The 69,847-nt window shown below is 45.6% G+C and overlaps 3 protein-coding genes across 6 annotated transcripts; 1 reads left to right on the forward strand and 2 right to left on the reverse strand.

Moving 5' to 3' along the window:
* Nucleotides 1-18,136: 18,136 nt before the first annotated feature.
* Nucleotides 18,137-28,883, forward strand: BCL9 (BCL9 transcription coactivator). The gene is made up of 7 exons (XM_062511439.1): nucleotides 18,137-18,189; nucleotides 19,738-20,054; nucleotides 20,980-21,169; nucleotides 21,634-21,733; nucleotides 22,159-24,388; nucleotides 26,033-26,293; nucleotides 27,347-28,883. Exons 1-7 carry the CDS (start codon nucleotides 18,137-18,139, stop codon nucleotides 28,462-28,464), a joined length of 4,269 nt encoding a protein of 1,422 aa, XP_062367423.1. The 3' UTR covers nucleotides 28,465-28,883.
* Nucleotides 28,884-35,356: 6,473 nt separating this feature from the next.
* ACP6 (acid phosphatase 6, lysophosphatidic) lies at nucleotides 35,357-43,271 on the reverse strand. Of its 4 annotated transcripts, XM_062515318.1 has the most exons (11): nucleotides 42,981-43,271; nucleotides 41,852-41,854; nucleotides 41,505-41,633; nucleotides 41,281-41,411; nucleotides 40,561-40,640; nucleotides 39,735-39,822; nucleotides 38,205-38,337; nucleotides 37,410-37,504; nucleotides 36,027-36,122; nucleotides 35,650-35,815; nucleotides 35,357-35,535 (listed from the first exon to the last, which is right to left on the reverse strand). In XM_062515318.1, the coding sequence occupies exons 1-11, from the start codon at nucleotides 43,170-43,172 to the stop codon at nucleotides 35,398-35,400; spliced, it is 1,251 nt and encodes a 416-aa protein (XP_062371302.1). In that variant the 5' UTR covers nucleotides 43,173-43,271; the 3' UTR covers nucleotides 35,357-35,397. The 4 variants fall into 4 exon arrangements, with proteins under 4 accessions (XP_062371302.1, XP_062371301.1, XP_062371303.1 ...); XM_062515317.1 differs by lacking the exon at nucleotides 41,852-41,854; XM_062515319.1 differs by lacking the exon at nucleotides 41,852-41,854 and having other exon boundaries at nucleotides 41,505-41,629; nucleotides 42,981-43,052.
* Nucleotides 43,272-58,117: 14,846 nt separating this feature from the next.
* On the reverse strand, nucleotides 58,118-59,230 carry GJA5 (gap junction protein alpha 5). The gene has a single exon (XM_062511453.1). It carries the CDS (start codon nucleotides 59,228-59,230, stop codon nucleotides 58,118-58,120), a length of 1,113 nt encoding a protein of 370 aa, XP_062367437.1.
* Nucleotides 59,231-69,847: the final 10,617 nt, after the last annotated feature.

Below are 69,847 nucleotides of genomic sequence, written 5' to 3' on the forward strand. Positions count from 1 at the left end.
TGAGTGCGGGGCGGACACCGGGCACCGGCACCCGCACAGCCCGCCCCAAGTTCGGGAGTTGGGGGGGTCCCGGGGGTGCCCCAAAGGAGGCGGCGAGGGGGGCTCAGAGGTTGTAGGGGGTGCCTGGGGGGCTGTGATCCATGGAGGGATGTGCGGGGAGCAGGGGATGCTCCAGGAGCTGTGTTCCATGGGGTGTGAGGGGAGCAAGGGATGCCTGCAGGATGTGCTCCATGGAGGGATGTGTTGGGAGCAGCGGATGCTCCAGGAGCTGTGCTCCGTGGAGGGATGTGTGAGGCATAGGGGATAGTCTGGGAGCTGTGTTCCTTGGCATGTGTGGGGTGCTTTGGGGTGTGCTGGGAGACCTGGAGGTTGTATGGAGCTGCACATGGAATGCTGTGCCTTGAGTTGTGGTGCAGGGGATGCCCCGGGGGCTGTGCTATATGGAGGAATGTATGGGATGCCACAGGAGATGTGCTGGGAGGAGGGATGTGTGGGCTGTCCTGGGTTGCAGTGTGGTGCATGGGATGCTCCAAGAGCTGTGCTTGGAGGAGGGATGTGAGGGATGTGTGGGATGCTCGGTGGTGCGGGGGATGCGCCGGGGCTCTCCGCTGTGTGGAGGCGTGTGTGAGGTGCTCTGGGTTGTGCTGGGGGCACTGGGGCTGTGCTGTGTGGAAGGCTGTGGGGTGCAGGACTGGGGGGGATCTGTGCTGCCCTGAGGTGTGTGGGAGTGCCTTTGGGCAATGCTGTAGAAGAGGGCAGTGTTGGATGGACTAGGGATTCCAGCCTCAGTGAGGAGCTGGGACATAGGATGGGAGGAGCTGTTGAATTGGGAGAGAAGACTGTCCTAGGAGAAAGAAGCTGGTGTAAAAGTGGGGTGGGGTGGGAGCTGTGAACTCTGTGGCTGAGCTGAAGTGAGGGGCTGGGGCTCAGAGATCCAGGATAGGGATGTAGGGAGTGGGATATAAGATGAAACATGCAGTGAGAGGGTAGGAGATGGCGTGTGGGATATTAGATCACTTGGGACGTGCTGTGAGGAAGGGATGGGGGGCTGTGGTGCAGGAATTACTGAACTATGGGCGTCTGCAGGAAAAAAATGTGGTTAGCTGGATGAAGAAATGAGTATGAGGCTTGCTGGGGAGAGTGGTACATGAAGGGGAGCATGTGAGGAGTTGGGACTTGAGTCATTGTTAGAAAGAGATATAGGAGTGGGGTTGGGGAAGCACTGGGAGCCAGAATATGGGGTGGGAAGTGCTTTCAGCATGAGAGAGGTGGTGCATATGGTCATGAGGGAAGTTGTTGGGCTCCAGAACTGGGAAGCAGTTTAGATAGATCAGGGGAGCAGGAATCCAGGGAAGTTAAGCTGTTAGTATCAAACTGTAGGTGGGATACTAGGTGTGGGAGGGGATCTTGTGTATGGGGATTGTGGGAAAGAGCAGTATCTTTCAAGACAGGGGAAATGCGTTTATTTGGAAGGATTCCTACTAGGTAGAGGAGAGCCTCTGTGTTTGTATGCATGAAAGTGAGTCTGCTCTGGCTGGCTGGAAAGGGGGGTGAGAGTCTAAATCTGAAGTTTCGTGAGGTTAAGGGTTGGATGATGAGAAAAAAAAAATGAACAGTGGAGACCCCAAATGCTTAGGGAAATGGTGGGACAGGTAGATGCATGCAGGGCAGCAAGGCTTCACTTCCAGGTTGAGAGACAACCCTCTATTTCTGTGTTGTCCAGCTCCACGTCCCCAAGTTCTCAGTGTAGATGATGGGTCTAAAAAGGCCTCTGAAGATTGAGTGTTTGGGATGTGGAAGGTGGATTTTACTCTGGGAAGGTAGACAAAGCATGAGGAGACAGATGGGAAGAATCTGATGTGACAGTCAATTGTGGGCTGCTGTTTGGGTGTAAAATATTAAGGTGGGATGATTACATGATTAGTGGTTTAATAGTAAACTACATGAGAAATCAGAAAATTGTCATGCAACAAGGAAAGAATGAAATCAGTGTCAAGATGGGAGCTGGTTGTGGAGTGATTCAAAGCCCACCAAGGTGAAAGGGAAGATGCTTTTATTCTTCAGATGCCAAACCTAACATGAAGGACTCTGAAGCTGGTCTGGAAATAACCATGAACCTCACTTTTGGGAGATGAACATCAAGTCTTACTTGGTAGCCCTTGCCTGGTACAGTAACACCTTCTCCTTGGTCTGGGCAGAGAAGAAAGGGTTGTGCCAAGGCAAGTTTATCTCCTTAAGCCTCCTTGTTGGTGACTGGTTGCTTTTCTGTCTAAACACAGTTTGAGGAAGCGGGGGAGACAGCTCTCTCTGTTTTTAGGGGTTCCAGTTACATTTTTATTTTCCTTGAAAGTATTTTGTCCTTGATTTCTCTGTGAAAAGCCCACACAGACATAGGATGCTCTGAAGCATCCTTAAATGTATCAAGCTTTGAAAGCACGAGGCAAAAAAGTAATGCAGATTTTGTTTTTTTCTTCTGTTTTGTTGGATTATTTGATCAGCGATTGCTTGAGATATTACAATAACAACCATTGGAAAGCTAGCCAAAGCATTATGTGAAACCAAATGAAAGAATTAACATACTTAAACAGTTTTTTTTCCCCACTTCTTTTTGTTTACCTCTCTCCTGCTTCCTATGAGGTCTGTAATGGCCAATTTCTGGCTGAAGTGAGCTGCTACAGGTGTGGAACTGGGGAAGTTGATCAGGGGCACACACACAGAGTTGTTTTGTGTCCATCCCATGGCGGAGGAGCTGTGCTTGCAGGCGTGCACACGCCTGCATCCCATGGCACAGGAATTTGTTTTCTTGCCTGAACTACAGGGGTTGTTTTCCTGATGTTCTAGAGCCATTTTGGACAAGTTGGCATGATGGCTCTGTTATGCGGTGTGGATTTTTTTTTTTCTTTTACTAGTGATCTCCAAAGAGATTATTTTTAATGAATGTGTCCTTTTTTTCTCAGTGCATAAAAATGGCTCAAGGGCTCATATTCTTTCCCTGTCTCCCTTGCTGGCCTCTCCTCAAACAACAAAAGAAAGGCATCTTTCTTTTTTTGACTTGGAGTCAGCAATGATGTTAGTTTTGGGATTTTGGAATTTTCTTAGTGTGGCAAGTGTTTTTTTTTTTTTTTTAGTGGGTTTTTTTTTTTTTTTTTTTGGGTCGGCATTTTATTGTGGAGAGGGGTCTGGGGATCTTGGGTCTCACTGCACTTGTGTGAACTCTTAACACCTTAATTGAAGGGGTGGAGATGCTGAATCACTAACAAAGACCTCCTTTATCCAAAATGTTAATCAATCATTGACGTTAAATAAGTGTGAACAAAACCAAGCAAAAAAAAAAAACCGACCCTAAACAAGTTTTTGTGTAAGTCACCCTCCCATTCAGCTGCTCATCTTTGGTCAGGTTAACGTGATAAATTCTTTTGGTGATGTATTCTGTGCCTGTGCACTTGGTTTTTGCAATGTTTAGTAAAAGTTGTGTTTATGACTTCCCAGTGTAGTTTTCCCAATACAAATTATTTACCTTCTAGATGTCTCGGGATGTTCTGGGAGAAATTGTGATTTGCTCTGCTGTAGGGGAGTAGCTGGACTATGATGATACTCTTGTGACCATCTTTTTTGTAAGGTTTTGTTTTGTTTTCTTTTCCTTGTTTGATTTGGGGAGGTATTTTGCTTTTCTCTCTTGTGATCAGTTAATTTGTTTATTGGTCAACACAATCTTCTAAGCTAGGCAGGACCTGAATTTTAATGTGAAAGAAAACAAATAAGTTTCTGGTTATACAACCAGAAACTTTGTAGATATCTTCTGGATATTATGAATACAAAGGGTGTGGACTCTTTCTTCCTGGTGCTTTCCCCCTCCTTCCCCCCTCATCTTGCATTTCATCTTTACAGTTCATGTGCTTGGATTGTTTTCAGTTAGGGTTAGTCCACAGCCAAACTGCATTTGTCACCAAATATCCAAATATAGAAACTGAGGTGACTATAAGCCACAAGGCTAAAATATTCATATACTACTGCTTTTCTGAGCAGTTTATATGTTTGATGTGGATAAGAATGGAGTACCTTTGATCCATATTTCCCAGCTATTCAAAGACTTGCTACTCTGCAGAGCACACCGACTTCCCATACCTATTTCTACATATTTCTTCCTAAATGTTGTTTTTTCCTGAGTTCTTGACATGCTGTGTCAATTCTCTTGCCTTGCAAACTGTGCCTTAGGCTTAGGAATTTTGCTGGTCTTTTATGAATTCAATAGGAAAAAACCCCTACCCCAAACAGTAAAAACAACTTTATCCTGTAAAACGATTACACTCAAGTGAGTATTCAAACTAATTACTGTCTTAAATATGAGCTGTGCTACCTTGCAGGGCTTTTTTCTCTTCTGCTGTGTAGAAGTTTGTCAGGATTTCTTCATAGCAATGCAGGCAGCCTTCATAAAATCCTTCTAACTTGTTTGTGTGGCCTTGGACTTCACAGAAATTTCTGTGCCTCCCTGAAGCCTGTGGTCTGTTTACATAGATATGAAGTCCTTTAACCCATCAAGTTTTGCTGTGGGCTTGGATTTCCTGCTTACGAGCTCTGCTGGAATCCCTCTAGTCTTCCTGCTGGCAAAATAAAGGTGTTAACTGAGTTTTTCAGAGCAATTTGTGAATGGAAGGTGATTTCATTGCTGAATTTTGTTCAAGCACTGCTCTACCTATTTAATTTAAAAGAGCTTTCCCCTACATATCCTTACTTGTCTGTTAGGTTTTTTTTGTAACTGCTTTAAAAGTTTAATTGTTTTGGAGCTTGACGTCCTTTGTAGTAGGGACTATACAAGTCCAGAAGAACAGGAAGTTTATTCATAATTAGGAAGTCCAGATAATCTTGAAGAACTTGAACATAAAAAATTGATCTGTTGGGAAATTCCTGAAGGGTTGCCTTTAAGATCACGCAGGCTCATAAACGCTGGTTAGCAACAATAGGTGACATTAATGTGTTGAATCCAAGTGGACTGTTCCAATGTTAACTTTTGATTTGTATTTATGAAGAAGCAGGGGTCTGCTTTTTGCCTGCACCCTTACCTGTGGGCTGAGCTGCTCTCTGTTCTTATTCTTGCAGGCACCTCCTTCAGTGCTAGAGATGGGTTTTGAGGAGTCCTTGGTGCTCATCTGTTTTGACTCTGCACCACCCCACTGCGTGTGCTGGTGCTGCTGTTGGAGCAGCTGGATGCTGGAATGGATCAGGGAGCTGATCTGGATTAGAAATAGCCTGGCAAAGAAATGGTGATACTTAGCCTGCATCAGTTTGCCAGACTGGTTTGCTGTTTGGCCACAGGCACATCAGACAGTGTGGTGCAGGAGTGGGAGTAAATATTGGTAGCAGGAGTTCTCTAAGCTGGCATTGCTGCCAAAAGGAATGCTCATCTAACTATACCCTTAAGAGTCTGCTAAGCTTGCTAAATGTTTTTTTACACCTGTTTGTTACAGCTTCCCTTGCCTGAGAACAGTTTCCTCCAGCTTACCTTGTTCTTTCTGCCAAAAACCGTATCTGAACATATATGCAGGGTATCAAAAGAGAAGCCCTCTTTAAGAAGCTTTAAGCAGGGCCAACAGAAGAGTGTGGTAGCTTTGCTATGGAAGAGTTTCTGCTGTCTCAAGACTTTCTGATGATACAGAACGTGTACTGTAAGTTTACGATAGACTATTTAGTATGGTTGCAATTAAGCAGTGAAACTCATGCTGTGAGAATCTTGCTGAGGAGCAAGAATTCAACAAGAGTTAAAAAGCATCAGATGTCTTTAAGAATATGAAGAATATTCAATTATCGTAATCAGCGACAGTAGAAATTTTGGAAGAGGCATTAAGCCTGTGGTCTAAATCTTCTTTTTTATTCTGCTCTAGCAGTTGTGCTTCTATATTGGGAAAGTGAAGGATGGAATAGCCTGTTGTGCCTGGGTTTGCTGCAGGGCTCTCGAACTCCTCTCTGGAAACTTGATTGAGAACCAGTGTATGAGATGTGCCATAGGCTTCTGGTTGGATCCTGGTGAACCATCCTGAGATCAGGTCTGAGTTACTAAACTGGCTGTTGTGAAGTGAACTGTTGTTTTGCAACTTTTTACATTTTCTTTATTCCTACTTCTGTGGGTTGTTCTTACCTATTCTTCTGCAGAATTGAATCTCAGCACTCTGGTTTTGATCTACTTTGACAACACTAATTGAATTTATTTTAAATGCTGTTATGAAATTGCAGTTAACTGTATCTGAAGAATGAATGTTATCTCTTTAGAGAGAGATCCCTTTTTTTCAGACAGACTTAAAAGCAGAAGTGGGATTTTCCTTGTTTGGCCTCCAAGAAGATGCTTTTGGAATAGGGAAGGGAGATGAACAGTGGAACTGGAAGGTGGTTGGCCTGTTTGTTTTTTAAAGCCTAAGTAGAATCAATGAAATCCTTTTGCAGGAAGGAGAAAGTGCCTTTTACCACTGACATGATTTCTTTCAACAAAGAAAGATGGAGAAATGTTCTTTAAGATTTCACTGAAAATTGGGTGCTGCAATCTTGAAAACAATGCTCATTTTAAGTGCTCCTTAGTGGTGCAATCGATGGCATAAAGAGTGGATGATACACACAACAATTTAGCTGCATATGGAATCGAGGGAGAGCTTGCTGTTTTGTGTATTGAGTTCAGAGCAGTTGTTGTTCAGGCACAGATAGCCACACAGCTGCCTGTTCAACTCCTAGCACTGGCAGTTACTGTGAGCTGGGTGTCTTGTTTTCATGGCTCTTTGGCCTCTTAAGAAAGCAGTGCCGCTGTGTTTTTCCTCCGTGGCTTGCTGGTGGGGCTCTGTCTGCACAGTAGCAGAGCAAAAGAGCTTTAAATCACTGATCCACCTTGTCACTGGATGGTCTTCCTGTGCCTGTGGTTGTCCCCTCTGCCTTCTGAACAAAGGGTGCAAATATCTGTTTTACCTTATCAGCAGGGTGCCTGGGGCCCTTGGGCTCTTTTAAAACCAGGGTTGCTTGGATTTGGTGGCGAACTTGAGAACAGAGCTTGGCTCTTAACGTGCCTGTGATTTATCTATTTGACCATGTTACTTACGCTCTACAAATTGCTTTAAGTTTCTGAGTCTGCCTGTGTATGTTGTGTCAAGCTATCTTTGCCACCTTTGCAGTGTGTACAGAGTTGTGAAGACCTGAACAAAAAATCTGGTTTAGTGGTTCACTGATAAAAACACTGGGTGAGATTGAGCTGTGCAGGCAATTTTTCAGGTTGCTCAGAGCTCTGATTTCTGCATTTTGCTAAACTGACTTCTTCAGGTGTCTTGATATCACAGTTCCACTGCCTGTGAAATGGCAGGGTTTTATCTATGTACCAATCTGGATTTGTTTGAGGATTGATTAGAAATGTATTTGCAGTGTAATATAAAACCGCTCTGTAGCCTGTTGAGGTGAGCAGCTACAGCCTCAACAGGGACAGCTGGTACAATGGGCAGTTGAGTCCTGTGTATGGAAAAACTCTTCAGGACTTCTGCTGGTGGAATGGAAGTTTTCCACCGCATTTTATGTGTATGTATGAGAAAAAAAGTTAAAAACTTCAGGTCAAAATGATTTGACAGCTTGTTAGCAAGAAAACGCTTTCTCCTGCCTCTTGAAAATAATAATTTTATATATATATATATATAAAATATAAAAAAAATATATATAAAATTAACCTTCTTGTGGTTGGGGGATAGAAGGTTGAAACTGTCAGGCAAATAGCCACCATCCAGCAGAAATGCTTCTGAATGCTTTAGTGAGAGCCAGCTTTGATTTGACAGTTATGAGGCTTTGAAAATAGCGCTGTGTTTATACAGCACAGTAAATACTTTGAAGTGCGTTAGGCTGTGCTGTACATGCGTGGCTAACTAGAGGAATATTAAATGCCTACATCTTGTGTTGAGTGAGGGAGGATCCTGCAGCAATTGGAATTGCACGCTCCTCATACTTTTATAAGATCATGTCAAAGCAGTAGATTTGATAATGGACCTGATTATACAATTGCTTAATTTCTTGTCAAAATAACATTTTTACATGCAGTGTTCTGAGATCTTTGAGGTGACCTCATGTTATTTATCAAATGTCAGTTTTTCATCCCAGCAGCTTTGATATAATCATGTAGCATCGTAGAGTACTGTGTACATGCAGTTTTTGCTTGCTGGAGTTCTTTGAAGTGACTTACTCCTTAGAAGAGTCATTGCTGTGTGGAAGAGCCTGCATTTAACGACTGGGAAGCCAGTATGGAATTGCTGCACTATGTCACTGAGGGTCATGCTGCCTCTCATATGCCTGAAGTGGGTCTAAAAGCAAAGAAATGAGAGGTTCAGTGCACCAGGGACAAGCACGCATTTTACCCAGCAGCAAGCTGTAGGGGATGTAGCAACTTCAGTTCTGCTCCCATGGGAATGCCGAGTTTGTGGTGTTGAGCTCCCCAGGTGCCTGAGAACAGCAGGAGGGCTCGTGCAAAAGGAGCAGAGCAGAGGCATGGATGGTGGTGACGGTCCTGAACAAAAACTGGTCTGGCAGGCACTGCTGGAAGGTACTGATGCTCAGGGGAGCCTTGGAAAAGTGCTTATTTGGGAGGAGAAAGAGCAGAGAGCTGTAAAGGTGAAGGTTAACATGAAGGAAGGTGTATGGCTCGCCCCCAGCAATTCTGACTGGTGTCCTGTGTCATGTCCTCTTGCAGCAGAGTGGGGAATTACTGCTTGCTGTAGCACTGGGTTTTTCTCACAGGAGCTCTGTCCTGTACTGACCCATCCCAGCCCCACTTAGCTTATGAAAACTGACAAGACTGCAGCCCAAGGAATTACGCCTGAGGATTGCTTCTTATCTTTCATTCTGGAAGCCTGTTGAAGGGATGCCGAAGGGGAAGGAAAAAAGCACTTGGGTTTTTTTCTGTGCTGAGCTGATTGGTGACTTGTTTCTCCTAAGCCTTTTGTTTAAGCAGTGTGGTGTTAATATTTGTAGAAGAACAAACTGCTGTCTCCTTGGTCCTGTCTCCTCATCCAGTATTTCAGCATATTTTCCCCCAGCCCGTTTCAACAGATTAATTCCTAGAGAATGGGTTGCTGGAAAGCTCGACACAAGTGTCTTTTACCTGTGGTTGTTCATGGTGATGTCCCTATTTAAATGTTTGAAAAAATAAACCCAGAGAAGTAAGGGGAAAGAGATCACCTGTGGCTTCTCCTAACTTGTGAACGTAAATGAAGTTTTGACAAAAGCCAAAGCTATGAAAGCAGGCCATGAAGAACTCCCATTACCCACTGGACACTTGCATGCAATACTGAGTGATGCTAAGGCTACTAACTGTTAGCATGATATGGAAAGCTGCAGAAACCTGTCATATATTAGGGAAATACTGTTAAAATGTTGAAAAATCCCTTATTGCTAGAGCTTTTGATCTTTATCACTGTTAACGATAGTTGGAACTCCATGGCAGTCCGGCTGCTGCTCAGGTAAGCGACGCTCCACGTAAGGAGCTCCAAACTCCCCTTGTAAAGTACATAGACTGCTCCCAGCACTGCTAACAGAGGTGGAGCTGAAGTGATGTTGGCAGCTGCGCCAGAGTGTGCCAGGGCTGAGCTGAGGTCAGCTCGATGTCGTGACGGGTGTCCCCGACGCCCGGGCTGACCCGCACCTGCCAGTGCCACTGCTGCTGCTGAAATGGCAGGAGCACTGAGGGGAAGTGTTCATAATGTTCCTGTACAGAAGCAGTTAGTTGTTAGCTTAGGCTTTGAGGAGTTTTTAAAAGAATTTTTCTTTTGGCTTTTTCCCCAGACTGATTTCTGGAACTGTGTCAGAATCTGCCAAGAGCTTGTTCCAGTCCCAAGTGAACCAAGTAGTTCAAGTGTTTTTTACATAATAGCAGATGGGAAATTGAAAAACTCTCAGTGTTTGTCTGTGTACACCTTGAATTTGATCACCAGCGTCCATAAGTGTCTGTCTCCACTACTTTGGGGAAGGAGTCGTGCAGAGTCAGAAGCTGTGCAGGACAGCCGTGCCTCCCCGCTGGTGTGGTAATGCACTGAAGTGTTGTTAGATACGTTGAAAGTAAAGTTTAATGGACATATAGTTGTCTGTTTGACAAGAAGTGATAGTGTTATTCACAACCCTTAAAAGTTATGCTTGTGAGAGTAGCAGGCAACATGTCTGTTGCAAAAGACTATTTTAGAATGATTTTAAAAGTGATTACTTATACAGCCTTTGTATCATGGCTCCTGTTGGTTATCCATGTACTTGTCAGAAGGAAGATAATAGTTGCTAGAGATACCATTTTCTCAGAAAAGTGGATGGTGACATGAAAAACTCATAAAACACTTAATTCTCTGAGCCTCTGGGTTTGTATTGTGCTTTGTTAATGATTGTGTTCACTGTACATTTTAAGGATGTAGAGCAAAAGGTTGGATTTTCTGTGGCCTTTGTTTTCAATGGACTTCAGGAGAGATTTGTTCTTTGTGAAAGGTCCACGTGTGTGGTGATAGGCACTGGGGGGAAATATGGGAGGAAGAGTGTCTGTACTGTCACTGTCATTTGAGAGGTGTGGATGGGCAGGTACAGGTTGGCTCAGCAGAGCTGTGTTGTGTGAGCATACTGTAATGCATTTGCATGGGCCTGATTAAATATTCTTACAGTTTCTGGGATGTTTATCCTAAATTCTAACATTAAATGAAGCAACTCAAGGAAACTTCTCTCCATGTAATGGCATAGAATCTTGCATGCCCTTTCCCTGTCTGTGTCTGTTGATCTTCAAGGTACTAATTTTTGGTGAGTCTGTCTTTGCTCAGCACTTTTTCTGTGCTTCAGGGCTGGAGGTAGTTGTGGTCAATAACCTACTCATTTGGAGTTTAACAGAAAGGTGCTTTTGCACCACATGTGCAGAAGAATGTGTTTTTCCTGAGGAGGTTGCAGTGATGCCCGGTGGAGATGGTGTAGCCCCCACATTCATGTCACCTAAACTTATTTTGCTAAAAGTTCTTGATTATTCTGTTTATTGAGAGCAATTTCTGGCATAAAACTGTGAGCAGAGAGATAATGCTGTGCAGACTTTCAAGTAGTGATTTTTCTCTGATGTGGTAAGACGGAATTCTCAGGGAGACTGTGAGAACTTTGTGTATGATTTTCTTATTGTTATGACATAAACATAGGAAAATCCATACTGTTTCAGGATAAGTTAGGACCATCTAGAAACTGATGATTGGCTATGAGTTGCTCTATAATCACCTTAGATGAACAGCTTATCTTTATCTGCCATTAGGTATCCAAGTTATCTGTCTGAAGGTACCTGAGGTATTTTCTGCCCTTGTTTAAGAAAAAGGCCAGAAGGACCTGGCAAAGGACGGGCACAAATGTATTTCAGTAAGCATAAGTCTATCCATGCCTTTGCCATCAATCACCACTGCCTCCTTTGTGCCAGTGAGCACATGGACATCTGGTGGGATGAAACAGGAAAGTTGTCTCCTGAATATTGTTAATATCTTATCTGGAGTTCATTTTCAGCTGTATCACAAGTGTTGGAAGGGATAGAGTTGGATAGACTTAAGCTGCTTTCCTGGGTCCTGTGCAGAGCTGGTGTGCAGAAGGTAAGGTTGCATTTTTGACAGAACTATGTGAATGCTGATGGGTTTGGTCCTAATGTGCTTTATCCGTCCTGAGAAAGGATGAGGACAGCTTTTGCTTGGAGGCAGAGGCAGATTTAAAGGTGTATTTAATAGCCCTTGGTAGGGAGCCCTATCTAGAAATTGGGACTACTTCAAGGGATTGAAGTGTCTTGTGTCCCTATATCCTCAAGTGTCATGGGAGATGTATGGGGTGTAGAATATTCATGTCATTTTATCTATTTGCTTTTACATGATCTTAAGGAAGTCTGACAGTTCAATAAAAGCTTTGAATAACACTTCCTGTGTCCTCCTTGTTTCCCAGTCACTCTTCTTATCAATGAGGTGTGTAATCAAGTACTTTATTACATAGCAGCTTATTAAAAAGTAACGTGCAGCTCAGCTGCAAGTGTGTAAAATAAGCAAATGCTCAAGGAAACTGGTAAGTGCAGCATGTGGTACCGTGCAGCAATGGAAGCTCTGGAGTGTAGTGCAGTCACCTTTTGCCAGTGCAGCTATTTTCCCTCTCATGTGGTTGAATGAGGGTCAGAGAAATTGGAGGTGCCCTTCCCAGTAGAAATGTGCTGAAGGAGCACGTGTGCTGATTCATTGCCTTGCCCCACCTCTCAGGTCACACAGGGAACCCACTGGTGGATGCACTTGCAGAAAGTTTGCTTCCTGGTGGCTGTCAGAATCTCTGGTTGCTCAAATACATCCTGCTGCTGCTATTCTTGGTTCCTCCTAAAGCTTCTATTCTTCCCTGAGCCTTCTCTTATTCCACTCTCTGCTTCCTTACCCACTCCACTGTCACAGGTACGATGCAGGTTGCAGACTCAGCTTGCATTCAAAGTTATCATTTGTTTTCTGCAGCAGCAGGTCTCCAGCCTTTTTTCACTTTCCATGCTGATTTTGAGCACTCACCACACTCAGTCCAGCACAGACTGACAGTCTCAGAAAGGCCATGGGGAAAATAGCAGTGTGCTCTTTCTTGTATGCAGAGAAAGGTTTCTTGCCTTTAATGCTTCATGTCACAGTCAGGCCACAAGTCTGATACTTTTATCTACTTGGTATGCCTTTATTTCATCTCTCCACATTCTCCTTCTCAAAGAGGGAGAAAAGACTGAAGTGAATCCATAACTGCAGCTGTTCCTGCTGGGATAGCCATAATGCTGTACACCTCCAAGTGCTTGACCACTTGTCACTATCAAGCTTCTTCAGCTTAAGGCCATAAAGTAGGAATTAGCTAGTTTGATTTTGGTTTTTTTTTTTTTTTTTTTGAACCTTCTATTTGCAGTATGGTAATATGGTGGCTGGTTTGTTGAAGTGAAAGGGTGGTCAAAATATTTATCTGAAAGGTAAACTAAAATGTGCATTTGCATCTTGTTAGTTACTCTATGGTAGCTGCTTTGTATGCATGCTCTCAGCCTTTTACTCTTAAATTCACTGTGAAGCAAACTGCCTTGTGCTGCCAGGGCTAAGCACGTGCAGGTGAGCAGCAGAGATGGGACACGAGGGAATGGAATTACAGTGCAGTAACTGGGTAGCCTGAAAGATGGATGGTGCCCCTCTTGCAGTCCTGAGTTATGTCTGCAAGGCTGTCCTTCCCTGCCAAAATGGGATTGAATGTTTCAAGGAATAGAGCTCTGAGCAATGTTTGTGATAGATTCTCTCCATCCTGATGTGTGCTGGTGTTCACAGGCCTTCCTCTTCAAGGGAAAAGGTGATTTCTGTCCCTGCTTTGATAGAGGTGTGTCAGTATTGGCACTGGCACATCTTAGCATGTATTGTTTTGTTGGGTGGAGTTGGGGAAAGGGGAGAGGAGATATAACTGGGTAATTGGATTCAGGGATGATTGTGCTGCTGTGGTGAGTTTTACTGGATGAAGCAGCTTGTTGCAATAGGTGTTTGTTTCAGCTTCTGTCTGCAGGTGTGACTTAGCTAGATAAGGATGGTCTATCACTGATGATTTCATTGTTTGATTTGGCTGGACTGGGTGGAGAATGTAGCTGCATTGTTTGGGACTAGCTTTGTAGTTTGGTTTTGGGAAGTGGATGACATGGCAGCACATTGCTACATTTTTAAGGTGAAGCTGCAGTGGATAATAGTTGGAGAATGTTGGAGGGGAGAGAATATGCACAAGCTTTCACGGTCCATAACTAACTGAGCCTCCAGCTCCTGTGTTTCTGTTGGGAGATGCGGTCAGCAGAATGCATTGGGATTGCACAGAAAATTTTGGTAGTGATTTCAGTTTGCAGTTGTCCTTCAACTGCAAGGCTGTCCATGCTGTGTAAATAGCTGAGAGTGCTCTGAGATGCCATGCTGGCCCTGACAGTGTGATGTTGTCTGGATTCATGCTGTTCTTGCAGCTTCTACAGCTTTCACAGTGGTTGAGGGAGAAGCTGGCAGGTCACTGCTTTTTTATTTATTTATTTATTTATTTTACTAACCTCAGATTTACCAGTAAGCTGCTCTTCAGAGCTTGCGTTTCCTTGTATTGCCGAACTTTCAGGCACTTAAACTTGCTTTGGATTCCTTCATCATGTAGGGTATGCAGTGATATGGAGTAGGAGCTGTCAGAGCAGTAGACAGTGCTTCCTCTTTCTAAAACCTGCCTGGTTTTCCCCTAGATGTGATTGCCTGGCTTCACCTGATACTTGATGTTTCTGTTTATACGTTGTCTTGCTGTGGAGGAGGTTGCCTATATGAAGTGCAAGGGTTTGGCAGGAGTTGCTGGGCACATTGTGAGGGGAAGGTGAGCTTTGAAGAGAGATGGGTGCAGAGAAGGGAAGGTGACATGTCCAAGCTCTGTGTCAGCTTCTCTAAGCACAGATGAGCTCATGGGAATTCAGCTGGCTAAACACTGGAGTGCTAAAGCAGGTCTGCCCTATTTCCCTGCCACAAGCAGCATGGATCTTCAGTCTTCCAGTCTGATGGTGGATTCTTGGGTGCTGATAAATCTTTCCAGGCTGAGCAGAGACTTCCCCTTGTTGGTGGCTCAGAGCAACTTTTGATTTCTCTGCTTCTGTGGTTGAGTACATGTAAGGGGTGCACATCTTGTCTCTGAATTCTTGTTGATGAAACTTTTCCTCTCCTTTTTCCAGGTGACTGTTTTCTGTGAGATAAGTAGTTTGCAACTCATGGCCTCCACGATGAGTACTGCAGTGTCGTGACACCAGGGGTCTTGGTAAGCTACTTGTTGGGAAAAGAAGGATCTGTAATATTTCCATGAATGCAGATACATCTATTTTATCTCTGCAGTTGGAGTTTGAATTAATGTAAAGCCATCTAAATTGTAGGCTGCAAGCAAGTGGGATGAGGCTACATTTTCACCTGTTCTCACCTCCTCTTCTGAGCTTGTAATGGTAGTGATGCAGTTACATGATCAACCAGTTCAGGGGGCAAATCCAGCTGAATAGAAATTTCTGTTGTTTCCCTTGGGTTAGTTCCCATTCAGATCTTTCCCTGATGTCATCAGGACAGGTGGTGAGTATGAGTAGCCAGATGAACCGTCCCTTTTCTCCGCAACCTTTGCCTGCCGTACCTTAAAGCCATCCTGAAAACACTTGTACCTTGGATGTAGCTTTCTAAAATGTCTTGAAAAGTGATTTGACCATTCACTGTCACTGACCTTACCTCTAATTTTAAAGCAATGATATAGGCTTTGCTATGGCAGACAGACTACAGCTGCAAAAATACATTTGTCTGGAGCTTTTCCATTATTGAACCCTAGATTCCCAGGCATATGTATGTTAGAAGTGCATTGAGAAAAATCATGAGACATTCCATTTCACATTACAAAACACCGTACATTCCCCATGTGCAGAAATAAGAAGCTGAGGAAGTTGAGTTGGTGTTGTTCCTTCCATGAATATATTGATGTATCTTTTATAGCTCTCTCTGGTAGGAATAAATTTAACCTGAGATTGAAAAACATGGTTTCCTTGCACAATGCATCAGTTCTAATATATGGAAGATGCATGTATACAGACTAATAAAAAAGTAAGGTTAAAAAATTGGAGAGTACTCCTTCCACCCCTGGGTGAAGTACTTGAAAGTTTGGTGATGTCAGGAATACTATGTAGCCAGTGTGATTGTGATTCTTCTCTTCATGTTTTCTCATTGCACTGTGCAAGACTGGGGCTCTTCAGACAATTCTCACCTTGTAATAAAAGGTAACATAATGTATAAACATCCAAATGGAAAAACAGAGGATAAAACAACCAGAATGCTTAAGTTCACCATGCAGGCATCTACATCCCCCTGTAGGCATCAAGCTCTGCTTACTTGTATGCTGTTACTCCTTTTCTCAATTTTTTTTAACCTGGAATTCAGGGTATGTTTAGTGACACTTTTGCCTTAAGTGAGGGTGCTGAAGTTTCACACAGTTCTACTGACTTTTACAGACGTATCAATCTCTTGGAAAGAGGAATTGGATGCAGTTGATAATGTTACAGTTTTGTTTAACAAAACAGACATAGGAGCTAAATTTGCATGCAGAGATGATACAATTTAGATGTGTGTGAAGAAGTTCTCTTTAATGTATCTGTATAGAACCAGCTGTAATTGCAACATAATAGTAGGACCAATAGTGATAATTCCAACATTGTTCCCAAAATCAGCGGAACAACCAGGTAATAACCCAGGGAGGCATGTGGGTCCTCTGGAGTGTGTGGCTCAGACTAGAGGCACCACACTAGGCATCTGATAATGCCCAATAAGAAGCCTATAAAATGAGACATTTGCTGCAGAATCATTCCCCACATTAATAGGTTTGTGCAGCACAGTGGAGGTGAGAATAGGGAGTAGGATGACTTCTCTGGCTTATGAAGGAGATGTCCCTACATTAATAGGTTTGTGCAGCACAGTGGAGGTGAGAATAGGGAGTAGGATGACTTCTCTGGCTTATGAAGGAGATGTGTGGTAGAGAGGAGAATTTTTGGAGGTGTTGCAGAACTTCACACAGCTACTGCAGTGTGGATCACTATCGTATCAAAGCAGAGCAGCGCAAAGTCTAACAGTACAACCTTACAGCTGTACAAATTTGGGGAACTGGAAAACCATGGTGCTCAATACCACATGCTGCTGATAACTCTGCTTGGCCAGAGGTGGTCAGAGAGTGTCCATTTAATCAGTCTTTTAATCCTCTTGTGTCATCAGCACATAAGCCAGGTTTTTTGTTTTGAAATGCAGTTTGAACATTGGTTTCTTCATAGAATTCAAGACACTCCCATCCTAGTATGATTTATTTTGTTTCATTTGGTATGTATAGGAAGAAACTACTTCTTTGGTGCAGAGAAGGAATATCGGGAATATTTACATTTGAATAATATTTAACCAGCAATGCTTAATACATTAACAATAAATCTTGGTTAGATTCTAAATTAAGTGGATGTGCATCTGAGTAGGTGAGATGAACAGGAGAGATTTTGTTGAAACATAAACAAGACAGAAATTTGTTCCAAAATAATTTAGCCCAAAGCACGTAAATAGTAATGTTCAATAGTTTCCACCTCCAGAAACAGCTTTATGTGCCTTATTACCTGCATCATGCATATTGTTTCTTTGTTTCTTAGAAAGAAGCTGAAAAATCAGCTGCTTTTTGTTTTTTGTTTTTTGTTTTTTTTTTTCCCCAAGCCTCAATAATCTGTAGAGTGTTGCTGAGCAAATTTAGATGGGTACTACTCCAGTGCTTTTCTGGCCTTTCTAACAGATATGATGAGTGACTAACCCCTTATGTCTTCAGAGTAATCACACAGAGCACTAGCTTACAGGTGGTCAGGAAGGTATTTTATTTTTCTCCCTTTGTGTAACCCTTAGCACACATCACTGAACATATACCTCGGTGTATTGGACCAAAGAGACAAAATATTTAAGCAGAGTTTATGTTCTTAATATCAGATTATGGCTATTCACAGGGGAATTTTGGATTGCGGAGTCATACTGGGGATTTGTACTTTTGGCTTCCTACTGACTTGCTGTGAGGTGTCTTTAAGTTGAAAATGGATGCAGAATTGAAGTGTTCAGATACAAGGTACCTTCCCTGTTTTGTTGACTCCAGAATGATTTGCTGTGGACAAAGGGAAGATGGCATCACTGCCTGTAAACTGCATGGCCAGCCAAGGCTGCCTCTGGTCTGAAATACACATCTGTCTGAAAGCTCTTCTGTGTCTTCTTGGGAATGGGGGAAGAATTGCCACACATTGCTTCACAGCAGATACATCTGCTTGGGAAGTTCCTCATTGGTTTTCTGTTCTCTCCTTTTGGGGTGGTTTGCAGTGTGCCCTGGAGATGCGAGACTTCCCCTGGGCAGCAGGAGGCACGCATCTAGAGAATGCTGGAGCTGCAGGAGGGAAGTGCCCAGTGCAAAAGCAGCGAGGAGCAAAGAGAAAAAAGGCAAGCAGGCAGCCAGCACTGAGAGAAGCGGGTGGCAGAAAGTGCTTCAGCGCTGCCTCTGGCGGCACGCTCCCCAGAGGAACTTGACGAGAGCCCATCTGCATGTGTGTGAGACTGTGAGCTCAGGATTTCTGTCAATGCATTCCAGTAACCCCAAAGTGAGGAACTCCCCGTCAGGCAACACACAGAGGTAAGGAGAAGAGCCTGCAGTCAGCTGCTGTGGGTTGATGCACATTGCCATCCCTGCTCTGCTGCTGGATTAGCCCAAGGACTGGGGCAATGTGACTTCCTGATCCCTCTGTATTCCCATTGGACCTGCTGAGTACCTGAGCAGTGGCTGCACAATGCTGGTGGTCTCCATGTTTGCAAGGGTCAGGATGAGCTGAAATCTGTTAACCAAGGAGGCATGGATTCTCCATTCCTTGTGGTCTCCTCCTACCAGGTGCCTGGATAGGCTGTAGGAGAGTAAACCTGCTGTTTCTATCTTGTTTTTTTTTTTTCCTTCTTTCTCTTCTAATTATCTATTTCTCACGGGGTAGTTGGACAGCAGAAGGTCTCTCTGTCTCTACTTTCACACAAAATGCTTTCTCCATATTATTGGCTTAAAAAGCCTGGAGACCTGATCAGCTGAGCACTGAGATCCTCTGCATCAGTCGCCTGCCAGTGCAGCAGGTCAGCATTTCTTCTCCACTAATTTGGAAAGGGAAAAATATGAAAGCAAAGCAGTGTCCAGGGATTTAAGGATGGTTCTGATTGACAGCATTCTTGAGTTTGATTATTTACTCCTAGAGGTCATCTGGAGCTTAACTGTATTTCAGAGGGAATGCTTCTGAGTCAGATCCAAAGGAAGGAACAGCTTATGTGAGTCCCACAGTGAGGATGCTAGTAAGCACTGCCTGTTGGAAGTGATAGTGATGATGGGAACACACAATGCAGAAGATCCAATAGCAATGGAGTAAGTGGAGGGTGAGGAGTGAAGGGGTGCCTAATGTCTGTAGAAACTAGAGGAGCAAAATATTTTTAGCATGCAATTTGCTAGACTCCTTTGGCAAATCGAGGAGGATTCATCTGCCCCATTTTGCAGGAGTGTGCTTGGAGATGGTGTCCTTCTCTTTCCTTATTCAGGGGCAGGTTGTAGCTGGTTTAATTATTTTCACGGTCAGAGGTTTGTGTTTCTCTGGCAGCTTGCCCCAATGTATGACGAATGCTGCAGTAATGCTGGGTTTTCCTTGTGCTCCCTGTAGAACTGGATAGGGAGGTGCAAGGGAGGCGGTGTGGGGGGGTCTGCTCTGATCAGAGCTGCAGCATAGTTGGAGGTCCAGGAGAATAGTGAGGGGAACTTTATTGTGCCTTGTTTGTGTACTCTGAGCTGATCTTGGTGTGAGGTGCTTCTCTGTGCACATAGAAACCGTTGTCTTTATTGACAGAAGCACCAGAGGTGGGTCCTCATGTGACAGCAGTTTCTGGGATCTGGCAGGTCTGTGGTTTGCCCTGGTGCCTTCTTGAGCAATGAGATCCCATCTTGGATAATAACCCTTTCAGGGCATGTTCAAAAAAGCACTTGCATGACTCTAAGCTTGCAGGCATTTTTTATTTGTCAGCAATTGTCTTAGCTTGTAAAGGTGACAGTGGTTGTTTCTGCTTCACTCTAATCTGTTCCTACAGGGCTGAATGTATCAAAGGTGTGATTTGTCACTTTTTCCTTTTCTTCCTATTTTGTTTTTTCCTCTCTCCCCAGTAGCCCCAAATCAAAGCAGGAGGTGATGGTCCGTCCCCCTACAGTGATGTCCCCGTCTGGCAACCCTCAGCTGGATTCCAAATTTTCCAACCAAGGCAAACAAGGGGGCTCCACCAGCCAATCCCAGCCCTCTCCCTGTGACCCCAAAAGTGGAGGTCACACCCCCAAAGTACTCCCGGGCCCGGGTGGGAGTATGGGGCTGAAGAATGGGGCTGGAAATGGTGCCAAGGGGAAGGGGAAGAGAGAGAGGAGCATTTCGGCAGACTCCTTTGAACAGAGGGAAGCTGGGACTCCTAATGATGACCCGGAAATCAAAGGTATGCTTGTTAAGGTTCATGTGCAAGTGCAGACAATCAGTCTGAATACTCTGTGAGATGGAGAATTGCTATGCAACTATTAGTGGAACATTTGTTTATCTGGGGTTCTGTAAGCTCCAGCCAATGAAGTCTAAAGGTCTTGAAAGCAGGCGAAGAGGAGACGTTGTCATAGCTGGCATTGGTAAATGTCTTGTTTACACTTGGTTAGAGCCTGGACCTGACTCTGGTGGGAAAGTTCCTTTGTAACTCTTAAACTCCCCCAGAGGATTTAAAAGTACAAATGCAACCTGTTTGTCTTCTTCTGGCCTTTGGCCTTTCAGGAATTGTTCTGTTGTAACTGGGCTTTTAAACAATATGCAGGTCTATTTTGTCAAGACAGATACATAACCTGTAGCACCCTGACTGGTAACACAAGACAGAAAGTTTGGATTCCTGTATTCTGTTCCTGGCTCCCACATTGCCTTTTGTGAGGCAGTGTAAAACCAGACCGCATGTTCAGTTGTCCATTGTTGTTGTCCATTTGCGAGGTCAGCTAGCTAAGGTGGCTGAGCAAAACAAAAAAAAAAAAAAGTGAAGTTTTATGGAAGTGTTTTCTTGAGGCAGACATATTTACCTTTTTTCCTACATAAAAATATAGTTTTTCTGCTTTTTTGTATGGTCATTAGCGAATTCAAAGAGTTCAGTTGTGGGAACTGGCACTTTCCATGGAAAGGGATCCAATTGGAGCTTTCTCCTGGTATTGCTTGAAGGGACACCAAGGCTTTAGAGGAAAGATGTGTGGTGTAATAGAAGAATTGCCGTGAGTGATGCTTGAAGAAGAAGCAGGAAATTTCAGAGGAGAAAAAGCTCTGATCAGTTTTCAGAATTATTTCCAAAGAGATCCCAAGATAGCGATTCCCTTATTTACCCCTTTGTCCCTTTCCAGACTGCAATTCTGCTGATCATGTCAAGTCCCAGGAGTCTCAGCATACACCACACTCCATGACTCCTTCAAATGCTTCAGCCCCAAGGTCTTCCACACCTTCCCATGGTTTGACTGCCACTTTGGAGCCAGCAAGTGGGCAGAAGACTCCATCCAAAGTGGTTTATGTCTTTTCTACTGAGATGGCCAACAAGTAAGTAGGTAGATGCTTGAATGTCTTCTGGGAGCAGGAATTATATTTGTGCTCATATTTTAAGAGATTATCAAGGCCATTTTCTGCATCAAGTAGCAAAAAGTCATTACTTGTTTTGGGGATGCTGAAGGGGTTGTAGTGGACAATGTCCCTCCCATTTTTTTGCTCTGAGAAGTAATTGTTTATTTCTTTGAGGTATGGGGATATTGTTTTTAGTTTGCAAATGCTGGTAGGTACTGTTTTGCAATCCACACAATGAATGGCAGCCAAGATGGCTTAAACTGAGACGTGAACTGCTGAGTTTGTAGATGTAAGCATTTTTCTTTTGCTACGCATCTGGAGTGAAATATGTGTGGTTAAGTCTTTCTTCCTTTTGCCAGCTGAAAGATAGAAAGGAGGCTAGTAAAGAAAAATTGATTCTTAGCTTCAACTGGATATGTACATCTGTCTGTCTGTCTTTGTAGGGCTGCAGAAGCTGTGCTGAAGGGACAGGTGGAAACCATCGTGTCCTTTCATATCCAGAACATCTCAAACAGCAAGGCGGAACGAAACACTGTACCCTTGGTAGGGAATACCTGCATGGGGGTGAGAAGGGGAAATCATAAATGTGCCTGTGTGTGATTCAGAGAGATGGATGATTCTTTACAATCTGAAATAAGTTTTAGGAAGACAGTTGTTGTTCAGACCTTCTGCAAATAAGTGTCTTGGGTCATCCAAAGAAGAGTTAGTCTTGCAGTAGTTGGATAGTATGTTTCCAACCCACTGGTCATGTCGAGCTAGCACATATGAAAGGGGTCCCTGCAGTAATGCCTTAAGCAAAGTAAGGTTTCTGCATTGCCAAGAGGCTGCTGTGTAATTGGTGCATGAAGGCTACCCTTCCCTGCAAATTTTGGGCTGGTGGAATTGAGATTGGACATTTTGTTTGCACTGCTGCTTATGTGACATGGCTGTAAGAAGAGCAAGTGACTGAGCATGGCTTTCTCTTGCAGAACCCCCAGATCACTGCACTTCGGACTGAACCCAAGCCCCTGCCGCAGCCCCAGCCCCCCGCTGCCCAGGACCAGAACCCTCCGCAGAACGCCAAAATGCAGCCGACTCCACCCGTGTCGGCGCCAGTATCCAAACCCACTGGCCCCCCATGTCCCATAGATCAGGACAGTCCCAGTGTGGAAAGCAAAGTCATGTCTGTGGGCAGCCCTGCTAACTCTACCCCATTGCAGACAGAAGGATTTGGGCAGAGTTCAACCCCTAATAATCGAGCAGTTAGCCCAGTTTCCCAAGGTAGCAATAGCTCTGCTGCGGACCCCAAAGGTCCTCCCCAGCAGGGGTCTGGTGGAGACCCATCCAGCTTGGGTGAGAATCCCGATGGACTGTCACAGGAGCAGCTGGAGCACCGAGAGCGCTCGTTGCAGACCCTGAGAGACATCCAGCGCATGCTCTTCCCTGATGAAAAGGAGTTTGCGGGAGGGCAAAGTGGGGGGCCACCCCCAAATGCTGGGGTGCTGGATGGTCCCCAAAAGAAACCCGAAGGGCCGATACAGGCTATGATGGCTCAATCCCAAAGTTTAGGCAAAGGGTCGGGGTCTCGGACAGATGGAGGGGCTCCCTTTGGCCCTCAAGGACACAGGGACATGCCTTTTTCCCCAGATGAAATGGGGCCACCACCAATGAACTCCCAGTCAGGAGCCATAGGCCCAGACCACCTGGACCATATGACTCCTGAGCAGGTGGCCTGGCTCAAGCTGCAGCAGGAGTTTTACGAGGAGAAGAGAAGGAAGCAAGAGCAGGTGGTTGTGCAGCAATGTTCCCTGCAGGACATGATGGTCCACCAGCACGGCCCTCGTGGGGTGGTCCGAGGTCCTCCCCCTCCCTACCAGATGACCCCTGCTGAGGGCTGGGGACCCGGAGGTCCAGAGCCCTTCCCTGAAGGCATGAACATGTCCCACTCTCTGCCCCCCAGGGGCATGGCCCCTCATCCCAATGTGCCCGGGAGCCAGATGCGCCTGCCTGGTTTTGCAGGAATGATGAACCCTGACATGGAAGGCCCCAATATCCCGAATCCCGCCTCACGGCCTGGGCTTTCAGGAGTTAGTTGGCCAGATGATGTGCCAAAAATCCCAGATGGCCGAAACTTCCCTCCTGGTCAGGGTGTCTTCAGTGGCCCTGGCCGAGGGGAGCGGTTCCCCAATCCGCAGGGCCTGCCTGAAGAGCTCTATCAGCAACAGCTGGCTGAGAAACAGATGGGCCTCCCGCCTGGTCTGAACATGGAAGGCATCCGGCCTGGCATGGAGATCAACAGAATGATGCCCTCCCAGAGACACATGGAGCCTGGAAACAACCCCATCTTCCCTCGCATGCCGGTAGAAGGACCAATGAGTCCCTCTAGGGGGGACTTCCCAAAAGGAATACCCCCACAAATGGCTTCTAGCAGGGAGCTGGAGTTTGGGATGGGCCCTGGCAGCATGAAGGGGGACATGGGCATGAATGTCAGCATGGGCTCCAACCCACCCCTGGTCCCTCAGAAGCTGAGGGAGGCAGGAGTTGGGCCAGAAGAGATGATGAAGCTGCGCCCTGGTGTCTCGGAGATGCTCTCCTCTCAGCAGAAAATGGTGCCGCTGCCGTTTGGGGAGCACCCACAGCAGGAGTATGGCATGGGTCCCAGGCCTTTCCTTCCCATGTCTCAGGGCCCAGGAGTTGGTCTCCGGAATCTCAGAGAACAGATGGGGCCTGACCAAAGGACTAACAACCGGCTCAGCCACATGCCGCCACTACCTCTCAATCCCACCAGTAACCCGAATAGCCTCAACACTGCTCCCCCTGCGCAGCGCAGCCTCGGCCGCAAGCCCTTGGATATCTCTGCAGCTGGTCAGGTGCATTCGCCAGGAATCAACCCCCTGAAGTCACCCACGATGCGCCAAGTCCAGTCTCCCATGATGGGATCTCCCTCGGGGAACCTCAAGTCCCCTCAGACGCCCTCCCAGCTGGCAGGAATGCTCGCGGGCCCCACTGCCGCAGCTGCTGCTGCCTCCATTAAATCCCCTCCTGTCTTGGGGTCTGCTGCTGCTTCTCCTGTCCACCTCAAGTCTCCGTCTCTCCCTGCACCTTCTCCTGGATGGACTTCATCTCCAAAGCCTCCTTTGCAGAGCCCTGGGATTCCCCCGAACCATAAGGCGTCTCTAACCATGTCTTCTCCAGCCATGCTGGGGAATGTGGAGTCGGGTGAGTGCCACCTCTGCTAGCCGAATTTGATGCTTTGATTTGTGTTGGTCATCTTAGATGTGCAGCAAAGGGAGGGAGGAGGGCTCCTGTAGGAGGACAAGAGCTGGATGGCCCTTTCCCTATTTGAGGGGGGCTGTGCTGAGGGTCTGGTGGGTGGCTATGCAATTTGAGGGCAAGGGCTTCCCCTCATTCTGTTGTATTTGTGGGTTTGCACGCCGCCTCCCATATATCACTGGTCACTGAGTAAAAGGATGGAGTTGAGAGGTGCGAAATGATGGGGAGAATTGATGTGAGAAATCTCTTCTTGGAGGGGCCTTCTGCTGTTCCTCCATAGCTCGCAGTCATTGTAGCTCGATGGTAAAGATCCCATTGATGTTATTAAAGCACTTTGGTATAAAAGGTTCCTATAAAGACATGCTGGGCAGTTAACCAGCTGTGTATCTAGGCATGGGTCAGCAATGGTTGGTCCTTTCTAGGTTTTCATTGCAGATAGGAAGTTATAATTCAGTTGTTCAGGCCTCAAGCATTTTGGAGCAATCTAACCACCACTGTACGTAACATTTGGCTGCATGCTGAGCCTTGCTGTGCCTGGGACCTCGGGGTCCAGGTGCTGGCACACCTCTGTCCTCATCTTCTGAAAGATCACCCGCCCTTCAGTCCAGGCTTCCACAGCCCGGGGCAGCCCTCTCGCCGGGAAAGTCTCCTGGCTGGGAAAAGAGGAGCCCTTTGCCCAGGTTGCCCTCTAGTGCTGCCGCGGGTAACAGCGGGGACCGGGATGTGCATGTGGGGTCGGCGGCTCGGGAAGGGACCTAAGTGCTTCAGTCTGTGCCTCAGGTAGTGCTTTGACATGCAGCTCTTCCAAAGCACGGATCTTTCAGCATTGCAGGCTTTATATATTCCCTATTCTCCTCTCCTCTTTTGGTTGAGAGGGGCTGAGGAGCGTGCAGTGAATTTTCAGTGAGAGTACAGCATCAGTGTAGCTTTTTTCCTTCACATTGGTCTGGGTGGCATAAAATTAATCCATGGAGAACAAGGAGATTGGAAGTGCAGTTTAAGTTACTTCTAATTTTGTGAGAGCAAAGGATGACATTAAGCTAATAGATGCAGAGAATGATTCTTTCACTGGAATAAGCAGCTAATATCTTTGTATGAAACAAGAAATGCAACGTAAACAGGGAGTTTTACTTGTAGCTCCTGATGTAGCTTATTAAAAATGTGCTCACATGTCTCAGCATAATATCTGCTACAGCTTTCCTTGTGCTGCCTATGGCTTTTTTGATTTTAGATTTTGATTTTTATGGCTAGCTCTGGTACCTGTCTGTCTTCAGTGTACGGAAATTCAGTAGTAAGATTTCAGGACTAAACTGGTAATTCTTCATATGGACTAGTGGAGGCTTAAGATAGTTCTAGTTAGGTGTATTATGCTGTAGGATAACAGATGTTAATCAGCTTGGCCAATAGGCTTATTTTTCTGGTTACCTTTCATAGCCATTGAATGCATTAGTCATATAAAGTCTTGCAATAAAAAAGATTTCTGTTTTTTGAGATTTCTAGGGGAAGAGAGTTTGATTTAAGGAAAACAGTATGAAGGAGAAAAGATTAAATTCTTTCTCTTTTTTCTTTCTTTTTTTTTTTTTCCCTAAGGTGGTCCACCTCCGTCGACAGTCAGCCAGTCTGCTCCTGTGACTCTCCCTGGAAATCTTCCTTCTAGCAGCCCTTACACAATGCCTCCAGAGCCAACCCTCTCCCAGAATCCCCTCTCCATTATGATGTCCAGGATGTCCAAATTTGCCATGCCCAGCTCTACACCGCTCTATCATGATGCTATCAAAACTGTGGCCAGCTCGGATGATGACTCCCCTCCAGCACGCTCCCCAAACTTGCCACCTATGAACAGTGTACCAGGTAAGAAAATCAAAGGAACAAAAGCACAAGTGGTCAGGGTGATTTCATTGAAGCCTTGTCAAATGAAAACACTGAGATAGGGGAAAAAACTTGGGTAATGTGTAGCCATAGGTTGTTTTTGAGGAAGCAGTTGGCAATTCTCTGAAATTCAGAGATGGAAATTCTCCTTGCAACTGTTTTTTTCTGTCCAGAAAGTGTGTGTTCTTCAGAAGGTGTCTAACATGGAGAACACTTGTGTGTGGGAGAGATTTCCCCTCAGGCAGTCTGGAATTATTTGTGTGAATGAAGGTTGCTCGTAGGATTAAGTGTCAGACCTACAATGTGTTATCCAGAGGAAACTTTACTTCTCCTGTCTTAAGGCAAAGCAGTAGAAGCTTCACTGGTTTTGGGGGGTTTGTTTGGTCTTTTTTGGACACTGAATCATCAAAAATACAAAAGTAGGCTGCAGCACCTCCACCCTATTGAATTCATAGCTGGAAAAGGGGATGAGTGAATGTTTGTAATGAATTCTTGGGACAGGTTTATCTGTAGCTTTGCAGTGTTGTTTCACACAGTAATGATCAGAGTGGCTGAATACATCTGGGGGAAGCTGGCTAATTGAAGAAGTTGATAATGGTAACTCATTAACCTCATTGATCAGTGCCTCTTAGTGTTACGAGAGTTACTTGATTTATCTCTGCTGAGTTTCGAAAGGAGTTCCGGTCACTTCCCAGTGGAAAGTGCTGATAATCTGTCACAGACATGTTTGTTACTGCCTGTGTCATCAGACTGCCAGGGAGGTAGTAGAAATATGGTTTGGACCGAAATCCTACTTATGGAGCAGGCTTTAGTCACTGCTTGCTGGGGCAGTGACAGGCTTAGGGAGGTGGCTGTTCAAGTGACATCAAATTTCTGGTTAAAATAATGCTTTTCAGAGCCAGCGGTGATGTCTTTTTTTACTAGCCCTGTTTTTTGGTGTGCGCACGGACTTGGTAACCTTGCAGAAAGCTCTCTCATAGCTTTATGGATTATTACTGGTTGTTGTCTAAATGTGATTCCTTCTTTCTTCCCTAGGAATGGGCATTAATTCTCAGAATCCTCGAATTTCAGGTCCAAACCCAGTGGGTCCAATGCCAACCCTTAGCCCAATGGGAATGACCCAGCCTCTTTCCCATAACAACCAGATGCCCTCTCCAAATGCTATGGGACCCAATATACCTCCTCACGGGGTCCCCGTGGGACCCGGCCTGATGTCACACAACCCAATGATGGGGCATGGTTCCCAGGAGTCTCCAATGGTACCTCAAGGACGCCTGGGCTTCCCGCAGGGGTTCCCTCCCGTACAGTCCCCTCCACAGCAGGTGCCATTTCCACACAATGGGCCCAGCGGTGGACAAGGCAACTTCCCAGCGGGAATGGGCTTCCATGGAGAAGGACCTCTGGGACGTCCTGCCAACCTGCCCCAAAGTTCGACAGATCCAGCACTTTGCAAGACTGGAGGCCCTGGCGGTCCAGACTCCTTCACTGTTCTTGGAAACAACATGCCTTCGGTTTTCACTGATCCAGAGCTGCAGGAGGTGATCCGTCCTGGAGCCACGGGAATACCCGAGTTTGACCTGTCCAGGATTATCCCGTCGGAGAAGCCCAGCCAGACACTACAGTATTTCCCTCGTGGGGAGGTGCCGGGCCGCAAGCAGCCGCAGGGTCCCGGGCCTGGCTTCTCCCACATGCAGGGGATGATAGGAGAGCAGACCCCGAGGATGGGACTAACATTGCCCGGCATGGGTGGCCCTGGGCCGGTGGGAACTCCGGATATCCCCCTTGGCACGGCTCCGTCCATGCCCGGTCACAACCCGATGAGGCCGCCGGCCTTCTTGCAGCAGGGCATGATGGGGCCGCACCACCGCATGATGTCACCAGCACAGCCCGCCATGCCCGGCCAGCCCGCCCTCATGAGCAACCCCGTGGCCGCCGTGGGCATGATCCCGGGCAAGGACCGAGCCCCCGCCGGGCTGTACAGCCACCCGGGCCCCGTGGGGTCACCTGGGATGATGATGTCAATGCAGGGCATGATGGGACCCCAACAAAACATCATGATTCCCCCCCAGATGAGGCCCCGAGGTATGGCTGCTGATGTTGGCATGGGAGGATTTAGCCAAGGCCCTGGAAACCCAGGGAACATGATGTTTTAAGCTGCTACCGTAAGACTGGATGTTCTGATCCTTGTCAAGATGAGATTCTGAGTCCTGAGGGCTTTTTTGGGAGCTTCAGGAGTAAGTTTGGCCATGCAATAGGTGAAAAGAGACCAGAGGACGCTTTGGGAAATCTCGAATGTATGGAATTACCTGAAAAAAAAATATTCATTTTAACAGGTTGTTTTTTTTTTAAGATTTATTTTTTAAAAATTATTTTTGTGGACTTGGGTATCCCGTGACGGCACCTGCTTTGAGAATCTGTAGCTGTATTTTGAGAATTGCCATTTGTCACAAGTTGCACCATTCTCTGTATGTTTACGTCCTTCGGACTGGCTTCTCCCAGGACTCTCGGTTATTTTTGGGGTTTTTTGTGTACTGTACTATATTGTAAAAGGGATTTTAGCAGAGACTTTAGTCTTTGGGGTGAGAGGAGAATGGGATTCTAGGCTGTTTACTTTAGGTGGAGAATCCATCTTCAGAACTTCGGACTATTTTCCTTCAACTCCAATGTATAGAAAAACCAAACTACGACCTCAGAGCAGAGTATTAATGAAAAGCACAAAAAGGAACTTAAGTTCAGTGAGGGGAATCTTTTAAAAGAAATAAATAATAAGTTAAGGACATATTTTTCAAATTATGGCGTGCTGTCCAGCACCTTCTGTCTCTCCCTCCCACTCTTTATTAAATAGGCTTCTCTCTCTCTCCATCCCCTTCTGTCTCCTCCTATGGCAGCTGCAATACATTGTGTTATTTTGAGGAGTAAATCTAGGAGAGCCTCTCCTCACGTGGGGACTCTTCCCACTTTTAGGAAGGGGCTGGACTTGGACACTGTTACATCCTACAGTAGTCTCTCTCACTGTTTCCTATTCTCCTTTTCTTAGAAACCCCAAGTGATTTTATTAATGTGGGAGTGGAACAGACACTAAAAGTTATCCAGGATTTTTTTTTGTGGTTATTTTTTTTTCCTCCCCAGCGTAAAACGTTCTGTGTAACCTCCATTAAATTTGGTACAAAACCACTCGCCAGGGCTGTGGTGTCAGAAAAATAAAATATATTGTTTCTTACAAAAATGAACTGTCTCCTTTATCCAGTCCAGTTGTTTCTGTGTACTTCAAACAGCTGGCCAGATGACTGTTTGCTCTTCCTTTTGATCGCTGCCAGCCTAGAGGCCAGGGGGGGTAAACTTTGACAGCCCCTAAAAGTCTGGTCAATAGGCAACTGTGTGCTCCTTTCAAGGCAATTCTGTTAGCTTAAACCTGAACTGAGCTTGTTTTCCCTTGGAGTGACGTCTTATTTCAGAACACCCGAAGAACAATACTTAGAGACTTTTTCAGTTTGTTGAGGGTCAAGGAACAGATGAAACTTGTCTCTGTCACTTCCTCCTGGAGAGTCTTTGCAGTGCTGCAAGGTACGTGGGTCCAAGCTCCCCCTGAACAGCAGTGTCAGTCTGCCGAGGCACTGGGACTGTGTCCCTCTCTGGGGACTCTGGATTGGGTCAGGTCTCTGACTGCCAGCACTGAAAGCCTCAGACTGAGGAACTTTAATAACAAAGGTGAGAGAGAAATTGTCAGTGAGCAGATTTTTATCAAGACAGCCCTGCTGAGAAAATTGTTGCTTTGCCACAGTCCTCATCGATTGCTTCCTAATCCCCTGTCTTTTCAAACTTGCCTTTTGAGAGGATTTCAGCAAGGAGGTTTTATGGTCTTGCCTATGAGGAGTGAAAGGCTGGATGACAAAACATGGATTGGGAGTTGAGCCCTGCTCCTGGAGAATACCAGCATAAGCCACACACAGATCTGTAGGTCAGGGCTCTGTGGCTGGCTGCTCTCTGGTCCCCCAGCACTATATAAGGAGTGTGTTATCTCTTCTTCCTTCCACTTACTGCTACTTAATGATTTCAATGAGTAGTTTCCTCAGAGGCCTGGCCTGTAGTGTGAAAATTCATCTGGAGAATGAGTATTTTTAACATGCTTGTGTTGTGAGAATTTTTCAGAGTTAACTGATCCTTAACAGGTGGAAGAAGAATTCCTCTTGGTAGCTGATTTACTAAACTTTTGTTGCTGGTGTTATAAAATGAGCGAAGCCATGCGCTCTTGGAGGTACATAAGCCTCAGAGCCTTCTGTCGTCTGCTTCCAAATTCACCTTTGTGCTGTCATGCAAATTTACGATGATTTTGGGTGAGAATTACTCTTTTGACAAAGTGTAGGATGTCTGTTGTGGTGCTTCCCTCTGACAAGACAGGCAGCGTGAAGTGCGGGCTTGTCAAGATTTTAAAAGAGCTGACAATGACACAGTAAGTGTTATTTCTGCAGAGCGGAATTACCTCTTCTTTAAGTGGTTGCACAGCTCCCTTTTGAGGACCTTGCACGGGAATTGTTACAATGCAACCATATTAAGTGTTGCCATTTCTGCCATCACTCCGGATTGTTTTTACCATGTTGAACAAAGCAAAGTTCTTGATCGACACAGAAATGAGCCGCAGGTTTTGGGATTTCTTTAAAACTGTCTTAGTGCCTCCTATGCCTGTTTAAATTTTGCATAGCAAAGGATTTGAGGTGGCTGTGACTTATTCTAGGAAAATTAGCTTAGGGAATTCACTGTTTCAAAGCCACTGAACAGCGAGAGGATACATTTTAAACATGCTGTATAATATCTTTAATTATACAGCATGTATACTGTGTCTGCCTAACTTCTGATGCTGGCATTTGGTATCTTAATGAGATTTTTTTTTCCTACGGGAAGTGCAGAAGATGTGGATTCTCCTGAGTCCACATAGGTGCACTTAATCTCAGTGTTTGCACTAGCAGATGGACAAGAGTTGCTAAGATCTTAGCTGGCTCCGGTTGTGAGAATGACTTCGTAGATGTGCTTAGATGAACTTGTTTTGCTCTGATTCTGCTTCTTCCCTTTTTGCTTTGCAAATGGAAAAGCTTTCTAGCTGTCAGCCTTGCAGATTCACCTAAGGATCTGTAAGTCAGGCTCTGTTCCCTCCTGCTTATCAATAGTAACTGTGACTCAGCTTTGGTAGTCATGGTACAGTTGAAGATGGAAAGTGGATTGCCATTTTTAGTTTTCTTCCCCTCCCCACCCCCTTTTTTTAAGTTTTCAAATCATCCTCCTCCACCTTTGTTTGAAAGAATGAAATAGACTTTATTCATACATGCTTGGTTGCTCTTCCTCTCTAGTAACATGGGAGGAAACAGCCTGCTGTTCAAATTATCTCATCCCAGATGGCTGCGCAGCCGGAGTGTGGAGAGACTTAAAAGGTAAACCCAGCAGATGGTGAACTTCTGAAACGCGAAGTAATGTGCCTGCTAAATCAAAAGTTTAAAATATTTGAAATCTGTTTGTTTTAAATTAGTAGACTTGCACTCAGGTCATCTGTGAAGTACATTGGCAATTTTAAGCACCGTCCAAATAAACCCAAGATTTGTACCTGTATCATTTGGCTAGCTAAACTGCCAAAGGAGATGACAGCAAGCAGCCAGCCTTAGGAGTTTACTCCTGACATCCTTGGGGTGTCTAATGGATCACATTTTGAAAGACAGACCTGTGTGTGGAGATCTGATCTGCATCAGTTGTGGCTGGGATTTGAATGCTTCTGCTACAATACATGTGTCCTGACGCAGAGTAGATGTGGGTGCCCAAATCTTCCTGAGGATAAGTTGAAACACAGAATTTTTTGTTCCCCCAGTGTTGGGACTATTACAAATGTGGTATATACAGGGCTTAATTTTGTGGTGCTTTGTGTGCTCTTTGCTATGCTGGTTTTCACTCAGGTGGCAGGACAGGCTACATCTTATTGGTTGTGTTCCTTCTGCACATACGATGGTGAATGCTTTCCTTGTGCAGCCTTGCCTTTTCAGCTTGCTGGCTGAAACCTGTTCCCTGATGTGACAGTTCTCAAGGAAAAATGATCCTTGTTTGATATAGGCCTGTATTTACTAAAATGTACTCCACTTTGTCAATTGGTAATAATTCTTAACCTAAAAGTAGTTAATGACATAGGAAAAAAGGTGATGCTGTTCTGTTTGGGATATTGGGAAATTGTTATTTCTGGGAATTTTTATTCCACACTCTCAGAAATGCCTCAGCTCTTCTGTGCTGTGTTTGCAATACAGTAGCTCCCACTTACCTGTGTCCTTTAGTATTAAAACTCTTCTTCTGTCCAACCAATCCTCTTCTGAAATGATCATTTACATTAGTTGTGGTCAGAAATAACTCCTCCTTCATCCTTTGGGCCACAGCTACCATGGAAGTGCTTAGTGGGATGGACCATTGTGCGGCCCAACCACTGGGGGGAAGGACAAGGCTAGAAGGAGGGCAAAGGGGCCCTGCAGAAACTCTACAAGAGACAGTGAAATAACCTGTTCCCAGTGGGGTGTCTTGCTCCAAGCCACTGCAAAGAAGGTAGCCTGCTTTTCTGAGGTCTTATGCTGTTACTGAAATTTGTGTTACCCTGCCTAGAGTGATAGGAGGATCTTAATTGTGCAAAAGCAGTGCCCTTTAACAGTCCTACCTGCTCTTGAACAACTTGAACTGCTGAGTGCTCTGGCTTGTGGCTGCGTTGCAATTTTTAACCTGGCTGCTGGTCAGTTTTGTTGGGGATGCTCCTAGTTATTGTTTAAGAGTGTGTATGCGAATTCCCCCTTTGTATGGCCAAAACTCCTGATGTCTTTCTCCATGCAGTCCATGCCTCGCAAATAACTTGCAGTCCTAGACCTAATATTTTTATCAGTGTTCCCCAAATACTTGAAACTGTGTATAAGAGAGAGCTTGATTAGAGCAGAACACACTGTTCTTAATCAGGGGTAGGCATTGATTTTTATATAGTGGCATTATGGCTTTAGGCTGTATAAAAACTTGATAGAAAATAACAATGTTTTGTTTGGTTTTTTTTGACAGCTTCTGGTAGCAGTTCAGTGAGACCTGCAGCCATGTATTTAGTATTCTAACTGTTCTGCTCACTGTGCCTGGTGTCAACATGTGATTGTGGTGGGGGCAGGCTAATGAAAGACTAGAGGTAAATCCAGCCCATTCTTCTCAGGGAAAAGGTGCTGTGGTGCCTCCATCACCTATCTGTCAATGACTTACATTAAGTGAATTTTTCACAAAACGAGAAGAGGTGACACAGAACCTAAATTGCAGGGCCATTTTAATAAATGGTCTCCCTATTTTAACCTCTGCCTATCCCAAAGAAAGTAGAAACTATGTTTTATTTACTTACTGAAATGTGGAGATATTTTTCAATGAAATAGTGAGTGAGATGGAGTGCACCCTCAGCAGGTTTGCAGAGGACATTAAGTCAAGTGGTGCCATTGACACAAGAGAAGGACCTGGACAAACTTGAAGTGAGTCTGTGAGAGCTTAGTGAGGTTCAATTCAACAACTCCCACACATGGTGCTGCAGGGTCAGAGGAATCCCAGACATGAGACCAGTCTGGGAGAACTCACTGAGAGCAGCCCTGTGGAGAAGCACTTGGGAATTGTGGTAGATGAAAGGCTGGACATGAGCCAGCACCGTGTGCTCACAGCCCAAAAAGCCAACCATGTTCTGGGCTGCATCCAAAGCCCTGTGGGTAGCAGGTCAAGGGAAGGGATTCTGCCCCTCTGCTCTGGTGAGACCCCACTGCAGTTCTGCATTCAGCTCTGGGATACTCAGCACAAGTAAGATGTGGACCTGTAAAAATCAGTTCAGAGGGACTGGAAAACTGCTATGAAAACAGGCTGTGAGGGTTGGGGGTGCTAAGCCTGGAAAAGAGAAGGGTCCAGAAGGACTTTAGAACAGCCTTCTAGTGCCTAATGGGGGCTTATAAGAAAGGGAGAATGACTTTTTACATGGGCAGACAGTGACAGGGCAAGGGAGAACAGCTTTAAACTAAAGAGGAGAAATTTAGTTAAATTCTTTACAGTGAGAGTGAGGCCCTGGCACAGATTGCTCAGAGAAGCTGTAGATGCCTCATCCCTGAAAGTGTTCAAGGCCAGGTAGGATGGATCATTAAGCTGCTCAGGTGGATGGCATCCCTGCCTATGGCAGGGGGTTGGGACTATAGGATCTTTAAGATCCCTTCCAACCCAAACCATCCTGTAATTCTATGACTTTGGCAACATTTGGATGCCTAGCACTGTCTTACAGGAAAAACTGTCATCTTAGCCAGAAGTACTGCTGTGGGCTAGTGCTGTATTCCTCTTTCAGCAAGTGCAAAACAGATCACTGCTGCCCAAAGCTGGCAGCAGCTCCCCAGACTTTCTTGTTTAAAGCACATTAAGCAGAGTTCACCAAGATTGTGTGTTCATGTACTTGGCCCACTGTGGTTGTTCTGCATGTTCATGTCAGAATTTCCATAATGAGAGGAGTGCAGGGAAGAGGTCTGGAGGCTTTCTTTTGGAAATGTTTTATGTGCACAAAAATGTCCTCAATAAGGTGGGGTAGCTAAATGCTATGCAATTAGGGAGGTTCATCTGTCTGCAAAGAGCAGCCCTCCAACGTGCCAAAGAAAGGGTAAGGCACAATGACTTCTGAAGTTTACCAAACATAAAATCAATGTTACGTCAAAGCTTTCAAGTCTGGGAGCACAGAGCAAGCTGGGCTTCATCCTACAGTCCCAGCATATGAGGAAGAGGCATGTTTTGTCTAGTATTCCTCAAGCAGATGGGCAATTTAAAATAATCTCTTCTTGCCCTTGCTGTTTTTAGCCTCTCCCTGCTTTTGTGTGGTCACCTCAGAAGTAAACTTGAGCCATTCTGTCACGTGGCTTCTTTCAGCTTGATGCTAACAGTGTCAAGTGACACTGTGCCACCCTGTGTCTGGCATGAAAATATCCCCTCATCTAAAATACGTTTGGAATAGAGAATGGTGGCAAGGACATAAAGAAAAGTAGTCAAAGATTGTGACAATAAACTAATTTTAATTTAAGACAGCTTAATCATTAGTTAGTTTTCTGATTCCTGTCCATTTTGGAACACAGGTTATTGTACTCCTCTGGAGTGACCGAGTACTGTGAAAGAACTTCCAGAAATTCTTCAAGTGGGCAGAGACCTGCTTTACAGCCTTTCACCACTTGTTCCTGCAAGGCAAAGAGAAAGAATCACACATATTATGCACTGTCAAAGCCCTTTTCTGCTGCATGGTGAAACCACAAGCCCAAGATTTGTAGGAGGGGCTTCCCATGGGATCTCACCTCTCCCTGGTAAGACACTCGCACAAACCACTTCTTGGAGTGCCGGTGCTGATGCAGTTCCAGGGTCACATCAGCAGCGTAAGGTGGCCACTTGTGATCAAAGGTGCCCAGTGCCAGCAGGAGAGGAATAAGAGTGGAGTCATGAGAAGCGTAGAGGTAGAGCTTTCTGGAAAAAAAAAACAAACAAGGGAAAAGGAAAAAAAACAGACCTGGAATGTCAGCTGTGATCCTCCATGGATAGGCAGTAGCAATCATGCTTTTTCCAGAAGGTGAGCACTCCTTTTTATACCACACATTCAATGCCTTTCTGAACCAGTTTTTCACAGTGACATCAAGTTAGAATTTATAATGATTAGATGAAGAGTTCTGTGCAGTACCTGGCCTTTTCAGCTGGATTTGAGGGATTTACTGCTGCTTTAATGTTCTCCTGTAAGGTATTCAACAAGAGACCAATATTCATCTGAAGAACTTCTCTGGAAAAGAAGCAGAAATAAATTTACTAGTTTTACAACTTTCACACAATTATACAAGAAAACTTGAGTACCTGCTCTTCTCTTATGGTTTGATAATCTGCATTGAGCATAGCTATGAACAATTAAATGCAATTAATATGGCCAGTTTTTAGTTCAGCTCGTGTGCAGTCACCACTCTAATGTGACTGCAGAATGGGAGGGGAGAGGTGTTTAAGAAGCAGTCTCATGAAGTGTGGCCATGTAAATGGCAATCTGGAAACTCTTTGATTATTTTCTAGGCTATTCTGTTTCCCTGACATGGTTTTTGAGTGCATGGGTTTCAGCTAGGGAAGATGACTGCTGCAAAACAGCAGCTGAAGTGCTTGGGGTCTTTCGTGAGGAGGGGCAGGATTCAAGAAAATGGTTGCTATATTTAACAAGTAGTTTTTATCCTCTTATTAAACAAAGATACGATCTTTATACAATATCTGGTGGGAAGAAACTCCTTCTGCCTAATGAATACATCAGTGGAAATGGAAGATGAGTGTGACTAACTCTCTTGGATGTTGTGGCAATGGGGTAAATCAGTCTTTCACAACCTGAGATCTCTAATACGTGGTAAAGACAGTCCTATACTATCACCTGAGAAGAGCTGGTGAATGTGGCAGTTGCAAAGGAATCTAAAAGGAAAATGACTGCTAGGCTATCAACTCAGCCAGCCTTTACAAACAACTGTGGAGGAGGTAATTAGCTGCACGTAGCAGCAGATTTCCTTTGCAAGTAGTTACATATGTGCAGGACCTGACATCACTTTTTCTGCTAGTGCCAGCACTTCTCAGCCCAGCTGTGCAGGTGCTATCCCTGGGATAAGCTTCCCAGGCTGGAATTTGGACTGTACTTGTGCAACTGCAAGGGCAGCCTCAGGGCATGGGCTGGGAGCATCTTTTCTTTTGCTTTTGCCACTGGTTCACTTAAAACCCCTGTGACAACTGGGCCTTCACTGCCTAGCTCAGTGGCTTACTGCCGCTCTTGGGAGATCACCCTCTCTCTCCATGAGGATCAACATAACAGTGTGCAAGCCCACATCCTGGTCTCCTCAGTGTGCACTCCTTTTTCCTAGCTCACAGTACTGACTCAAGGCATTGAACTTCACACTGAGACGGCTGAGGCACAAACCTCATGAGTGGGCTCTGGTGGGGGAATGCAGCAGATGGGAAAGCATTTCTGTCTGCTGAAGGAAGCTGGCTTAGCACATCCATCCTGGGTAAGACAGCCCCTGAGGCCAGAGGCATGGACACAGGCAATCACCTGTCTTCCAGAAGGAAAAGCATGGTGTCAACAGATCGGCGCTCCACTGTCTGCTGGAAGCTCTTCAGCACAGGGCAGCTTGGCATATTGTGCACCTGGAATGAGGAGATGCAGCAGAGTGGTAGGGTCTGACCCCTTCTGAACCCAGCCTGAAGACACATGGATGGCTGCCCACAGAAAACAGCTGCTCCTGTCTCACTATTTGTACTACGATACTCAGGTGAGGATTTTTAGGATGGTTTTAAACATGCAGACTTGCTCTGTGTACCAAAAGGATGGATGTTTGTTCTTTAGGATACAATTCTATGGAGAGTGTGACACATTGAGCCATTCAGCCAACAGACCAGTTATCATTAGCTCCAGCAAAAAAGATATACTAAGGAGGGGTAGAAATGTGCCCAACTTCCTTCCCACAGCAGAAGCAGTCTGGCTCGCAGGTAGTGTGCTGGAACTGGGATTAAGATGACTGTTAGGTGCTGAGCACCAAAAAAGAGAAAGCACTTTGTAATGGGTAAGCAAGGCCCAATGCCTCTCTTATCTCTACATTACACTTGAAAAAAAATACTGGATTTCAAGGTAAGAACAAAAATACTGGAGACAAGTCTTCATCCATCCTATGGCAAGGCTGACCCTACATTTTGCTTTTTCAAAAGGCCATGCTATTTCTGTAAGCATTCTGGGTTACACAAAGGTACTGGAGTGCACATCTGTGGGTGTTGGCACTGTGATTTCCTCCATGTGCGTGGTACGGGGATGTTTTTTTCTGTGACAGTGCAACAGAACAGCTCAGCTCACCTGCTCAGCAAAAATGTTATCGAGGAGGACAAAAAAATCCACAGATTCATCATCATCAATACCCATCCTCTTCTTAATTTTTTTCAAGTCATCTGAGATACCCAGCTGATGTTTAGCATTCTCCGACCTATCCCTGTAAAGAAATTAAGAAAACCAAAAATTTTTCATACACCAGGCTGTCTTTTTTTTTTTTTTTCTCATCACCCAGCCCAGTGGAGTTGTCCCACATCAGTGAGGGGCAGAAGAGAAGCACTGCAGCATACTGAGGGTTTCCTGATGTTTGGAGTCTGAGCTGCAGAAAGGATGGATGCTATATCCAGATTTCAAGGATCGGAACTGGCTCTCTGCTGTCACAAAGGCAGGAGGAAAAATTAAGATGAGATGTGAACACCCCAGAAGTGCTTCCCATAAGCAAGGGCTGTGTATCAGCTGACAGATCTGGTCATACTGGAACAGTACAGGTCTATGTCTTCAGGGAGTAGCCTGATAGCTGTATGGTGTGGGAAATGGGAAACACCTAGATACTCACTTGTATCTTAAATCCACTTTTGCTTTGTTAGAAGCCATTTGCATCTTTATGCTGCTTTAAAAATTTTAGCTGAGAATATCCATGCTGGCCACATACTCCCTAGGTAACCTGCAAGCTGAGGCAGTGCTTAGTGCAGCTTAAAACGTCTACCTTGATATGGTCACAAAAGGTGCAGCTGGTGGGCAGAGTGGGGCAGGGAGCAGCAGACCCTGCAGTTTAGTCCTTTTTTGGACAGGTGATGTTAATCAAGGAGGCTGAATATGCTGCTTCTAGGGGCTGTCACCTCACCACTATCTAGACCAATCCTTTGACTGCATTGCACAGTGGTCAAGTATGTTACAGTGACCTTTTCCAAGTGAGTTCTGACAGCTCCTGAATTTTGGACAAAAGTATGCTAATGTACAATCTAGCTAAACTGTAATATATCTGCCTCTTTTTCATTTTCCACCCTGTGCCCAGGTCTGGCACAGGCATTTCAGAGTACTTGACTCCACAAACATGAGTGTTCTATGTAGGATCTTCCTTAATTCACTTCATTAGTCTTCATTAAATGTGTAAAGGCTGAGTATATTTCAGTTTCTTCGAGGTACGAATGTGACGGGAATGTTGAAATAACCCCCAAACCAGAAGCTGAATATGAAAAGGAGGCCCAATATGTTCACACTTGAAAGGCTTGTTAAGGGATGTAGATGACATTAATTCTGCCCTGCAGCAATGCCACAGACTAGCTGTACATTAGCTAGTAATGAGTGTTTGCTAGACACAGACTAAATTAAACTGGTCTTTCAAGGAAAGGTCTCTATTTTATTTTCTTCTGCTGCCACTGCCTGGTGTATAATTCCACTTACCAAGTATTTTATACAACTAGCTAACCATTCACAAAAAACAGTAAGTGGTAGGGAAAGAAATTGGGTAATGGGAAGAAATTGTGCTGTTGTAAATTGCTACTGCTGAAATGAAACAGCAGTGAAATCATACAGGGAGATATTGCTGGCAATTACCTGGTCAAGCATTTCAGGCGCTGGCAGTTGTGGTAATTGGGGTAGAGTATTTCAGAGCTTGCTTCATCAGTGACAATGACAACAGATCCTGTGGATCAAGAAGGAAGTTTCTGTGATCAGGAGTGCATCTGTGTTTCTTTAGTTTCTTTAGACTGCTTTATGATCACTCCCACAGTCTTTGTGCTCAAGTCCAGTGTTATCAACTAGCAATTCCCCCCGAGCTATCACCTGCAACACAAGCCACTGTACTTGTTTCTGTGCCTTTATTTCCACAGGGATGCTTGCTGTGCACCTTGTAATGCTTCCCAGTTGTGTGTTCATTTTTCTTAGTGCCAAAAATTAGTCTCTTGTGTTGTGAAGTGTAAGGAGCTCTGGCAAGTCACTTCTACTTGTTAGTGGAACTGAATATGGAAGAAGCAGATGTGAGATCTTTAAAATGCAGAGCATATTTGTAGAACGTACAAGTAGACACCAACTGCATGATACAGGTGAAAGTTACTCCAGATACTGAAGGTGTATCCAAAATACTTGACTTTCCCTGAGAAACCTTTTTCAGATGTGTGCACTTTTTGCCTTCTTGATTTTGAAGAGGGTTAATACTAACCTTAGCAGGTCTAAAAGAGCAGCAGAAAGATACACAAAGAGAGGGAACAAGTGACAAGCTGGTAAAGAATCTACAGGACCAAGAGAATTGCGGAAGGGAGCCAAGTGCAAAGAACCAAGGAAGAAGTAACAACTAGGAGCCAGAGAGAAGTTAGGATGCAGAAGGTGTGTGCATCTAGGGAAGACTAAGCAAGGAAAGGCACTACACAGAAGTCTCCCCAACCTTCTTTATGCTGTTGGTACAGCCCAGCTAGCAGGCACCGTGTGGATTCCAGATTCCGGAAAATATTAGTGGAACGGATGCTGAAAGAGAGAAAGCAGTTTGTGAGGTAGCACTTTGTCCTTTACGTTAACATGGCTGCAGCCGGGGAGGTCTTGCTGGAACTGAGGGTTCTGCTACCACTGTGGCTTTGGAAATCTGTAGTGGGACTCATCTTTTGTCACTATAGATATATCAGGTAGATGTCTATAATCTGAACTGCCCTTTAACTGCATGTCAGAGATAGTGGAAATAACAAACTGGCACTTCACTGGTGTGATTTTTTTTGTCTCATGCTAAGCCAGATGCTCTCAGCATTACTGATGTGAGCAGGGGTTGCTTCATCTCTGAACTTCAGCTGCTTAGAGTAAGTTAAAGTGTGCTCCAGAAATGCCCATTTCTCTTCGCTCACTACAAAAGTGCATAGAAGAGCACTGTCTCAGCCCAGGTGAGAAGAATTTGTCCCTGGCATCACTCTCAGGACTGCTGGGCAATTGGATGCTTTGTGTCACGAGCGAGTTCTAGTGCCAGGCTCTGCAGGCTGAGCAAAGATGAAGGCCCAGGGGCCAGGCAGCTTGCTGCAGGATGGAGAAGGATATGCTAGCCAAAGTTTCCCTAGCACAAGGCTACTTGTTAAGAGGCAGGAAGAAAAGGGCAAGTCCAGGAGGGAACTCAGAGACTCACAAGACCTCAGCAGGCTTAAATGTTGGTGAAAGAAACTTGACTTCTTCCATATAGTTTCTCCTCAGCCTTTCCCCCAGGGCGTATGTCTGCTGCATCCCCACTTCTGTCAGCTGTCCTGCTATTACACCACCCTAAGAGCAAAGAAAAGGAGAGGTCTCCAGTGGACCATGGAAATAAAAAAGCCTACAGAGGAAAGAGGAACCCACCAGGAAATGCAACGTAACCTTAAATACAGTCTTTCTGTATCCCTCATCCAAGGGTGAGGGGGGTTGAGGTCCTCCATTTAGGTCTGTCACCACGTAATCAAACTTAGTCTTAGGAGGTACATCTAAAATAGTGGGATGCCATTCTACCTGTTTCAAAACAAACAAACAAACAAACAGTGTTTCAGTGGAAAACTTTCAAGGGCATCAAACCAAGGATTTTTAAGAGCATTAAACTAAAGCTGGAGTATTACTGTGTGCTGCCTTGCCAACAACACAACACGGAGACAAAAGCATCTCTTTACACAGCTCATAGAGAAATAAGAGCTCTCTGGATTCGCAGATCTGATGTGCAGGAAATGCAGTACTTGCTTTCTTCCCCTTACAGGAGAAGAATCTGTAGGAAATCACAATTTCTACTGCTTGTTACACATTGAAAAACTGCTGAGCTAATCCCTGCTGGCTCCCCAGGCCTCCTCGGTCGAAGCTGGGGGAGCTGCATCACTTGTGGTACCACTGAGGTGAGAACCACACCTTTACTGAGCACCTGTTGTGAAGTGCAGAACTTGGCCTTGGAGTAAAGCCCTGGGATGCCCATCCCTGCATCCTGCCCCTGAGTTGCAGCATTTGTTCCCTCTGCTGTCACCTGTCCCACTAATGTGCTATCGCTGTTCCACTTTGAAGAATCACAGAATTAATTAGGTTGGAAAAGACCTCTGAGATCATCAAGTCCAATCTGTGGCTGAACACCACTGCATCAACCAGGCCACCATGCCGCCTCCAGGGATGGTGACTCCTTCCGAGCAGCCCATTCCAATGGGTCTAATCCCCCTCTTGTGAAGAAATTCCTCCTAATATCCAACCTGAACCTCCTGTGCCACAGATTAAAGACTGTCTCCTCTCATCCTGCTACTTCTTCTCTGGAAGAAAAGCCTGACTCATACTGGCTACTACCTCCCTTCAAGAAGTTGTAGAGAGCGATATGGTCACCCCTGAGCTTCCTCTTTTCCAGACAAAAAAACCCCAGCTACTAATACTTGTGCTCCTGACCTTTCCCCAGGTCCACGGCCTGCATCTCACTGTCCTTCTTGAACTGACGGACCCAGACCGGGACATGGATGATCCCTGCTCTGCTCCAGCTGGCCACACTATTGGTGGTCCAGGCCAGGATGCCACTGGCCTCCTTGGCCACCCAGGCACACTCTGGCTCGCGTTCAGTCGCTGTCAAGCAGCACCCCCAGGCCTTTTTCCACTGGGCAGCTTTCCAGCCACTCTCACCCAAGCCTATAGCGCAGCATGGGGTGCAAGCTCCCCGATTTCCACATTTTCCCCCTCAGACACTATTCTCGGTATCGCTTCGGGAAGGCGAACAAACGCCAAACCACCAGGCTGCGGGGAGCAAGGCAGGAGCTCAGCAGCGGGCTCGGGGCACCACCCCCCTCCCGTCCCGTCCCGTCCCGTCCCCTCCCGTCCTGTCCCGTCCCACCCCGAGCTCACCGGCGCTGTCCCCGGGATCGGCCGCAGCGGGGTGCGCGCCCCGTGCCGGAACACGACCTGCACCAGCCTCAGCTCCAGATCCCGGCGCCGCCCGCCCTCGCCGCGGTCCCGCCCTGCCGCCGCCTCCGCCCGCCGCCGCTGTGTCCAGGCGGCCAGGCCGCCCAGCACCCACAGCCGGACCCCCCAGCCCATGGCGGCCCCGCCGGCCCGGCCCGGCCGCGCCGCGGGGAACAGTGGGAAGCGCAGTCCGCGGCTGGAGCCCCGCCTGGAAGCGGGCAGGGACGAGGAGCAGGCGCGGACTGCGGCTCCCGGCGGGCGCCGCGCAGGGAGAACCGTGAGGGGCTGGGCGGGACCGGCCGCTCCCCCGCCCCTGCCCGTGGGGGCGAGGCCGTCACCCGGGCCCGCCGCCTGTGGCTCGTTATCTTCTCGGAGGGTCGCGCTGGGTGTCAGTGTGCACAACAGCCCCGTGTAGCGTTCCAGGCTTGGGCTGGAAGGCGGCCCATTGGAAAAGGGAAAAATCCTCCTGGGGTTCTGGTCACAAGCGACTGAACTGAGCCAGGTGTGCCCAGGTGGCCAAGGAGGCCAATGGCATCCTGGCCTGGAGCAGGGATAGCGTGTCCAGCAGGAGCAGGGCAGCGATTGTCCCTCTGTACTCGGCACCGGTGAGGCCGTACCTGGAATGCTGTGTCCAGTTTTGGGCCCCTCACTTGGAAAAAGGCATTGAGGGTCTGGAGCACCTGGAGTGTCGTGAGAAGCCGCTGAGGGGGCCGGGGGTGTTTGTCCGGAGAGAAGGAGCTCAGAGGGACCTCACTGCTCTCTAGAGCCACCTGAAAGGAGGGGGAAGCCAGGTGGGGCTGGGCTCTGCTGCAGGAACAGCGTGAGAGGAAATGGCCTCGGGCTGGACAGTCAGAGGGATTTCTTCAGAGGAATTTCTTCACAAGAACGGTGATTAGGTATTGGAATGAGCTGCCCCGGGAGGTGTTGGAGTCGTAGTCTCCGGAGGTGTCGCAGGAGCAGGGCAAGGGTGAAGGAGAAAGAAGAGGGAGAGGATGGTGAGCTGCACGAAGGGCAGAGGGAGGAGCTGCTGCAGGTGGTGCGAGCTTGGCACAGACACCGGGACCTGCAGATGGGGGATTTTGGTTTTGGTCATCTCCTCGTGTCTCTCAAAGCCCTGCAGTTCTGAAAGGGTTACCTCAGTTTTCTGAGCTTGAGAGTATGTGAAACAGAGAGGTAAAACAAGAGCAGAGAGAGAAGGGGGGGAAATATTTTCAGAAACCAAGAAAATAACAAATGAAGGAATCAAGCCTAAATCTTGTGTTGCAAGGGAGAGAGGGGTCATGAATGTTGAGTGGAGAGGGAACAGGAAAAGTAGTTAAGAGGGGGAGGGAGGGAAGGTGGAAGAGAGATAGAGGTGATGTGATAGAAGTGAGCAGGGAGAGAGGCTCACAGTGAATTTATTTGTATTTCCATTCAAATGTTACCCTGGAAGAAAACCCCACTTCCTGTGAAATTGTGAAGACTGGGACTGAGGGGTCCCTCCTGGGTAGCTCTGGCTGCTGCCAAGCAGCATTACTGGTGAGATATATTTTAGAGTACGCCATGCCACAGCAGGTGCACGCAATTAGAGGAGGGATCTCTGAAATAGCAGGTGGCTGTCAATTTTTTAGCAAATGGTGTTGCCCTGCTTTTATTTTCCTTTGTCCAACTGTGTAGAAATTTATTCTAAGATGCACCATCTTTACAGAAACATTTTCTAAGGACCTGTTATTTTTATCCTTCTGTTACATTTTTTTTGGTGACCAGATGAGGAGCAGAAGGCTAACACAATGGCCACCAGGGGTGAATTTTTTTCACAGAAAGTAATGGCCTCTAATGAACAAGCAAGTTTCAGGAAACTTTCCACTCTGAAAGCAGAGGGCAGATTTCCTCCTGGTTGGAATTTAACCAAATTGCAATGATTGCTATCTTTGCGAAATATTATCATTATAATTTGCCTTTTACAGTGCTACAAAAATGTATCACACCTCAGAACACTCTAGTTTGATAAGTTTGCATTTACATCCTCCTTTTTCTGAAGAGGAAACTGAGTCATACTGAGTTTTGTAGTTTGACCAAGTCACACAGCCCTTGTGTGGCTGTTATGTTGATAAGGTGCAAGGCCAACTAGCGTTATTAGGTTTTTATGTTCCACAGTGTGAATTGAAATTAAATAATGCTATAAAAATACCCACAAAAGAAACAATTTAACCTAGTGAGTTTGTGTGTTTTATTGTTTTTTTTTTTTTTGGACTAAGTGAACACCTTGTCCCTGAACAAAGGTAAAGGATGGCCAGGTTGGCTGGGGCTCTGAGCAACCTGGTCTAATCAAAGGTGTCCCTGCCCATGGAGGGGTTTGGGACTGGATGATCTTCAAGCCAAATCATTATATCATTCTGTCATTCTATGAAAGGTCTTCATCTCTTTACGGTATAAATCAGAGATTTACCATAAAATGTTTGTATGGTAGAGGCACAAATAGCATTTGGATACCCCTTAGGGAGGTGGGTTTATTTCCCCCCAATTGGTAGGAGTCAGAAAATAGATGTTACCTTGACTACTTTGATTCCTTTCCCAAGTGTGTTTTGCTCAGTGAGGAGAGCGAACTGGAAATGTTCTCCCACAGCTCTGCAACCACACAGGCTGCAGCTGGGCTAGTAGGAGTCTGGCTGCTGGAGAAGGGTGGCTTAACCAGCCTGGTGTGCCTGCCCAAAGTGGGCCACAAGCAGTTCCTGCCAAGCATGATATCTCTGTATGCCAGCCCTGTTTTGGGGCAGCTCTGCCTCTGGGTGGAGTATGGGCTGCTCAGCTGTAGCACAAAGTGTTTTCCTGCCCTTCAGAAAACTTCTTCCACCCCAAAATGTTCCCGTGACCAGCTTTCTGAGTGCAATGAAGGTGCTCTCACTCTGGTCCCTTGAGGTCATCACAGGTACTGAAATCTCAAATGCACCATAGGCAGGAGTTTGTGCGGGATTCACGTTCGGAATCACAGGCTGCTGCATCCTGCAGCCAAAAGAGCTTTCTTCATTCCCAGCTCTGGAGTTAATGGTGGTGTCTCTGTGCCCTGCAAGGACTGCTGACCACAGTGGCTATTATAAACTGGTCAGTCTGGGCATGTGGAAGCTCTATTGCTTTCACAAAGAGCTGAACTTTATTTATAAATTGTTTGAGTGTGCTGTGCTGCTTCCTGTGGAGCCGTATCACTCTTGTCTCCTCCAGTCTGTCTGCTGTGGTGGACCTTGTAGCCAGCTGCTTTGTGAGCAAGGCGCCTGGGGAAATGGAAGGAATGTTTCCATTCCTAAAGTCAGTGATCCTTTGGGGTGGAATTGGCAAAAATAAACCCCTAAATGCCACCGCAGAATGAGCCCTCCCTGCAAGACACCATTCACGGTACACTGTACAGATCTCACGCATCTTGTCTCATTTTCTGCATGCTTTCACATCAGTGCTCTACCTTCCAGCAGTGAAGTGATGTGTGTCGATGCTTAGAGGTCATAATTTAATTTCTGAATTCCTGCAGGTTATGTGGGAGAGTCCTGGAAGTCAGAGTTGTCATAAGGCTGGCATTGTGAGGAGATTTTTGGAGATTTTCTTCTATGTATTTTAGAAACAGGTCATCAGACAGTTGGTAGTTTCTTGCCTCTTTTACCTGGGAAGTTGTGGCTTTCCCTCACTTTTCTTTGTCATTTCCAGGCTTGGGCATTTGGTCATTGTTGGTGTGGCAGGGGGAGAGTTGGAAGCCAGCCATGTGCTGGTGATGGACCCACTGTGCTAAGGTTCGGCCCCTGCCCCGTAACCCAGTGCAGAAGATGCATTCCCTGCCTTCTGTTTTTCTTTTGTTCCAACTTTGTCATCCTAAACTGGATGATGCCTGCAGCCATCTGCTGCATTTGGTAGTCTGCGGCATCATGCCGACTCAATTATGCGCCGCTCTGGGAGAACAGCAGGCTGGTTTTCTCTTCAGCTTTGAAAGAGTGTTTTTCCCTTGCACAGGAAGGCTGAGGGAAGTAGGAGCCTGCTGGATAAGTTGCTCCCAGTCATGTCAGGTGGACTGTCCGTGCCCGTGCAGTCCAGGTGTGGTGGGAGAGCTGCCAGTCTGTCACTGTGCCCGAGATGCTGCATCCTGGGACTCGGTGCTCTGATGCCAAGGCAGATGTACTCCCCTGTGGCAGCACTCAACCATTTGGCACTTTGAAGCTTTATCATCTCATTTGCTTTCCATGGATATATATATATATTAAACCAAGGGTATTTCTATTAAACCAAGTGTTTTGGGATGATATGAAATTAAAGGCGATGGTGCAAGTGTAAATTACATTTGCTTTTTTTCAAAACAGTCAGGAGAGAAGGGCTGCAAAGAGATGATGTTGAGCCTTACAGTGGACTGCTAGCAAAGTTGTTTTGTTATGCTTTCATACTCAGAGATAAGTGATCATGCAGGAGGATTTATGTGTGTGATTCAGCCTGTGACATAAGTCTTCTTCCTGTGGTGGGCAGAGGAGACGTAACTGAAATCTGAGTTGAAATGTTATCTATTTTTCTCCCTTCTTTTTCTTTCCTTTTTATTTTTTCTTTTTCTGAAGGTTTCTGGATAAGTTTTGAGACTCCAGGACTGCTTAATGTTTTCTTCTTCAATTTCCCTGCAGGTAGTGGACTTGATGGGTTTCAACATGCAGCCACTCACATTTGATGTTTGAATCCTTCTGGGCTGTCCATAGTGCCCTGATCCTTTTTCCCCTGCAGTAAATTCTCTTCATTACATGAGGACAGGGGTCAGATCAAGTGGTGGGGAGCTAGAAAACAGGGACCTGTGCTATTTTCATTTAAAACATTTCTGGCCCCATCAGCTGTTCCATGTATGTTATTTTCAGAAGGGCAATAATCCACAGGAGGTCAAGAGGGTGGAATTGTGTGAATATATTGGGAGAAGGAAATCAAGACACTTGGGAGTACCCAGGCCTTGTCATGACAGAGAGTCTGGATCCCAGATGATTCTGGCTGGGAGAACTCAAGGCGAGTTCTCAAAGTGCTGCTTGCATGGCTAGGAAAGGCTGCTCAGCTGGGTGTTTGTTAGCTGTTTTCAAGAGTCATCTGTGTTTACACTGCTGGCAGGACCACCTGTTCTTTTTTTGAGCAATAATATGTGTATATGTGTGTCTGTGTGTGTGTGTGTATTGCTGCATTTCTGTATTTATTTTTAGCCCTTTCTAAAAACCCACAACAGGTTTGAAAGATGCTGTGGATTGTGAGTGGTGCCTGGCGGCATTGCTCACATTAATGGTTGTCAGAATTTCCATACTAAATCTCTGCTTTGAAAGGTTTATAACTCATCCTTCTATTCTTGGTCCTGTAGCTTTCATACCCTGGAAAAAATAAAATGAAAGAAAAAAACAAAAACAAAAAAACCAAGGAACTTTTTCTAAAACTACATATTTCCCTACAGGTTTCTGGAAATCAGACTTCTTGGCCTAGACAGGAGCTTTTCCAAAGCAGGCATTAAGTCTTGTCACTTTATTTTTCAGCACTCAATTGCAAATTTGTGACAGGTCTCTTTAATATGTTTCATATGGTCAAATGGAGAAGCTGTTTTGCATATCAGGCTGACACAGGCACTGGATGGTGTAAAACTTCAGGGAGCTAACAGCAGTTAGCTCCCCACTACCAGCTCTGAGGAAGCATAAAACCAGCTGAATTATGGCAGAGGTTGGGCAGTCCCCACGTCTGGGGTGACACCAGTTGCAGAATCACAGGATGAATGCTCCTTGTGTCAAGAGCTAGCAGAGAGATGAGACATGCCATGTTTTTTTACGTTCATAAGTAAAGGACATGCATTTTTCTATTACGTGCAATCAGCAAGAGAAATCCAGTACAAAGCAGCAGTTGATAATTTTAAGAAATATGTAGTTATCCCTTATTAATTTTGTGGTCCATATTTTGAAAGTGTCTCCCATCCGTGCAGTGCAAAGCAGGTTGAAGTTGTTAATCTGTACCATTCCCTGGTGAAGTTCTACACACATCCTGATGACTCCTGGTGCCCACCCAGGAGAGAGTGTTGGGAGGGGATTTAATGGAGTGCCCTGGTGCTGCTGAGAATACATGGCAAAACAGGCAACAGCACACAGGAACCTAACTCAGGCAACAGTGCTAGAAGGAGTGAGCTGCATCTCTACTGAGGGTTTTCCCAGGTTTGGAAAGCTGTTGGAATGTTGGCTGCAAATAGTACATTTGTATGCAGGCAGTAGGCACTAATTCAAAACATGAAGGTAATGAGCTTGAAACTGGGTCCTGATGCACAGTGAGGAGCGTGGAGGGAGCCCTGTGAACTTCAGCTGAATCAGAGTCAGGGTAATTTCCCATGCAGCATTCAGCAGGCCATTTAAACTCAGATTATCTTTTGGCAGATGGGAATATCACTTACTCCCAATCTCTCCAGGAAGCCTGTGAGGTAGCAAAAGTACATGCAGAAGGCTTTGTATATGCAAGAGCTCAGTTTTTCCCCCACTGTATTAGAGGCCGAATGACAGATATGACCTTTCCTTCAGGTCTTTTCTGACGGATCCGGACCCTTACGGTTATGAAAACACTGCTATTACAAAATGGAAATAGTTGGGTGGATTTTGTGCACAGTGTTGCTGAAGACACAGAGTTTAAACTCTTTTATCCTGATTTGTCTTCCCCTGCAACTGATTTTTCTGAAGACACAAAGGTTTTTTTTTTTTTAATTCTGGTTCCCCTGTACATCTATCGCCTATCTCAGGTCATGGCATTCCTGTAGGCTCTCAGCACCTCCTTGGTGGGAGACAGGGGCCACTATATTTTTTCAGATGGGAATTTCAGGCAGGCAAAGACAAAGATGACTGGCTTGTTGTCAGACAAAGTTTCTTGGAGCAGGAACCTGAGGGTGCTCTCCAAATTTCTAGGCTGGTGCCTGAGCTAGCTTGTCCAGGCTCAGTGTTATCTTTTGCTGCTGTTCTGATCCCATCTGGCTGTCAGCTGTACCAGCCAGTGCTCCGTGGGTATGTATGCTGCTGCCAGTTCTCATGTCTCAATTGGGAGTCATTTAATGCGGGTGACTGAGATTCCTGGAGAGGAAGAATTTGAAATATCCCAGACAATGGTATGGCTGACATAGTTTTTGTCATAAGACTATGTTTTAGTATTAATTTTAAGGATTGTTGACACATGAGTTTTTCTTGGGCTTCAGGATCTGTGGTTTCAGCCATAAAATAGGGGCAGAGGCACAACAACAGTCTTGGTATCGGTGTTTAATATCCTTCTCTTGTAAATAAATAGAATAAATGGGAGGAGAAACATAAGTTTTAAAATTTCCAGTGATGGCGAGATTTTAAGAAAGAGGCAGCACAACATTTTTCATGATGCATTTGGCATTTTTGAAGAAAGATTCCTGGTAAAGCCTGACTGCAGGTCAACAGAGTCAACACCTGAGTCAGAGAAGGGCATGTCTCTCTTAGTAAAAAACTTGATTGTTTGTTCTCTTACTCTCAATTACCTTAATTTGAAGTGAGGAGCTAATGAATATTGCTAAATGGTTTGAAACAAACAGCAGCACTGTGGACAAAAAATAGTTATTATGAGCTGCAGTGTATCAACCACAGCGGATTTTTCACAGATTTGTAGGTTTTAATGCTGGGATGACTGGTCTGGCTGTTTGCTTAGTGTAGGGGAGAGGACTTTAACCAATAATTTCTAATGGGGTCAGTAATTTCTATTGGTATCAGTGCACACCTTTGTAAACCCCATCACATTAATTAGAACTTAACTCATCCCTAGACTGTGCTTTCCAATTATTAATTAAAACAGTACTTCTCATTGTAAGAGTGCTTCTCTTAGAGGAGCAGTCAGCTATCAGAAATGTTGTTCTTTTCTGCAAGAACTCACCTATCAGGATTAAAATCCTTCTCACCTTTGTCTTGGGAAGCGAAACAGAGCAAGCTGCAGACTCCCACTGCAGGCCAGTCCGTGCTGCAGAGATGCTGGGGGTGACATGGGAGATAACACTGCATGGAAGTACAGAGGAGCCAGGCCTGTCTGTGTCTGTGTGTCTGAGATGCTGTGGATGTGTGATGCTGTGAGGTGGATGTGCTCTGCAGCTTCGCTGCTTGCTTAGAAATGCACCTGGTGTGATGGCAGCCCCAATTTGGGGGGTGGCAAGAGTGCTTTGGAGTGTGCCAGGTGTGCACCAGGGCAGGAAAAGGGATAATGTGTCTCTTGTTTTTAATTTGATGAACTGGAGCTCTCAGGTACCTCACTGTGATGTGCTTGAGTGCTCAGAGATATCCATCAGGAATCAGTGAGAATTATTCCTAGTTCTCTTTCATATAATGAATGTCTTTATTGTTGATTTAGGACTGAGTATTTTAATGAACTTTTCAGAAAGTCCTCAAATTTGGCATTTCTCTGGAAATGTCAGAGATTAATCTCGTGAAGCTAGAAATAGGGAGAGCAAAGTGTAACTATATCCTAAGAAAATACAAGGCCACAGAGGGAAAAAATAATCCAAAACAATTTCAGAAGAAAAAAAGCTGAGAAAAATATTCTTAGGATCTGCAAGGGTTGGAAAAAATTGAACTGAATGTGAACAATCAATATGAATTGGAAAAAAAGTACATTTTTCTGTGAATATGCAGCAAAGATGAAGGTAATTTCTGTTATGTATGTGTACCTAAGTGCTTTCATGAGTCTGGGTTGAAGTGGAAGAAAAGCAAGGTGGGAATGAAAACATGGTTTCACTGAACTGCATGATTTTGCAATGGCTAATTTTGGGCACTTGTTTCTGAAAAGTCTTGCCTGTAGCCTGGCATACATCAAACTAGTTCTGTCAGAAGCACTTTTCAACCTCAAACTTTGTTCCCAGGCCGAAGAGCTGGCATGGCATTTACTCCAAAACCCAAACAAATAGCAACAAGTTTCTGACCTCAGGCTTGCCTCTTGCTGCTAATCTAATTCCTTTTAAGGGTAGGAGCTGGTGGTTAACATGATTTCTAGTGAAACCATGCCTGCAGCTGAATATGAGAGTGTTGGGTTTTGCTGGGGCTGTTGATAAAAATGTCATGGCCACACACTCACATCCAGTTTCTAGGAAAATCTTCTGATGTGTTTTTTGCATTCTTTACATTGTCATATGGCTGACTATCACTGACACTCTTTCTTCTGTTCATGTCCAATAAGAGCATGAAATTTAACTCTCTCGTGGGACCCTACCAGCTCATTTTCACCCATAGCTTGGTCCCATCTGCTTTACCCCTTCCTGACTAAAACAACTTTATTGTAAAGAGGAGCTCTTGCATATAAACAGTGAGTTACGAACCCTGATTCTGAGTAATCCCTGAGCAGCTCCCTGCTGTGATCCAGCCCCAAGAGGTGGAGATAAAAAAATAGCAATAGGGGGTCTGCAGCAGACTTGGTCTTGTTCCTGCAAGCACTACAGTGGGGTTGTTTTTCTTGCCTGTTATGTGCCAGCCAAACAGAGTTTGTAATGCAGAAATGAAAATAGAAAAAACTGCCTAAGCTTCTAATAAAATGTATCACCTCGAGGGAGGAGAGTGGCTTAATGTAGTAGACCTACAGGCCTCAGTTGGGGAATAATTTGAAAGGAATATGTAAATATTGCAGCTTTTCTGCATTTTGCTTTCTGACTTGCTCTGGGGGAATACTTTTTTCCAATGTACATGGAATGATGGCTTTTATTCACCCATAGACAGTGGGTTTGTGTTAATGGTTTGACTATGAAGCCTGGCATGTTAGAGGATAGGGGAGTGGGTTTTATGCTGGTGCTGCAGTGTGTTCATAGAATCATAAAACCACAGAATCACAGAATATGTTGGGTTGGAAAGGACCCATCAGGCTCATCAAATCCAGCTCCTGGCCCTGCACAGGACACTCCAAGAATCACCCCATGTGCCTGAGAACATTGTCCAAAAGCTTTTGAGCTCTGCCAGGCTTGGTGTTGTAACCACCATTTCCACCAGGCAGTACATCATGGTTCTCTTGGGTGCTTTCTATTACTAATCTAAGTGCATTTAACAGTCCTTAAAATGTCTTTGGGTGGTATTTATTGCATAAAGTCTGTAGTGGAGGTGTGTTTGTTTTGTGATTGGCTACACAGCACTGGATTGGTTACACAATACTCTTCGTGCTTCCTGGGGGCTGGAGGAACACAGAGCTGCCTCTGGGGTGGATATTGGCCCATATGAATTTAAAATTTGGTCTCCTTGACTGACATTTCTGACTTTCTGAGAACTCTGTTGCCCGTCAAACTCAATTGCTCAAATGTCTGTGGGAAACCAGTGGTGGTATGTGAATGTGGCCTCAGCAAATTCATTTTTAAAAATGTGAACCAACATTCACTGGAGGAAAAATGAAGCATTTCTGCAATATTTGGCTACAGTGAGTCTTACAAGCTCATTTGATCCTCTTTCTTTTTCTGTCATCAGATTTTAATGACAAAGTTATATATGTATGGTATTGCAATTCCCGAGCTCCCCAGAAAGATCTTTAATCATCTAGACCATATAAGCAACAAACACTTCAGGCAAAAGCAAAGCTATTAATTTTGCACTTCAAAGTCACAGGTTTTTTCCCCCTATAAAGTGTATCTTATAGAGCTGCCACTCTCCCATCTTCATTCTCAATCTATCCATACCTCTGGTGCTGCTGCTAACCCAAATCGCTAAAATGTTCTTTATTCACAAATGTGTGCAGAACCTGCCATCAGCATTGTACAGGATCCCCTCCTGTCACCCCTGCTGGGAGGAGGTGCTGGATTCCCTCAGGGGCACTTAGAGCCTTCTGGCCATGCTGCGTGGTTGCTGTGGGCCTCCCAAGGGAGCTCCCCTAGGAATAGCAGCTCCCCTTGTGCCTGTGTTAGTCCCAGGCTTCTCAGGAGGCAGCAATGCCAGCAGGGAAGCTGCTCTGGAGTACCTGCCATTGCTGTGTGTCAGGCTCTCTGCTATGCTACGCTGACTTTTTGAATTCCTAATTTCTGCCTTCTTTGTACTTTGGCCATTTGCAGTCCAGTCAAGCATGGTCTCATTCCTGTAAACACACAGTGCTTTTGTTCTTTGGGGTTTGGGTCTTCCTAATTCCTTGACCTCAGTGATGTTTCATGGAAAAGTGTTTGAAGGGGGACTGTGCAGTCTGTCATCTTACCTATTCCCTTCTAACAGTCTGAAACTTTATCAGCATTGACTTTGCTTGAGTATTGTCTTGCCCACAAGAGGAAACTTGCCTGACCTATGTCCTTTAGATCAGCCATTATTTTTAAGTCTCTCCCTCAATTTCTCCCTCGAATTTCTCTTAGCCTGCTCAGCTGTCCCACTGTGCTGTTCGGGGAGAAGAACTCAGAGGCATGACCTTGTCTCAGCTCAATACTTTATTAGTTTTGGCATTCTATGTATTTTTAAATATAGGTTTTCCTTTTATAGGTTTAAGTATTTCTGTTTTAAAAGCTTGTTGAAAGACGTTTCTCTGTCTCCCTATCTCAGGCTCAGCAGCTGATCAGCACAAGGCTGTAGATCAGAACTGACTTCTGGCTCATTTGGACACCAGCTAGAGGAAGAAATGGTTTGAGGTGTGCTGACCAAGGAGATAACTGGGGTTGGTGTTTCTGTCAAACGTTGGTTCCAGCTGTTGCTGGAGAATCCACAGTTCTGAGAATCTGAGCAGTCCCAGCAGGTAGAAAAGAGGGGCAAGAACAGAATGAAAAGCTCTCATATTTCCTTTTTTTCCTCTCTCAGAGCATTGTCTTTGTAATGCTGCCATTTGAAGATTGAGTACCCATCCAAAGACTGAATTTAATATGTAATGTTGATTCAAGTTGCTACTGTAAGATTGTCTAGCCATCCATCTGGTACAAAGCAATATATACTAAATCTGTCTGAAAGGACAGGCCAGCCTGAAGTAAATGTGCTCCTATCACAATGTGACAGCCTGGCCAGCCTTGACAGTGGGTTCCAAGTTTATGGTCTGTCAGCTAGTGCAAACATCCATCCATCAAATATCCCCCATTTGATATACCTAGAAGACAGAACCGTGGAGACATTAAGAAATGGGTGGCAGAGGGAAATTATCTGCTTTGATACATGCAATCTCAAGGATGAGAGAGAGCTGGGATGGTTGTACTCCCCTGGTTTCAAAATCACCAAAAACCCCACCCATGAACGTGGTTAGATCATAGAGGTCTGAGACAGCACAGAGGAGATCCTTGTCCCTTTTTTCAGCTCTACCATGCCCTCCAGCAGAGACTAGCTCAGAGTTTTTGAAATTTGGGCTGTTGCTTGTTTTAAACCACGAACGGTTTATTAAACAAGGTCTGTGTTCATGCTTGAGTGGCTTTATTAAACATGAACGTCACTCAGTAGCCAAGTGTTCCAAATGGGGTGTGTTCCTGACTTGCCGAGCATTGCCTGTCTGTCACAGCAAGGTGGCACCCTAAGGGACAGGCATGCTCAGGGCTGTACACATGCCAGTCACAAACCCAATCCTGCCTTCCTGATGCATTGTGAGGCTGTGGCTTCTCAGGTGGCATCCTCACTCCTGAGCTGAAAACCCCCACACCACAGCTCCTTAATCTTAAAGGGTGCCTGTAGTTTCTAATGCAGTTAAAGGTCCTTGTCCCAGTGTCCTCATTGAATTCTGGATTCATTCTTTATGCCCCCTCTCAGGCTCCTTGCTGGGACCCAGTACTTTACTGGTCTCAAGCTTCCCAGCCTGCAGAATCCCACGGGATGGGAGATTGTGTGGAGAAAGTGAAGAAGGGCACTTCCTTTGTGTGGACAGGGGGATCCAAGGCCAGAAGGAGGGAGCCTGTGAAAGTTAGAAAGTAGGAGAGCAAAGGATAAGTTTCAGAGGAAGAACATAGCTGAGGGAAGAAAAGGAATTTCTTTGAGCTGGGCAAATGCATCTTAAGAGATTTGAGTACCCACAGGAGTGCTGCAGAGATGGTTAGCAGTGGATTCTCTCAAGGCCTTGTCTCTTAAAAAGATGTCAAGGCTTGGTTACTGCATGGACAAGCAATCAGATGCACGGGGTACAGGTTTTGCTTCTCTCTTTCTGCTGAGTTGGCTTCACATCACAGTGTCCTCTCTGAGCACTAGAGGTGTGCAAGGATATGCAAGGAATTGCAGGGAGCAAGCGTTTGCAAGAAGAAGGAAGCTCTGCTCCCTGACCAGCTCCTCCTTCCTTGGTAATGCAGAGGCAGGCAGGGGAGCTGGGAGGGGGTGGTTCCTGTTAGCCAGTCAATCAATCATTTCCCTATGTTTATTATTTATCCCCCTGGCCAAACTCTCCCCTCATTCCTGCCACTCTGGGCAATGGGAATTTTTGTGGTCTCTGGGCAGCAGAGGCTGGCAGGCAGCCTGATCCCTGCTAGCCACTCACAGTCAGTCATAAGAGAGGAGAAACATCCACAAGGAGAGATGGAGTTAGAACTTTATTAGGAGAAACCTAGACACAACTGACTAAAATCTCATGTTAAGGAAAACACACAGGTCTTTTCAGGATTAAAAAATACAAATATATAAAAACTTACAAACAAAAACATGGTTTCCCCCATCTGAGTGTGAATGTGTATTTAAATGTACAGGGAGCTGTACCAAAGCTGTGTATCAGGAGCAGGGATTCACTTTCAGTGGCCCTAAGAGAGGGAATGGCTCAGTCCCCTCATCAGCTGGTCCCAGGCCATTTGCTTGTGCAGTCCAGTGTTGGGAAGTTGTGGCCTGTGTCTGAAAGGGCAGTGCAGGGTAAACAACAGGGAGCAGTTTGGCTCTGTTTAGCAGATCTTTGAGGGATGTCAGCTCTGCACTGAGAAAATGTATCTTGAGTGGGAGCTGCCTGCAGACCCCACCACCAGACTCACAGGGCAGCCTCGGGCACCAGTGGTTGCTCTGAGAGGCTACAGCAGTGGAAAGACTCGGTTCATGGGTGATTTCTAGCACTGCTTGTGCTAGGGATGGAGTGGAGAGGATGGCCTGGTGGCAGAGCAGAGACTTGCTATGAGGACAAATAACTTGACCAATGCTGGATGGCAAGTTTGACAGAGCAGGGAGGAGCTGAATGACGTGCAGGACCTGAGCAGGACTCTTTGTGCTTGCAGAGGATGCTGAAGTGTTTTGGTAGGTTGGTGAGAAGACACAGGCTGTACCTCTTCTGCAGATAAACAGAGGATGCTTTTCTCTCAAGTGGGCAGCTGGCAGCACCCTTTCAGCAGCATTCAGGTTGCTTGAAAGATGAGTTTCAAAAAGGGGAAAACCACTTTGTTTCTACATGATACTCATGAGATATCTGTTCTCACAGGAGAGTCTCTATTTCTGTTAGTGGATGTCTTGCTTAGGATTGATGACATAAGTATCTTGGGAAAATTCCCCAGTCTTCATCAACTGGTCATCTAAGTGATTTCCCTGGGGCCAGTCTGCTGTGCTGATTTAGGAATGAGGAAGGGATTCCAATGTTAGACATGAGGCAGCTGTGCACTGGGGACCACAGATGTCCTTATTTATGGGGAAGAGTTGTTATATACACTGAGTCAAAAAATTCAAGTAGGATTTATTGTGCAGGTAACCTCATATAAAATATCTGGTATCAGGTAGAGAAAGGGAGGGTTAGAAAGAAACAAAATGAAGCAGATGAGAAAATCTTTCTTTTTGAATGCCGACTGGTGTGTTTCTGCTCACTGCAGGTGAATGAAGCTTCAGCTCAGTATAACTGCCAAGCTGATGTTGCCAGTGTTGAATAGAGACCACGGAAGATGTAGAGGTCCAGTCAGTCTGTTGAATGCAGTGTCACAGTTGATACCCACTGGGCAGCAATCTGCTGGCCTGTGCTCTACCAGGCTAAGGGTGGGGAGTCTCTACTCCCTGTGTGTCCCACAGTGAAAATATGGCTGAAGGCTTACTATCCCGAGATTTGTGTCTCTCTTAACTGCCTGTGGCTGCCACTGCCTTGAGCTGTGAGAAGTGCTGTCTGGAAAGGATAGAGAGAGGATATTAAAAAGGGAGGTTAGGGGCGAGAGTTTGGAGTCCACTTTGCAGAAGTTCTACTGAGCGCTGGGACAGCTCCTTCTCCTCCTCGCTGCTGGAGACAGGTCACACAGACAAATCATCCGACCTTGCCTTGCTGCTGGCACGGCTGGCCTTGCTGAACCGGCGCTTCTCATTGAAGTAGTTCTCGGGGAAGGCAGGTGCTGCACAGTCACTCGCCACCTCTGGACTCTCCACATAGCTCGACTTAAGGAAAGGCCCTTCCCCAGCAGCATCCTCCTGGCCGTGGACCCTCTCGGTGGCAAAGTTGGCGGTGTTCTGCTGGGAGGCCATCTTGTTGCTGAAGGGGCTGATGAACTTCCCGTTGGGACTCGACAAGCACTGGTTAAAATCCGGCGGCGGGGTGTACATCTGTGCCCTCTCTGCCTGTGGGGCAGACTCCAGCCTGCGGGGGGCTGTGCTTGGGCTGGCTTTGTAAGACCGGGAGCACCTCTCTTTGGCTTTCTTCCAGCCCAGGTGGTACAACTCTGCCAGGCTGAGGAAGAGGGAGAGCACTGCCACAGCCAGCATGAAGACGATGAACACGTTCTTCTCCGTGGGGCGGGACACGTAGCAGTTGACGGGGTGGGGGCACGGTGCCCGCTGGCAGATGTACAGGGTCTCCAGGAAGATCCCGTACAGGACGTACTGCCCCACGATGAAGGCCACTTCCATGGCAGTTCGAATCAAAATGCTGTAGACATAGGTGTTCAGCAGGCTGCCCCTGAGTATGATTTGACCTCCTGCTTCATCCCAGCCGGACAGCTTAGTCTCCTTCTCTGCCACAGAGCACTTCTGCTGGTAGTATGTGTCACCACCATTTTTGTTCTCTCGGGCCTCTATCTCTGCCTCCTTCATCTTCCTCTTCTCCTCCATGCGCACCGTGTGCATGGCATGGCCCATGTACACCAGGGACGGGGTGGAGACGAAGATGATCTGCAGGACCCAGAAGCGGACGTGGGAGATGGGGAAGGCCTTGTCGTAGCAGACGTTCTCGCAGCCGGGCTGCTGAGTGTCACACATGAAGTCAGACTGCTCGTCCCCCCAGGAGGACTCCGCCGCTGTTCCCAGCACCAGCATCCGGAAGATGAAGAGCACGGTCAGCCAGACTTTCCCCACCACTGTGGAGTGTTTGTGGACCTTCTCAAGGAAGTCTCCCAGGAAACTCCACTCCCCCATTTCTGCTCACCAGGAGGAGTGAGAAGTCTTGAGATCTGAGCGCAAGCCTCTGTTGGGAAAAAAACAGAGTGGTTCTAAGGAGGTTTAGGAAATGCCCAGCTGGTAATGAAGTGAAATGGGTTTTTTGTTTTGTGTCAGAGGAAATGTTTTCATTTGACCTGAAACGAATGAGGTCTGGTTTGCTGAAAACTTTGTTTCGCATCTGCTGGAAACCTTGTGTTGTATTTGGGATTTTTTTTTTCTTTTTAAAAAAGAAAACTGCAACAAAAAAAGTGATCTTTTGATGACATGACTCATCTGCAGCCTGCTAAATGAGTTCCCAAAACCTTTAGGGTGAGCCAGATTTATTTTTGATTAAGAAAGTCCTTTCACTGTGATCTGCATATTGCATCCTCTGTGGACTGGGTAGTCAAAGCAGCATTCATCTTTCTGTAGACTGCACTCTGGAAAATCCTTAGTGGGCTGATCCCCTGGGAGATAAGACTGGAATCTATAGCCTGGCCTGAGCAGTGGCACTGTCAGATGTTGCCTTTGTGTAATACCTGCACCAACACCTGGAATGTGAAGTGCTCACAGCTCTGGGCTTCCTTTATGAGTTCAGTGTAACCACTCAAGTGCAGAGAAAACCTTTCTGTTGTCCACCTGCTCCCCCCATCTGTAGGTTTTGCTTTGGTTTTGCAGTGTTGCCAGCTACAAGCATTTTATTTACAAGCTGCAAATGTTTAGGGGAGTGTGAAGACTTTGGTGGGCTGTGCCAGTCCTGGAAACCTAATCTGCTGCCACCCTGTCTTGCCTCTCTGAGTGGGAATTGCTGTAAAATCTAAATTGTTTGTCTTGCTCCTTCTGCTTTTCTTAAATTCTGAGGAAAATTTCACAGTTCAAATGAAACAGACAAAGAAAAAGCCTCATTTGAAGTGCCTCGCAAGGACCAGCAACTCCTGGGAAAGTGCTGTTGGTAGGTGGTCTGATGTCAGGAAAGGTTTGCTGGACTGGGAGTAAGATTGCAAAGTGGAGATGCAGGAGAGCGTGCTTCAGTTTTGTTTCTGACTCTGACTGACTGTTTCTGGCCAAATCACTTAACCTGATGGATAAAAAGAGAGCAGTGGGTTTATTCCATCTTTTGTGGGGCTCTGTGGGAGTGCTTGAGCAATCATTTGTTCCAGTTATGCTCACCATACTTACATTCCCAGGGCACTGCAAAGCTCTCCCTGGTGAGAGTTAAGGGCTAGGTGGTATAAAGTGTGCACTATTACCTTGGAGCTAATGTCCTCCCACAGTCCTTCTTTTGGAAAATAGCATTTTAATAAGTAAATGCAAAAATAATCATCATAATGAAATATTAAAAGGACTAGTCAAGGTAAATCCCAAAGCCAGATTGTTAACTCTCCTTTATTGTTCCTTGTCCTGTCTTTAGGAGCCAATTACTTTTATAGTGCAAAGAACATTTGTGGAGAGCAGACACTGTTAAAAGCTGAAAATTTACTGTAGCAATATAGTGTAGATTTCCTGTGAGCAAAAGCTGGAGAACAGATACACTTGTTGCGGGGGAAAAATTACCCCCTCCCCTAGTTATGTGAGTGATACAATTTAATGTAGCAGCACACACCATAATTCATCCCATCATTTGTTTCTGTGCTGTGTCCAGCTGCAAGGATGGATGGAGCAAAGATCAAAAGTTGAATCTTCAGATTCCTGAAGCTGCTGAGGGCTGCCCTGGGAAGGTGAGGATTGCCCTGGAAAGGAGACAGGGCAGTGGCTACTTTCTACCCCACCACCTGTCAGAAGCCTTGTGAGCAGGGAGAAGGGACATACAGGAAGCAAAGGATGGAGTTTGGCTCTTTCCTGCCCTGGCAGGCATGCTGCAATCATGCTGATAGAGATCCTGATGGCTGCTTGGCATATCTAAAAATCTTTGATCTGCTCCCAGCCCAGAGCTGGAGGAGCAGGAACACTGAAAATCATGGTCTTTCTAACTCCTCTCATCTGCAGTGGTGAAAACTGGTGAATGTGTGGGTCTGCCTTACCTTCCAAAATGGCTTTGGTGCAGTTACTGCATTCTGGAGAAATTAGCATATGGCTTCATTCCAGGAGCACCAGGGATTAAATACAGGCAGATAAATCAGTGATGGGAAATATTTACAGACTGTGGCACTGAAATCAGTGTGTTTGCTTTTTTTTCCCCCAGAGTGTAGAGAAGGCAACCAGCTACCTACAGCTCACTGTTTACATGTGTCCAACATCACTATGCTGTAGCACAGCTGTATGTGTCGAATATTCCTTACAAGGCAGCACTTTTACAGGTGAGGTTATGTTGTTTACACATGCCTTTTGTTGTTTCACCTTGCTTGGTAGTGTAAATATGAACACAGTTCTCCCTGGATGTGCAAAGGCTGAGTTTTTTCTTACTGCCATAGGGAAGTACAATCCCAAACTGAGCCCCTCTTCCCATCCATTCTACTGTGTGCAGGTTGTTCGGGGTTTTACAACAGCTTGTTTTCCCCAGGGAAGGCTTCTAAGACTAGACACTTGCAAATTGTAAAAATCGGGATGCTCAGGGCTCAAAGTAAGGCAAACGTAAGTGCGAGAGGAATCCAGAAATAAAAAATGTTAACGGATGCATGAAGAATAGCAATTTACCTGCCTTACACATGCACAGAATATTTCAAGAGGCTGTAAATCAGAAGGATCTGAGGCTGGCAGTCACGAGGCTTAGGCTAAATAATAGGGACATTTCCTCTGCCCTGCCCTGCACAGACTGTCTAAAGAAGGGACTGCCCTGAGGTGCCTCTTGATCATCCTGCTACAGCCCTGTAGAGAGCTGAGGTGGCTGCTGCAATGGCATAGGTGGCCACAGGGGAACAGATTTTGGAAATCAAAAGAAGGAGTTTCCCTCCTAGAGCAGCATTTTTGGCTCACTGATACTTATTAGCGAACTATTTTTGCAGTGCCAGACCAAGGGTCTTTGAGAGCATCTAGTTCTTTGCTGCCAGCAAGAAAAATAAGGATTGTCACCTCCTGACAGCTTTTCCTGGCTATGCAAAGCTGCCCCTGACCTAGCCTTTCTCCTCATAGCTTCACTATTCTTGGGAATTTTCCATATAGTTCCTTTTCCTCATTCCCAGACTACTGTTGCCCTCACATGCTTTGACCTCTCAGCAGCTGAGCATCTGCAGCCTTTTATATTCCTACTTTGGGCTCAGTTGGACAAATCTTGTCTGACTCTGGTGTGACTGAGCAAAAAATACCTCTGGGTATTTTTGTGGGGTCTCAGCACTTGGTAAGAGACAGTCCTGGCAGCAGGCTCATGCATATTCATTAGCAGTCAGTGGGCTGTGCCACTGCCCTTCCATGCTTTTGGCTGGCAGCTTTCTGCTGGATCCACACTAGAACTGGACGCTGTCACAGGATCCTGGCACCGGGAAATGTGTGTGTGACACAGACCAGCACAGCTTGGCACAAATCCAGCAACATGGCCAGCATGGCTCAATCATCACCTGGAACGCCACTGAAGCTGAGGAAAACTGAGCATCACCCCACAGGCCAAGCATGGAGTCTGCTCGGCTCTGGGCTGCCTTGTGACTGCCAAATTCCACGATAAAAATACCCCAGCGGGGACAGCACCTGCTAGTATGCCAGGCTGGCTCACCAGCCGTGGGCTGCTGTCTGCCATTCCTTTTTTGCACTACCTTTATCTGCAGGAGGGGAAGTGTCTGTTGCCCTCTGAGCAGTTTTGCCCATCCTCTTGGCGATGCCACGTGCTCTGAAGGACAGGCGAGTATTTCACTGCTGCTCACTCCAGCCAGCATGCTCATTCTGGTTGGGGCTAGCCAGGGCTCTGATGAATAGCTGGTAAATCCCCACCAGTGAGCCATGAGGGCTGTTCCTGTGCAATCATCTTTATATGAGTTTATTTCCCTGGAGGTCACTAGGAAGAAAGTTTTCCCCTCTTTAGAAGACAGGCGAGACTATCAGCAGTGATATAAATAGCTGAGCTCAACACTTCAAGCTAGCTTTTCCCACAAGGAAGGTGACAGGAGGTTGCCATCTCTGAGGGTTGTTTCTAAAATAAAGTGGAGAGTCTGATTATAACACTTTCTGCTCTCCCTTGCTGAGCTCACCTCTTTGCCATGGCAGATCCCAGGGTCACATGGGGAGGCTCTCTGAGGAAGGCTCCTTTGTGTGAGGCAAGCACAGTTCCCAGGGAGGGGGAAAGTATCGGATTCAAAGCCACTGAATTGTTGCCCAGTCTGTATGTGATTTGCTCAATCAGGTACAAATGTGTGTCTCTGGGAATTAATTAGATTTCACAACAAACTGGAAGGCCCAGGATGTTTTAAGAAGTTCACACTCCAGACACGTGGCTGTGTGTGAAGGCCATGCAAGAAGTGCATCCCCTCCAAGCTACTGAATGAGGAGGCAGCTGTCCCCTCTGGGTACTGGGCATGTGAGCAGTGACATTGCAGTGGGGCATCCAGGCTGGCTGGGGCATGGTCAGTGCCTAGGAATTGCTTGTGGCTTTCTTCCCTCCAGCTGTGTTATCTCATACAGGTCCAGGCCAGCACGTGGCACAACAGATCATGGTGAGTGTGTGGGCAGAGATCTTTTACCCTGTGCTGACTCTTGTTAGGTTGAACCCAGACCAGAGTTGAGCCCGCACTGCCAAACTGTCCACTCACAGCTGTAGCTACTTGGGAAGGACACTTCCAGCTCTGCACTGGAGATCGGTCAATGCTACTTTACTTAAGGATCTCCAGCCCCTTGTTAGTAGCCTCTACATCCCATGCAGTGTAGATGTTGTCTCTGTCTTGCAGATGGTGATCATTGGGGTACAGAAGGGACAAACTACTTGTTTAAGATCAGTGTGTTAGAGACAGTCTGGGGACAGAGCTCAGGGGTTGTGACTTGCAAGACTGTGTCCTTTTTTCTATGCAGCACTGCCTTCTAAACCTGGTGACAGCAATACAACACTGCCTCTACAGCACACCTGCGTCTACAGACCACAGCCCTTCTCTCCTGTGCCCTGGGACAAGACTGTCTTGGTTACCTGGAAGAAAACCCTCTCCTGCTGCCCTTCTATAGCAGGTACACCTGGCAGAACCAGAGGCATTTTGTTTGGGGTTTTGTTTTGTTTTGCATTGTGTGTACACGTGGCTTACAATGTTAAATGATGACTAGAGTTAGAAATGCACTGTGCACAGTGGGTGCAGTGCTTTGGATTACAGAGGATTTGTGATGCTAAAACCCATCTCAGCAGGTATCTCTTTGTTCAGAGTTTACTGGCATTGGCTCCTTCTTATGGAATACATAGACAATATATATATAGATATCTATATATAGACATATACAATAGACAAGCAATAACCTGTTAGGCAAACATCATCTCTCTGGCTTTATATATGCATGCATATATTTCTGCCTGAACCAGGCCTCTTCTTTAGCCAAATTTGTAACTCTGATCTGCGCATGAGCCTGGAATAAATGGCTTTGTACTTATGTTTGTAAAGAAAAATAATTGACATGTTTGCATAGGTTCCATTCTAGTTCCTTGGGTTCGAAGTCCTGTGCTGAGCCAGTATCAGAGTGACTTTGACTCTAGAGCTGAAATCTCATGGGAGAAGAACGGCTCTGTGTTAACAGCTCTTGTCCTAGAAGACAGTCATCCAATGTTTCTTATCTTTTTGCTCCTCCCAAGTTCACTGTAATTTCTGAAAGGGTCATGCTGGTATTCAGACCACTGGCCCTACTTGTAGTTGCAGACAGCTCGTTATTCCTTGACGAGGTGTGTTTTCCCCCTCCTCTCCAAATGTGGAAAATCTCAGAGTTCATGAAAAAGAGAGTGGGTGAGAAGATAAGGGACACAGGCACACAACCCTGACGCACACAGGGACACAGACACAGGGGAATCACTCAACACCTTCAAGTGTGTACATCAGGGATGTGTTACACACACAGATGATAATAATATGTAGAATATTTTCATCTGAAGTGATGGTGGAAGCTGCAGACTCACAGTCAGTTGAATATTTATTAGTTGTCTATCCAGAACATCTAAAGCTATTCCTCCCTCTGTGCTTTCATATATCCAAATATTAGGGCCAAGTTCTGCCTGATGTAATCTCAGGAGACCAAGAACAGAAGAGACCTTGAACTTAGATGAGTCCAGCTGAGGGATGAATTTATCCCACTATATTTGTAAAGCTGGTATCAAATGGTTACATGATAGTGGTATCCAGGCTTACACTTAAAATGCAGAGAGCATCTTCTAATTCTCTTGGGATTCTCTCTTTGCCTTAGAGAAATGTGTGTCCCTAGAGACCACAACAGATGTGACAAAACTGGACTTGGGATAAACTGAGTGAAAGGTCACTGTACCTTTAGCTAGGAACCCCCTCCCTCCCACCCCAAATTCTCTGTCTAATGTAAATGCTGGAAAGTTGATGGTCTTTCCAGTATATTTCTCTTTGCAGAGAGAAGCTGACCTGTATGAATTTGCAGATGATACTAAATTGGGCAAACTAGGGGTGAGGAGATAGCCAAAGAGGGCATAGGGAGCTCTGGAAAACAAAAACAAGCTGAGAAATTTGGGGGCTGCTGTAGTGAAAGCTGTCCCTGAGCTCTGCTGAGAGAAACTGATCTCGAGCACTGCTCAGTCACTGGGGAAAGCTGGTGTAAGATGTGCAGTGATGGCAGATCTCACACTGGGCACAATACAACAGCAATTAAACCTGCCCATGTGATTTTAGGCTTGTTCACAGACTGCATGAGATGCAACTCGTTATAGTGTTGAAATAAAATAGACTGGAAAAGTAATGTGAGGAGGGGAGAGCTCTCATTCAGATTTTTCCCATCCTTTCTTCCTTCCTCTCACCCCAACATCTCCCTGCCTACCAGTTCCCCATGGTTTCCCTACTGTCAAGCTCCCCCAGAGAGCACTGACTCGGTTTTTTTTGGCAGTTTTGACCAGCTAACTCTATACAGCGCCCAAATTGCTAATTCTTTCAGTCTCACAAAGGGGAATTTTCCAGCGACTATCTATTTCCCACTTATTACTACCTTGTCAAATCTCATTCCTTCCTTCTTTCCAAAAATCTGTACAATTCTTTTCACACTCCAGCCTCATTGCTGTATCCTTGCCTCAGTCTGGCTATGTGAGTGGATTACTTTTTGTACTCAGTGTATGCACCATATATGCATATGCACAAAAATACACCCCCCTTTGAAACCAACTAATACTAAATTAGCAAAGCCCAGCACGAGGGAGTTAGGAAATGCTGGGGTTACTGTTCTCAGTAATCTTAATTCAATCTCTTTGTGCCTGTGCCTCTTAGAGTCCTTAACCACATCCTCACATTGTCACCTCATTCTTTGCACAGGATGCCTGCCTTGTTCTGTGCCAGCCTGGCGGGGGCTTTCTTGAACAGCAGCTATTCAATGTTTTTGTTTTCTCCTCATTGTTCAGTGGGTGGCCTGTGCCTCATTTACTGTACGTTATTCAAGTCCAGCTCTAAAGACAGAATTATTAGTTTCCTCATGGGTTTTCCTATGGCTTTCATCACAACAGTATCTGATCGCTTCACAATTACAAATCTACTTACTTTCATTACCACCCAGAGGTGAGGAGATGGTATTAGATCAGCTGTGCAGCCAAGGAACTAAAGCAGTGAGATTAAGATAAAAACTGTTCATTAATTTTGGAAGCTCTTTGGTGATGTGGCTAATCTGTTGGTGCTTTTTTCCCCAGTGTACTTAGCAGTGTATAATATGTATTCAAAGCAGAGCTCTGTCTGGTTTGTGCTGGAGTGGGAGAGTTTTATCACTTCCACCAGTTGCCCACATGTAGAAATCAGGTACCCAAAAGACAAGAAATGAGCATTTGTGGGGAAACATGGCTGAAGTGATTTGCCTCATCATGACAGGGGAAATTTGACTAAGAAGCAAGAATTAACCCCAGTCCTCTTGGATAGCTTTATCTGATTACAAACTGGAGGCAGTTTTTCTCCCATCCCACTATTCCCTCCTTTCTTCACCAGACATCTGAGTGCAGCAGAAGACCCTGGAGCTCTGCAGGCGTCCCCCTTGCCAGGCTGCTTCACTTTCTGAGCAGCCCTGTGCCCTGACCAAGAGGCATCTGTCAGCTTTTCTGCTTCTAAGGGAGAGCAGTTTCATATGGAAATTCTCAGCCATTCTTAAAGCATGTCCATAATGACATAAAAAGTGGAGAAAGGCAGAAATATAAGTGTAAACCCCGTAGCTCTTACATTAAAACCCCCTGACCCCTCTTCAAAGATACACTAGAGAGACTTAAAAGCATGCATCTCTCTGCTCATTGAATGCTGCGTGGCATGAATATTTCTTTGTTTCAGGGAAGAGTTAGCATGCTGAGTGTTGTTCACAGAGATCTCTCTGTTGCTTATAAATAGCAATAAATTGATCCCCCCTCCTTATGAATTCTTAGCCCAAAATTTTGAAGTCTCTCTATTTTTTTTTGGGAATTATTTCTGATTTTAAGCCTCTGTCCTCGTGCCTCATACAACAGCACCCAAAGTGTGGAGCAGTCTCCAAACTGTGCTCCCTAATAACATAGTGTAGTGCTGAATTACTCATTCCTCCTTGTCTATTTTCAATGCTGCAAGTCAGAAAATAGGCAGGTGTGTGCAGAATGTGTGAAATCTGTCTGAAGGTCAAAAAAGAGAAGTGTGACTAAGGTATGAAGTTCTGTATTTTCTGTCAGAGTTTAAATTTTTTAACGCCCATATAATACTAAAAATACTGTGATAATATAGGCTGTTGAGTGAAAAAAAAAAACAAAACAAACCAACAAACAACCCCAAATACTTATAGTAACAGGAATACTTAACATAGTTCTCAAGCGACCAGAGCCTGATGAGTATTTTAAACCCTGAAAGCTCAGGAATTCTCCTAAAGTACTGCTCTGCTCCCGAGGAAAAAGGGAACAAAATTAGAAATGTGTGCTCTTCTCAAAGTAGATTTTGAAAATACCAGGAAATGCAGAGTTTTTTGGCTCCTGTTAGAAATTCTGAATACTGTGAGTCTTCTGAATAACTGTATAAGCTGCTCCTATCTGCACACACATATGCACACATATGTTACATGCATTAAGTTCTTTAAAGAGAGGAACACATAGGCAGCAGTAGGGGAAAACTCTCATACACACTGCTACATCAAGGAATTTTGATGGGTTTATTATCGTGGAGGGAGAGTTCAGTGCTTAAGGCTCATTCAGCACAAGACTTTTTTAGCTGAGGTTTGTACAGAAAAGCCACTTACATGATCCTCTAAAGATTGTTAAGGTACTTGAAGGACAGGGGCACTGCCTCAGTTTACCCGAGTTGTCAAAACCAGAATGCCACACAGCTCCTTAGACAAGACAAATGGGCAGCCAAACAACCCTTAAGGAAATCAAAGGAGCCACCACAGATATGAGGTAGCAATTAATCAACAACCTTTACACTCAGTGAGATTACTGCTTTCCAGGAGGGTGTGTTCCAGGGGTACCATATTCTCCAGGTGGGCTATTCTTTGAAAAAGCAATGTTAAATTATGGAAATGTAATTGCATAATTATTCCAAGTACAAAAAAAAAAGGTGGAGGGGTGGGGAGTTAGGAAGGCAAATAAAAAGACACTGCAGCTGCTGGTGTGGGAGAGGACATTTGTCCCTTCAGGTCTGCATGCTTCCTTGCTGAGGCTGCCACGGGCAGTGTCGGGATGGAGGAGAAAGGCATTCACTCCCTGGCGGCACGCACAGAACGTGTGACTGCCAGATACCAGCAAGGCACTTCTCCACACTGGAGTTACATTCCCAGGCTCCAATGCACAGACCAGCCAGGACACAATACTCTCAAGGAAAAGAAACTGCAATATTTTGAAAGCACCCTGCACACTTCAGAATTTAGGTGGTTAATGCAGACGCTTGATAAAGTGTTTATACCCCGAGAGCCTTTCCTAGGTAAGAGTTCCCTTCAGCACTGTCCCACAAGCAGCTTGACAGCATGCTGAAGTGGGATCTGACAGAAATGGCAATTTGCACTTTATACCGTCTGAGGGAGGATGTTTGGGGCTCTTATTATGCTTTCCTATACATTGGAATCTATTGGTATTTGTGCTCATTGCAGGGAAGTTACTTGTTATTTCTGTAGCTGCCTGTGCCAAAACACAGTTTAATTTTTAAAATGTCCCAAGCCTACTGTGTTGCTAGTAGGAATGTTTTGAAGAGAAAATGAAAGAAATATTAAGTTTCTTAAGTTATTTTTGGCCATCCTTCTTTTTCTGTCCCTCCAAATCCTTTTTTCCCCTCAAGTTGTTTTCCCCTTGAGTGTAATATCTTGATCTACCATCCACACTTCTGCAGTTCTATTATTTCCCCCTCATGGTTACTTACCTGATTTCCAGTGTCTTGTCTTCAGTCTCCTTTCCTTTCTTTAGCACTTTCCCTTTTTGTAGTTAAGTTGAACTCCTTGTTCTTCTCAGTTGACTCGTTTTATTCCTTTAATATGGTTCTCTCTCTCTCTCTTCCTCTCTTTTTCTCCACCCCCTGTCTGTGTCACTTTCTGTCTTACCCACTGCCTCTCCGCCTTTCCCCCTCTTCTTTCTTCACC

The sequence above is a fragment of the Cinclus cinclus genome, chromosome 2 (genome assembly GCF_963662255.1).
Source record: "Cinclus cinclus chromosome 2, bCinCin1.1, whole genome shotgun sequence".
NCBI lineage: Eukaryota > Metazoa > Chordata > Aves > Passeriformes > Cinclidae > Cinclus > Cinclus cinclus.

What these genes read in the sequence shown, in the direction of transcription:
- BCL9 (XM_062511439.1), top strand. Translation starts at nt 18,137, where the DNA reads ATGCATTCCAGTAACCCCAAAGTGAGGAACTCCCCGTCAGGCAACACA. An exon ending in TGATGACCCGGAAATCAAAG is followed by an intron (nt 20,055 to 20,979) that starts GTATGCTTGTTA and finishes GTCCCTTTCCAG; the next exon opens with ACTGCAATTCTGCTGATCAT. An exon ending in GCTGGGGAATGTGGAGTCGG is followed by an intron (nt 24,389 to 26,032) that starts GTGAGTGCCACC and finishes TTTTTCCCTAAG; the next exon opens with GTGGTCCACCTCCGTCGACA.
- ACP6 (XM_062515318.1), bottom strand. Translation starts at nt 43,172, where the DNA reads ATGGGCTGGGGGGTCCGGCTGTGGGTGCTGGGCGGCCTGGCCGCCTGG. An exon ending in CGCCTGAAATGCTTGACCAG is followed by an intron (nt 38,338 to 39,734) that starts GTAATTGCCAGC and finishes ATTTCTTTACAG; the next exon opens with GGATAGGTCGGAGAATGCTA. An exon ending in AATCCAGCTGAAAAGGCCAG is followed by an intron (nt 35,816 to 36,026) that starts GTACTGCACAGA and finishes TTTTTTTTCCAG; the next exon opens with AAAGCTCTACCTCTACGCTT.
- GJA5 (XM_062511453.1), bottom strand. Translation starts at nt 59,230, where the DNA reads ATGGGGGAGTGGAGTTTCCTGGGAGACTTCCTTGAGAAGGTCCACAAA.